Below are 72,089 nucleotides of genomic sequence, written 5' to 3' on the forward strand. Positions count from 1 at the left end.
AATTTTTAAAATTAATTTATCGTTAAATTAACTACAAAATTAATTTATAAATTTTTTTTCATATAATCAATTTTTGGCACTTTTAGGATCAAAATATTTTACCCTAAAAATCAAGGGACGTAGCACCCGAATTGCTGGAAACTTTGCGTTGCAGACCCCACCCGTGACATTCACCCATTGTCTCCAGCGCTCTATCTACACTGAAATCTGAACCATACATTTTATATGCTTGAAGTATGTTCGAAATTTTTGTAGGTATATTAATTTTGTTTTAAATTTTTACAAATTTTTTTTTTGAACTTTAATTTTTTTACAGAATCTTTAAATTATTTGTTGTTACTTGTTTTGAGCCCCATTGTGAGACTATTGATAGTAATAACTAATAACATATTTTACATTCTCATAAATATAGTAGTTTTGTTTTTATTTTTTAAAATATAAGTATTTTAATTTTTTAGTCCATATAAAAAATTAATATATTTTATCCTTTTAAATCCTATTATCATGTCATATTTTTTTAAATTATAATAATTTCACTAAATTTATAATCTCTATACTCTTAAAATAAATTATATCGTAAATATATCAAAACCCTCAAATATCTAGATAGAAAACAATAATAAAAATTTAACATAGAAGAAAATAATTAAAAAATCCAGTTTACTCAATTAAAATATATTAAAAGATTCAAATTATACATAATTTCAATTTAAAAGCCTAAAACTATAACTAGTATTTTTAAAAAAATAATGACAAGATCAAATTTACTTAACTTCGAAATAAAAAAACTAATTAATACAAAAAACTAAAAAAAATTATACACATCTCAAAAAAATAAAAAGAGTTTAATTTTCTTACATGTAAATTTAAAGAGTTAGTTTTATATTATAGATAAAAAAATAAAATAAATTTAGTTATTTAAAAATTATATTAAAAAAAAATTGATTGATTTTTAAACAAGGTGTACATGCATATTAAATTCAGATAAATAGTTTTTTTTTTAACATTAAGAATAGTAGTTAAGTTTATACTTTTGATTGATGCTTATGTTGCATGTGATGGAAACGCGCCGCTAAATGCGCGTGGGTGAAGTCGAAAACGAATGCAGGGTCTCTTTCCTCCGCATTGACCGGCTATAACCCCACGATCGTATCTTGGTAGGACCCATGCCCGAATCGCTTAAACCTTCTTTAACCTAACCTAACCCATTGCATAAACCCTAAACCCCAGTTAATGGCCGAAAGCAACGTTCTTAAACCAGACACATCATTTTTAAACAGTAAAAAGTAGTTCTGATTTACTTGTCTAATCACCATCAAATCAACTTATTGTGAGGAGCAGCTTGTTTGAAGAGGATATTAACCATTAAATTATTATAAATTTTAAAAAGAATTAAAATTTATGTAATTATTTTCAAATTATATAACTTATTGTTTTAATTTTAATAATTCACATACATAATTACATATAAAAATATAATTAATTTTTATATTGAGTTATGAACTTTTATCATGAGATTTTTCTTTATTTTTTTCTTATGACACACGAATTTATTATTATATAATATTTATTTTTTATATTATCTAAATTATCAAATTATTAATAAAATTGGAAAACCATCATGCAGGAAAATCAATAAACTTAAATAATAGTAAATTCAATCAACCAAATGCATATAACATAAGTATAGACAGAGACGAATCTAGGAAATCATTAAAGGGAGTTAGATTTTTTTTTATAATTTAATTATTTAAATATTGAATTTCTAAAAAATAAATATTTAGTAAATAATAATTTTTATAAAATTATTTTTTATTTTTAGACATAAAATTATTATTTTTTATTTCAAATAATACAAGAAGAAATACATGTGTGTTTATATGTGTGCAATCTTTTTTTAAGTCTTGGAATGTTTTTTTATGACAACAACAATCAAAATAACTCACGGTAATAACTTCATAAGAAAATAAAAAAACTCGTTAAATGTAATAATACCTTAAAGTCATCAAAATTTATAATAAATGAGATTTATAATAAAATGCATAGTATAATTAGCATAGATAATAACAATTGATAAAAAAATCATGAAAATGTCATTCTTTATGTTATGTATTAATTAGTATATATCTCTTTGATATAGATTATAATCAGTGATAATATATATTATTAAATATATTAGTCTTTTTTAATATTAAAAATATTATTATATAATTAGTACTAACATATATTAATTATTATATGTATTATTAATAATATTTTTAAAAAATATTATTATATATTATTGTTGAAAGAAGGTAAGGAAACTAAAGCCTTTTGTTGTCCCTTTAAATTCGTCCGTGACTATAGATGTTTATAGCGTTACGAACATAAAAACTAAAAAGACATAAATTTTAATTTTTTTATCCTTGAAAATTAAATATCGTATCAAGGATTTAGAATATTAATCAAGTTTAACTTTTAAGTTTAGTTTAACCAATTATTCAAGTGACGAGATTAATAGTGTGTTTGGAACAACTTAATCAAGTGCCTATATTACTAATTCAAGGATCGATTTACTGCAAAAATTTTATTATTGTCCGATATTTTGGTCTCTACTTGGAATATAATCTAATCAATTGGTTCGAGAGAAAAAAAAAATCAATCAAACTCAACCAAATGTAATTAAATTTTGATTTTAGCTTTTATTTTGTCCAAAATCCTTTTAAGTTATTGGCAAGAAGAAAGCAAATAATTTCATGCAAATCAAACATGAATTTTGCATTTAGGAAGGGGGGAGGGACTAGGGATGAGGACCGTGAGAATCCAGCGCAAGGGGTGATTGGGATAAGCATTGGGTTTTGTATAGTGGGAGTTTGGATAAGTCGGTGAAAGTTTGGAGCATTTCCCAATCGATGAATAATAAATAATAATAAGGTGAAGCAACATCACATGGCTTCTAATGTAGACTCGTTGCCTTCTATATCAAATAATAACATAAGGGTGAGGTATGTGAGCAAGAGAGGAGAGGAATGGGCGTGAAAATGAAAACAAGTAGGCCGAGTGAGAGGGAATATGAAAAATCAAATTCCATTCACGAAGGTTCTAATAAAACAACTTTGAATATCTTATTTCAAGATGGATTTAATAAAAATGGGTCTTGAAAAGATATTTTAAGGATGATTTTATAAAAGTCGTCTTTGAAAACTTTCGATTATTTATAAAAATACTGTTACGCTTTTAAAGACGTTGATTTTGTAGAACTGTGTTAAAAAGTGTTGTAGAATAGTATCCTTGTAGTAGTGACTTTGAGACCAATAACCTTTATTCTTCCGTCAATTTAATTTGTAGTTTCTGCCATAAATGCTTAACGTGAAAGGCATGCAAATGGTTCGATTCGTGCTTGGTGTCAAAAACATTTTGAAAGCAATGTTATTATTATTTTTTTGAAGTAAGAAAGCAATGTTAAGAAATTGAAACATTCATATTCAAGAAAGCATGTAATTAAGCCTAACTAATTCAAACATCCCAAAAAGTTTTCCAAGCAAAAACAATTTATACAGTGACCCGCCCAAAATGTCCCATCAGAATTCAAATTATGCAAATTAAAGTTAAGCCTAATTTGAGCTCTTCAGAAATCACCACATCATACTTTCCCACACCCAATATTAAACTTTAACAGTTAATGCAAGTTTGTTCGTGCAATTATAATTTTAAGAATATGAAATTTTAAATTTGGCACATACAATTATACATGAACGGTAAAGATTGGCTCTAAAAATACATAAATAATAAAGATTAAAAGTCATATAAACTTTTTAATCTTAACTAGTATACTCCTATGGATATAGGGGTAAGTTGTAAAATTAAATGTATAATAAAATTAGATACGTTTAGTTGTAATTGTGCAAAACTTAGTGAGAATCAAAAGTAAAAAGATTAAAATATGTAATATATTTTTATAAAATAATGTTGTTTATTTAGCTCATAAGTTCACAAAACTAAAACAACATCATTTCCGTTAAAATACACCAAAAAAAGTTCTAAACAAAGTTTAGAGAGATTGATAGAGTATAATGCACTTTAATTACAACTAACCAATCCACAACAAAAAAATAAATAAATTTTGGATCTGAGAACTCAAATATAATTTCCTGGTCAGCTTTCAAATTATGGTAATTCACAAAAGAATTTCATCCAGAATCAATCTTTGCATTCTTCCTCCAGTGATCATCTTACATTCTTTAATCCCTTGCAAATTTTATATCAATTGACAAACAATATATATGTGAAATGAGCAATTAATTAAAGCTATATATTTAAGAGAAAAATATACTATTGATTGACCTTTTAAAAAGCAAATTATTGATAGTGATTTTTTTTAAATGAATGTATGTAACATAACTAGGATCGACAATAAACTATGTCAAAAAGACAAAGTTACAATATTAAGAAAGAAGTTTAATCAAATCTCCTATCTTAAATATAACTATGTCTATTACAATAAAATAGCAAAACAACATAATTGTATTTGGATGTCCTAATGCATTTGTTATAAACCCTGTTGAAAAGAAACTTATAACTCAAATTGACAAAAATTGGCCAATGTATAGTTTGTTGCATGTACAGTTGTGGTTGACTCTATTGTGGTAAAGTGTTATCTAGTGACAAATTATATTAGCAAATTAGTGTTTTATGTAATAAAAAATTCAAATATTGATTGATTAGTGTAAGCACAAATGTATATATATAAAAATATTTATCAGCAAAATTTGTAGTATAGTAGTAGGCATTATCCTTCTTTAGATTTTTATATTAGAAAGTGTATTGTCAATAATTGTTGAATTTGTGATGTGATCCTTACTAGGAGCGGATCGCTTGATACATGTTACAGAGTTTTAGATTATGCCACTTCCAGAGAGGGAAGATAAGTTATGGTGGACGCCGCAAGGATTACCTTGATAAGCCTGAGATTGGTTCAACAAGGATACGAGAGAGAAGCTTTCACCAAATTATATCAAAATGCCAAAAAGTTCCCCTTTCATTGAAAACGAAAACCAATACATATAGTGTATATGAAAAAAAGGATAAAAATAGACATGGGCCTTCAAAACAGTTTAGGCCAAAATTACAATGAAAAAAATTATAAATAAATAATAAAAAAATAGAACATATTTGGCATGGGCCTTCAAATTAGTTTGGGCCTTCAGCAACAATTAATATGCTTAGTAGTGCATCTGCTTTTGGCCTTCATCCTTCTCCACTTGGGCCTTGTTAAGTATGCCTACTACCATTTGTTGGAGGGTATCCACTGACTGTTTGGTCCTACTCCTGGTCATAGGTCCCTGTATTTGGACAGTTTTAGGATTCTCATCATTCCCTTATTCTTGGAAAGCATTTGCCCTCAAATGTTCAGAATCATCACCTGCAACAAATGGAGTCAAGTCAACAACATTAAATGAAGAACTTACTCCATACTCACATGTAATATCGATCCTGTAAGCATTGTCATTGATTCTCTCAAGTACTTGGAAAGGTAAGTCTCTTCTAGGTTGAAGTTTGGACTTCCTTTGTTTAGGGAACCTCTCTTTCCTCATGTGTACCTAAACTCAATCGCCTGATTCAACTACCACTTCCTTCCTGTTCTTGTTGGCTTGTTTGGCATAGCCTTCATTCTTATTTGCAATTTGAGCCTTCACCTACTCATGCAATCTTTTCACATACTCAACTTTAGCTTGTGCATCCTTATGCTTAAAATAAGAAATGTTAGGCAATGGAAACAAATCAAGAGGAGTCAATGGATTAAAACCATACACTACTTCGAATGGAGAGTGTTGTGTAGTGCTATGTACAACCCTATTGTATGCAAATTCAACATGAGACAGACATTCTTCCCAACTCTTTATATTCTTTTTAATCACAGCTCTAAGAAGAAAAGATAAAGTTCGGTTTACTGCCTTGGTTTGGCCATCGGTTTGAGGATGGCATGTGGTGGAAAAAAGTAGCTTGATTCTAATCTTACCCCCATAATGTTCTCTAAAAATGACTAAGGAACTTGGTGTCTCGGTTTGAAACGATGCTTCTTAGTAGTTCGTGGAGACACACCACTTCCTAGAAAAATAAATCAACAACATGGCACACATCATTATTCTTCTTACAAGGTGTGAAATGTGCCTTTTTGAGAACCTATCAACCATAACAAAAATAGAGTCCTTACCATTCCTTGTTCGAGGCAAACCTAAAACAAAATCCATAGATAAATTAGTCCAAGAATATTCAGGAACAGGCAAAGGAGAATAAAGACCGTGAGGCATGACCCTAGACTTTGAGTGCTTTGCAAACAATGCACTGTTCGCAAAACTTATGCACATCATGTTTCATATGCGACCAATAGAAATGCTCTTGCAACATGTCTAAAGTCTTTTGAACCCCAAAATGCCCCATTAATCCCCCCGCATGGGCTTCTTTCACAAGCAATCTCCTCATGGATCCTTTAGGCACACATAATCGTTTTTCTTTGAACAAATAGTCATTATGCCGAAAGAACCCATTTTGAGAAGGATGCACACACGCAGAATATTTAGAAGCAAAATCTGGATCATGGTCATACAATTCTTTAATGTGCTTAAACCCAATGAATTTAGTTTCAAGAGTAGAGAATAAGGCATGCCTTCTTGAAAGTGCATCAACAACTACATTGGACTTACCTTTCTTGTACTTGATGACATATTGGAATTGTTCAAGAAACTCCACCCACCTGGTATGCCTCTTGCTCAGTTTGCTTTAACCCTTAAGATGCTTTAAGGATTCATGGTCACTATGTATGACAAATTGTTTGGGTAGAAGGTAATGTTGGATCAAGTGACCTCGAAATAATTAAGAAGGGGGGGGGGGTTGAATTAATTATTAATGAACCTTTACTAATTAAAAATCTAACCTTCTTAATGTTACTAGATTTAATTAGGCTTTTACTACAAAGTTAAGAAAGTAAAGAACAATAATTGAAACTTAAACAAAAGTAAAAGCGATAATTAAAGTGCACAGCAGAAATAAAAGAGTGTAGGAAAGAAGAAGACAAATACAAGAGTTTTATACTGGTTCGACAACAACCCGTGCCTACATCCAGTCCCCAAGCGACCTGCGGTCCTTGAGATTTCTTTCATCCTTGTAAAATCCTTTACAAACAAAGATCCACAAGGGATGTACCCTCCCTTGTTCTCTTTGAACAACCAAGTGGATGTACCCTCCACTTGAACTAATCCACAAGAGATGTACCCTCTCTAGTTCTCAGTTACAACAACCCAAGTAGATGTACCCTCTACTTGTACCACAAAGGATGTACCCTCCAATGTGTTAAGACAAGGTTCTCAAGCGGTTAGTCCTTTGAAACTTTGTGAAGGGGAAATAAAAGATATCTCAGGCGGTTAGTCCTTTGAAATCTTTTGTTTAAGGGAAAGGAAAGAATCAAAAGAATTTTCAAACTGTGTCGTTTTGAATTCTTTGACAAGGAAGAAGGAAGACACAAAATAATTCAGGCGGTTAGTCTTTCGTTCTTTTGGAAAAGGGAGAAGAGAGACACAAAAAGAATTCAAGCGGTTAGTCCTTGGCGAATTATTTTTGGCAAAGGGAGAAGAAAATGAAAAGGATGAATAGCACAAGTTTTTTAACAAAAACTTTTAGAAAGATGAAGAGAAGATGAAACAGAAAAAATCTGTTGAAAAAGATGAAAGAAAATATTAAAAGATTGATTGAAAGAGATGAGTAAGATCAATCAATTTTGTTTCATGCCAAGGTCACATATTTATAATTTCTTGATGACTCAAGTCAAAACTTGTAACTCTTGGCAATTCCTTTAAAACTAATTACTAAGTTATAACTTTTGAAAGAATCTTCAGAAATAAGTCACTTGAAGAATTGTGACTTTTGGAAATGAATTTTTCGAAAACAGTCCCTGGTAATCGATTACCATTAAGGTGTAATCGATTACTCATCAACAGATGTGACTCTTCATTTTGAATTTTGAAAATCTTAACGTTTTAAAACACTAGTAATCGATTACTACATTCTGGTAATCGATTACCAGAGAGTAAAACTCTTTGGTAATGATTTTGTGAAAACTTCTTGTGCTACTCAATGTTTTGAAAAAACTTTTTAATACTTATCTTAATTAAGTCTTCTCTTGATTCTTGAATCTTTGAGTCTTGAATCTTGATCTTGATTATTCTTGAATCTTGAATCTTCTTGATGAATCTTGAAATTAATCTTGATCTTGAACTTAATCTTGAAATCATTCTTTGGGCTTTTTGTCATCATCTTTGTCATCATTAAAACTACTTGAATCAACTTGATTCATCATCATGAATCTTGCTTCTACAGGTAATGCTGCCAATTTTGTAATGCCCTTACCAACGTATACAACTCCTTGTCATATGTGGAATGATTAAGGACAACCCCATTCAGTTTTTCACTAAAGTAGGCAATGGGATGTCTCTCTTGCATTAAAATAGCCTTTATCCCAACCCCAGACGCATCATACTCAATTTCAAAGGATTTGTCAAAATTAGGTAATGGAAGAATTAGTGCATGCATCAATTTTTCCTTAAGTGCAGTGAATACATGTTCTTGTTTTTTCCCCTATTTAAATGCTACATTTTTCTTGGAAATCTCAGTAAGAGGTGCTGCCACAGTACTAAAATCCCTAACAAATATCCTATAGAAACTTGCCAAATCATGAAAGCTTCTTACTTCACCAACAGTTTTGGGGGTTGACCATTCTTGAATGACTTTCACCTTTTCTTGATCAACCTGTACTCCCTATGAACTAACAACAAAACCAAGGAAAACTACATTGTCCATACAGATCACACATTTATCCATGTTAGCATACAAGCTCTCACGCCTAAAGGCCTCTAAAACTTGTCTTGGATGAACAAGATGTTCATCATGGGATTTTGTTGTAAGTCAAGATATCATCAAAATAAACCACAACAAATTTTCCTTGAAATTCCCTTAACACATGGTCATTAATGTCATGAAAGTGCTAGGAGCATTGGTCAACCCAAAGGACATAACCAACCATTCATACAACCTATACTTAGTTTTGAAAGTTGGTTTCCATTCATCCATCTCTCTAATCCTAATTTGATGGCACCCACTTTTCAAATCAATTTTAGAGAAAACACAAGCTCCATGCAATTCATCCAACATATCGTCTAGCCTAGGAATGAGATGTCTATAGTTTACCGTGATGTTGTTGATGGCCTTGCAGTCTGTGCATATCCTCCAAGTTCCATCTTTCTTTGGCACTAGAATAATCGGGACAACACACGGACTCAAGCTTTCTTGCACCCACCCCTTCTGCATGAGGTCTTGCACTTGCTTCTTAATCTCCTTAGTCTCTTGGGGATTGTTTTTGTAAGTTGGTCTATTAGGCAATGATGCTCCTGGAAGGAGGTCAATTTGATGTTCTATGCCTCTTGAAGGTGGCATTCCATGAGGAATCTCCTTGGGAAAGACATCTTTAAATTCTTGCAATAAGAGTTCAACACTAGGAGAAACAGAAATAGTTAACTCATTAAAATTATCAGTAGAAATTTTACTGTCTTTGCAATACAGTAGATAGAGTGGTTCATTAGCAAGTAACACTTTCCTCACTTCACCCGCCTTTGCAAAACAATTAAATTTTCTCTCGTGTGTATCACTTTTTCTCTCATGTGTATCACTCTTTCTCTCAGGTGCATCACTCTTCTTTTTCCTATTCCTCTGTGGTGCCTCACTCTTTTCTTTCTCTTGTTCTCTCTTTTCTCTCATTCTGATTTGGTCATCACACACTTCTCTAGGGGATAGAGGTTTAAGAATAATTTTCTGGTCATGGTGTTGGAAAGAAATCTTGTTGGTGAAGCCATCATGCACTGTTTTGGTGTCATATTGTCATGGTCTTCCTAACAGTATATGAGTCGCCTCCATTGGAATCACATCACACAACACCTTATCATTGTATCTTCCAATTGTGAAATACACCTCAACCCGCTAAGTCACTTTTACCTCTTCATCTTCACTTTCACTAAGCCACTAAAGTCTGTATGGCCTAGGATGAGGCTTAGTATCCAAATTGAGTTTGGACACTAACCTGGAACTTGCAACATTGGTACAACTTTCTCCATTAACAATTAAAGAGCAAAGCTTACCATTAATTGTGCACCTAGTGTGAAAAATATTTTCTCTTTGGGTGTCATCTAGTGGTTGCATTTGACTTCCCAATAGCCTTCTCATCATTAGCATATCACCCTGTTTAGCCTCAATTCTGTTATGCCCCTCCATTCGGTTCGGCTCATCATTGACCCTTATGTTCCCACCATAAGGTCTCCCAACATTCGGATTCATTTGGCGTTCTAGTCCTTCTATTCGTGCATAGAGCTTTTCATTGTTACGGTTCAACAAACGTTGCATTTGTGTAGTCATCACGTTCAATAACAATCGCTGAGATCTGTCAAGTTGATGATATTCACCACCATCGTCACTAGTTCCTGCCATAATTAAGGAACAGAAAATTCTGCAGTGATTTTAAACAAAGGTTACAGGACCTCACCACACTCTACTCATGTGTTTCTCTCTTTGATAATAGTTCACTCATGTTTGATGCTCTCAATATAGGTTTTTTTTTGTGATGTTTTTTTTTGTCTTTTACCACTCGCTCCCTCTTAAGTTCCTGGATGAATCAAATTGGATGCACAAGGTAATAGAACAGGAAAGACAATTTAATTATGGAATAGCAGATTGGATAACAAACTAACAGATTAGATAACAAACTTGAATAACAAACAAACAGATTGAATAACAAACTAGCAGACTCAATAATAACTAACAGATTGGATAACAAACTAACAGATTAGATAACAAACTAACAGACTCAATAGAAGAAATAAAGAAACAAAGAGATTACTCAATAACACCCACTTTCTTTCTTTCTTTCCTTTTTTTTCAAACTTTCTGCAACTTCTTTTTTATAATGCTTTCTTTTCAAGATTTGTTTATGATAATAGACTGCTCTTCACTCAATCAATTTCACTGATCTAAACTTAATAGGCAATTGGGCAATTCGTTCAATAGTCAAACAAACAAATGAGAAATTCAATGGCCTACTAAACCCCCAAAATTCTTCCAGTAAGCCAAATTGCCCCCAAACAGAATTTGTAACGGAATTTGTTTGTAACAAAATTTGATTTTTTTTACAGAGAATCGAAAAGAAAACAAGACACGAATAAGAACACAAACAAGACCGAAAACAAAAACACAAATAAGAACGCAACAAGACGCAAACAAGAAAGCAACAAGGACGCAAACAAGATGCAAACATGAAATTGAGACACAAATGACAAAGGAAAAAAAATAAAAATTCGATAGGATATAACCTGTCTAAGATTGGTTCAACAAGGAACCCCAGAGAAAAGCTCTCACCAAATTATATCAAATGCCAAAAAGTTTCCATTTAATTGAAAACGAAAACCAATACATATAGTATATCTGAACAAAAAGATAAAAATAGACACGGACCTTCAAAATAGTTTGGGCCAAAATTACAACGAAAAAAAATTATAAATAAATAATAAAAAAATAGAACATATTTGGCATGAGCCTTCAAATTAGTTTGGACCTTTAGCAACGATTAATATGTTTAGTAGTGCCTCTGCTTTTGGGCCTTTATCCTTCTCCACTTGGGCCTTGTTAAGTATGTCTGCTACCATTTGTTGTAGGATATCCATTGACTGTTTAGTCATACTCCTGGTCATAGATCCCTGTATTTGAATAGGTTTAGGATTCTCATCAATTTGTGAATTGGAAACAAGAGTCTGAAAACACCATTTCCTACAAGCACTTACCAGAATACACGATCAAGAGCATGGGAGTTATTTTCAACATAAGTTTTGGTAAATAAATAAAAAAGTACTCTTTACAAATACGCTTTTAGAGTTAAATAAATGGATAATAGTGTTTTTATCTTTTTATCTATTGAACCAACTCTTTTTATTTATTTAACTTTTTTTTATTCTCTCGTGCAATAAAAGTCTATTGTGCTTGTGTAAAAAAAAATGGTATTGAAGAAAAAAAAAGTCAAGTGCTAAATAGGATATAAGAAAGTACTTACTATTATTATGTTACTTTTCGATTTAATTTGAAACAAATGAATTTCGGCCTTTGAAACACCAACATAACATAGCGTAAGATACAAATACAACTGAGTCATAAATGAAACCTTGTTGCAACAATATGATTTACTTTGTTATAAAAAAAACCCATTTACAGAAAGAAAAAGAAAAAAACACTTTCCGTAGCACAAAAGTGGAATGATCACATTAGAGCAAGTTTTACAAAATACAATGAACCAAGTACCTACAAAATCATTACTTCAACTTGAATATCAATTAGTGAGATGAACCTCAGCTAAACTAGTAGTTGGACATGAGCACAAGCACTAAAAATTACTAAGTTATATGATATAGTGGGCTTTCTCAACATCAGCCATAGAAATCATGAAATCCATGTATCTTATCCGGATGAAATTGCTAATAGGAGAGCTTCTAATCAGCTTCTCAAACTCATCAGCAGTTCTAGGTACATCCTCTTTCATTAATCTTTACTTAGCAACCCTTATTTTCTTCTCTTTGTACAATATACTTGCCACATATTAGAAATCAAAAAACCAAAAGAGAGAAAAAAATGATTAAGAGGAAAACATCACCCTTTTATTCTTAGAAATAGGCTCCGACTTAGGAATGTGGGTCCACCCCAAACCCATAGTCATGGTCAATTCCAACATGGTCATTGATACCTAAACTGATATTAGGCAGTGCTATAAAATAATTGAGAGATTCAGAGAAAATAAATTGAATTAAATTTTGCCAAAGAGAGAGTTGGAGAAGCTGACATTTGAAATCCTTCCTTAGCTTCTCATAAGCAGTTTTGGGCTTTGCTCCCTTTTATTTCATTAGAACAAAAATCCTATTGTCCCACTCAGTCCTTTCAAAAACTAAATAACAACTACTCTCAATGGTCTCCACTCTTTGATGCAAGCTACGTAACCAGAGCTCTTGGTTCTTTTCCGATCAATCCATCATAGCACTCCACTGAAATTTTTCGTCAACCCACAATTTGTGGTACATCAATTGCATGAACAACATCTTGTTGTCAAGACAACAGCCATAAAAAAATTATTAAAAAAAACAAAATAATTATACAGTTAAATCTGCACCCACGCTCCCTTAGGCAGGATGAGTTGATTCCAATTGAAACACACAAGAACCAACAACGCTACTACTTCTATTAGATGTGTCTTACTCTATAAAAACTTCGCAAAAATTAATAGTGAAGGTATGGCAAACAATGAATGGCATGAAAAAACTATTAAAAAGGCAAATTTATCAAATCACTATAAAATATATAGATGAGATAGAGAGGAGAGAAATCCTTCCCTTTTATTCCTCCGTAACCAGTGACCAAACTCAAAAGATAGTTTTCAATATACCATATACTACATATTCAAATACACCTGCATTACAACTTGCAAGATCCTTAATTAAAGATAGTTTTCATTCCACACACAAGTACATGATTGATACTATATAAAGGAAATATAATGTATAACACACTAAACCAAGTGAGATATGCGTAGCCTTATCCCGCAAGCCGATGACTAATTCCAATATATGAATCATATCATAGTTTATGCAAAACGATGTGTGCCCCACGTTTTGGCTGCAAACTAAGCACAACCGTTGGAGCATGTTCATAGACCGGAGAAAGCTCAAATGAGAAATGTTGCAGAAGCAATGATAACACTATCTTTGCTTCCATTAAGGCAAAGTTTTGGCCAATGCATATTCTAGGACCCCATCCAAATGGATAAAACGAAATTTGGCCTTTTGTTGCCTTAGCAATTCCTTCAGAAAACCTTTCAGGTTTGAACTCCTTTGCATCATCACCCCAGATATCACCATCATGATGAATAAATAATATTGGCATGGTAATGCGTATTCCTGCAGGTAGTGATAGATTTCCAAGTTTCACATCCTTTTGAGGTGCGCGACTAAAGAAAGTTGTTGGAGGATATAGCCTGAGAACCTCGTATAAAATCATGGTCACCTGTGGAAGAAACGGGTATGGAAAAAGTTAGCACCAAAGATTTAAGATGAGATTAAATTAATCTTTAAAATATTTTAAAGTTAGCTGACATATAATGGTTCCTTAATTATATAAAATTTTATAATTGAGTCCCTGAAAATAATTTAAATGTCAGCTTGAAACTGTCAAAAAATGACAATTTGTAGAGGTTTTAAGAACCTAAGGAACTCGGATACAAATATTTTATAAAATCAAATACTCAGTTACAATTTTACTTTTTGTTTATAATTTGGAGACCTAAATAAATAAATAAAATTAAATAGTTCAACAACCTACAATTAATTTAATTAACCTATTATAATCATTAATAATAGTCAAATAAAAGCATGTGATACGTACAATTTTAAGCTTACTTAACCCATCAATGTTTGGATTTTGGTTTCCAAAAACTTGAAAAACTTCGTCCCTTGCTCGTGCTTGCCATTCTGGATACCTAGCCAATAAGACCATTGTCCAAACCAGCAGAGATGAAGTGGTCTCTTGCCCTGCCAGGTAAAATAGCTTGCATTCCTCAATTACTTCTTGCTTGGTCATTCCAACAGCCCTACTGTTTCCATGTCCCTGGATTTCCTTGTGATTTGATTCCAAAAGTATGCTTAATAAATCTTCATTAGAGGTTTCACCATTCTCCATGGCTTTCTCTCGTTTTTTTATGATACCCTCAATTGAATCTCGTATCTCTCTTTCAATTGCTTCCATCCTCTTGGTGGTAGTTGTACGTAGATGCCTAGAAACATATATGTTAATTATGAAGGAATGGACTAGCTTATCAGTGTTACATTTCTTCCTAACTAAAACTAACATAGGACAATACTCTCAATACAAAAAGAGTTCAACTCTGGTAGAAACTCTTGTATAGTCATTTGGCATGCCATAACTCTTGATTTTCAAAAACTATTTTGAAAACCAGATATAAAATATCTTGGGGATAAGACATGCAGTAAATCAAAATATGTAAGTAATCAATAATTATTCGTCATAATTATGAGAACTCTAATTGTTTAGAGTTTGTATATTATATCTTAAACACATCCTAGTTCTTTTGGCTAGTTTGAGAGGCTTCAGACTACCAAGATTATCAAGGACTTATAGACATCAACCGCTTCCATGTAAAATGCAATATTTATTGACAAACTAATGACAGTTGGAAGCTTTCAACCTTTCAGCTTAGGTCCACAACAAAATTTAAACAGAGAAAACAAAAGTTTGTGCATTCTGTTACATTAGAGATTAATTTCCTTAGCATATATAATCGGTAAATAGTTGCTTTCTCTACAAACTTCATGGTGAGTTCGGTCCTGGTAAAACTAGAAAATGCTTAATTTAGTTGTCAATTAAACCAAATTAAATCACAGTATGCTCTTACCGCAATATTGGTATGTTCTTGTACTTTCCTGCCATTAAAAGATACCCCTGCATTCTCAGATTTCGAAAATTTTTTTCTCCTTCTGCATAGCTGCTTCCAAATGCTGTTTGAGAAATTACATCACGAGTTAAATTCTGAAGGAAAGGCCAAATGTCAATCTCACATTTTCCATCTGATGACAACATTCCCTTCCACATGCTAATCATATCATGGCAGCTTTGAGAAAATGCTGGTAGCATATTCTGTAAATTAAGTATCAGTTAGACCATATCATACAAAAAAAAAACAATTTGATTGTGACATGATTAAATTAATAAATCAAAGAAATAACATTACTTTCAATTTTTCTGAGTGAAATGCTGGGTTCATAATTCTTCGATGTTTAGCCCACTTGTCACCCTCATAATTTAACAGGCCAGCGAACAAGAACTTGACATTGCCACTAAACTTTGGCTTCTGGAAGTCATGAATGTTGTTGAAGACTTCTTTGAGTTGATTTGGGTCCGTAATGATCACCTTTGGTGTTCTACCTTCCCAAAAGAAGGATTTCTTGCCTGCACATCCTTTACTTATCAGCAACTGCTCAAAAAGGCTTCAACAACTTAAGAAGTATACTTACTAATTAAATGATATTCCCTCCATTTCATATTGATTGTAATTTTAACATTTAAAAAAATCAACTAACATTTTCAGTTTAATTGAAATATTAAAACTTATATTCTAATTTTATCTCTTAATAAATACTATTGTCTTGGATTACTTCAGGATGCATTTATAGAAATTAAGAAAGAAAGAACATTTTAGTAAAATTGGTGTCTATACTCTATACTACTACTGTCTGGGAGTAATTACTTTTTTTTTAAATGACAATCAATATGAAATGAAAGGACTAAAGGACTAATACAGCAGGAATGAATTTTTAAGCAGGCAGTGATACTGTGCTAGGTACCAGACTAGTAACGAATATTTAAGCATTGCCTTTGTCCACAATAAATTATCATGTTTTTTCATGACACGTGTTTTTTAATGTGAGAAAACAAATAATAACACTAAATTACATGTAAAGATTAGTTAGGAAGCCATCTAATAATCATAAAGATGTCAACTTGCTAACTAGTTTGGCCTGCTAAGTGTAGGTTTCGATTAATTTGAGTCGAAAACTTAAGTTTGCAAAAGCGACTAAGTGCATGTTTTGATTGAAGTTAGTAATATTTCGCGTTTCAATGCAAATCCAACGCAAATCCAATGTATAAAACTAAAATGAAAGCAAAAGTAAGGATTTTAATCCTTTGAAAAAAGTACTTTTGAGCCTCAAAAATACTTTTTTCACCTGAAAATCAAACATGCACTTACAAAATTGAGTTTGCAGACAAAATTTTCATAAGCAAAAAATACTTTTAAAGATAACCAAATATGTCACCAAAATGAGTTTACTCTCCAAACTAAAAAAAAAATACTTTTAAGGATAACGAAATATGTCCCCAAAATTAGTTTACTCTACAAACTAAGTTTGGAACTCCGCAAACAGTAAAACAAACATAGCCTTAAGCTGTTAACTTGTAAGTAATTTCATCCTCAACTGTTTGTGCTAGACAGTAGCTATTAGGAGGGAGGAGAGTGAGAAAACAAATTAAAAGTTGTACCATATTTGTCGATAGTGTGATGTAACAAGGAGGATACACGAGGAGCAACATCATCGGATAGAGGAAAAGGTTGGGAATTGAGCTGGTGTTGTTGCAAAAGGGTTTGGTTGGAGTTGTGATGAGAAAGTGAGTATGGGTCACCATGAAAACCTTGCGCTCTAAGAAGCCTTTCAAACCTCTTTGGCCTAAGCCACAGCGAGTTCAGCATCTTCAGTGCCCATATGGGAATCACAGCTACCAACACAGTCACCACACATATTGCTGCTGCTGAAGAAAATAATGGCTCCATTTTTTGCTTCTGCAATACTTAATTGGAGACAGAGTGAATAGTGAGAAAAGAGAAGATTTTTATATTATTTATCTGTTTGAAGTTTGGGGATACTTCTATTTTTTTATTATATTATACTGTAGCACGTGCAATACAAGATTTAGTTTTATACTATTAAAAATAAAAATTGGATTAATTCTATTTTTTTAATTTTTAATTTCTTTAATTAATTTTATGTTCGATAAAATTTATCATATTTTATTCCCAATCTTTTTAAAAAAAAAATCACAAATTTTATCTTTCATAATTGAGCTGATGTGATAGTCTAAAAATTGAGAATAAAACTTGTTAAAAATTAAAAATTTACAGATAATACTCACCAAAAAATAAAAATAAAAGCTAAGGATAAAATTCACATTAAAATAAAAAATATAATTATTTTTACATGTCACGTAAGTTTAATGACTGAAGAAAAGTTTATAAGTTTTTTAATAAATTCAGAATAAATAAGTTAAATTAATTTATTGATGGTAAATTTTATCAAAAAATAAAAAATTTAAGAAAAAAATATAATTAAGTCTTAAACATTAGAACTCTTATGCTATGCAAGGCAAATGAAGAAAAAAAATGACAAATACTAACTTGTGGTCAAAATACTTAAAATAGAGTTTTTTTTTTTTTTTTATCCGAGACATAAAGTTGTGTGATTTATAATATTTTTTGCATTTTCATATGATTTTAACATTAATTTTTTTTCTCTTAAAAGACCCCAAAGAAAAAACAGAGCCATGCTTTGAAGATAAAGAGTACAACAATCAAACATTGGGACAGAGGATGATTGACCACACGGTTAAAGAAAATGGTGATTGAATGATTTCAGATGCATTAATTAAAATACTTCTTATGGGCACAACCTTTCGCCTCCATCTTCCTTGTTCACCATGCGTCATCTGTCCATTGAAAAATCTGTAATTGGAAACTAATTCCGGTTGGGAAGGGCTTCTTCGAGTTCTTCTTCGCATCCTTGGAGAATCTACTTAGTGTTTAGGCTGTGGGAACATGGAACCTACAGTTGGGCTTGTTGAGATTACTCCAGTGGACCCTTGATTTCACTTCGAATAATATGCGACAGACCCGTGCCCAATGTTGGTTAGAATTCTTGACCTACCACAAGAAAATTGGAGCCCCAAGCTACTGTTTGAGATTGTCGGGGGAATTGATTCTCCGATTGTGCTAGATGAGGCTACAAAGAACAGATCTCTATGAAGTACCAACACTGACACGAACATCCAGACATGGTGTCGTGTCGGTGTCGGTATCGTGTCGGACACCGGACACGGCAAGGGGCTGGAGTGTCCGTGTTTTATAGGCAGATCCTTTGGGCATTTTGCTCGTGTTCTAGTGGATTTAGACTTGACATGGAAGCTTCATTCTGAATTTTTAGTTGAATGAGAATCCTTCGCTTTATTCGTGAGGATTGAATACAAAAAATTACCCTCGCTCTATGATTTTTGCAAGTCTGTGGGTCATGATCTCTCCCATTGTAAGAGAAAAGCGGTTCAGGAACAACCAAGACCAACACCAAAGCCTAGCACCCTCCAAAACGGGAAGTTTGTTGCTCTTATTGATTATTCCCTGAAGAGACTTGACAATGCTCGCCCAACTTCCCCAAGGCCTCAAATTGGGAATTCTAACCTTGTAAAAGAGGAAGGCCAAAATGGTTTATCTGTGGGAATTGGTCAACAACCATCTGCTCAAGAGGCCTCATCTTCAGATACCAAAGACTCCAATTTACAAAGTGCAATTGGAGTATCTCTAGAATCCCGCCCCGCTAAAAGGCAAAATACTAGTCCTGGTTCAAAATCAAAGAACTGGAATGAAAGGAAGCAATAAGATTTTAAAACGCTTAAAAAGTTGTGAGCTGATGAAGTTGAAGCAAACACTGGGGAACTACCTCAAGACCCTTTGTTGGAGGAGGATGGACAATTCACTAAAGTTCTTTCAAGATCGCAAAAAAAGAAAGATAAGGCAAAATCTACTGCCTCTACTAAAGGGAAAAGACTCAAAAATCACTTTGCGATTGTTAAAAACAAGCAGTCATCATGAAGTTTCTCTATTGGAATATAAGAGGTATTTCAAACCTTGATTCAAGGTTAGTTCTCAAAAAACTTTGTGTTGATAATAAGCCATATCTTCTCATGATTTTTGAACCCATGATGGATTTATCCTCGTTCCCTAATTCCTTCTAGTGTAACATAAATATGAAGCCCTTTGCAGTTAATCAGAGATAGCACAAACCCCCCAAACATTTGGTGTCTTTGTGCTTCTCACCTAAATCCTATTGTCTTATCTTCCTCGAAACAACAGGTCGCATTCTCTTTATCTTTTGATAATCAACTGAATTATTTTTTGGCAGTTTATGCTTCTATTGCTTATATTAAACGCAAGGGACTGTGGGGGGAGTAAACCCTTTTGCACTAGCAGCACCATGGTCCTTGGAGTTTCGTAGGCAATTTCAATTCCATTAATGAGGCTCATGAAAAGAAGGGGGGCATAATTCCTTTTCATCTTGCTTGTGAAGAGTTCAAAGCTTGGATTGATGTCAATCTTCTCACCTATCTTGACACTAGGGGAGTTGAGTTCACTTGGTCCAACAACATAAAGGCCAATGCCCGTATTGATCTTAGATTAAAGAAAGTTATTTGCAACAATGAATGCTTCCAATGTTGGCCTTGGTTATCTGATTGCACCCTGCCCAAAAGCAAATCCGATCACCACCCTATTCTCTTGGTGTTGCAGTGAGCTGACAACAAGGTTGCTCTCCTTTTACGTTCCTTAAAATGTGATCTGGTGATCATGATTGTCTCAAGGTGGTCAAAGAGGTTTGGGACACATCGGTCTCAGGGTGTGTGATGTACTCAAAAACTTAGACTGCTAAAAAAATCTATGAAGTAATGGAACAAATCCTGCTTTGGCAATGCTGAGCATAGTGCAAATCAAGCCTTAGATTGGGTAGCTTTTGTTCAACAACAAATTTCTACTCAAGGACCTACAAAGGACCTCATTGCTGCTGATGCCCAAGCCTAACACCAACTTCAGCAAGCTTTCAAACTCCAAGATGATTATTGGAGAGAAAAAGCCAAGGTTGACCAGCATGTCAATGCTGACCTAAAAATCAACCTTCTTTCATAGAATAGTTCGTATTAGACAATCTAAGAATGTTATATCCTTGCTGAAAAAAGATGAAAGATGAATTGATTATTCAAGATCTGATTGAGATCGAGCAACATGTCTTGGAGTTTTATACCAATCTTTTTGCAACAGATAATAATATAAAACATAGTGATTTGGTGGAGAAGGTGATTCCTAGCCTCATCACTCCCAAAGAGAACACCTTGCTTACTAATCTGCGTTCTTTTGAAGAAGTGCAGCTTGCGGTTTTTGGTTGAAAACTTGTGCAATTTCTCTTTATCATTTTTTTACTGAGTACACCATTAGTTTGAAAATAGAAATAAACAAACTACTATTAATAAACCAACACTTGGAAAAGAAATTTCATTGATAATAGGTCGAGAACTGACAATTACAAAAGGTAGTCGAAGACCGACATATACAAAAAAGAGCCAAAGACCAAAAAATACAAAAAGCAAAAAAAAAAAAGAGTTGCACAAAAAATCATATATGTAAGCCTAAGAAACTCAATCCCTAGGCCTTGCCTGCTCTCATTACTTGACATTCTCGGTTTCCTTGACCTGTGGCTCCTCTATTGGGATCGCCAGCCTCGGGGGTGAAGGGGCAACATCCTCTTCCAGGATGTTATCAATAGTCGAAACAGATTTAATGGGTAATATTGAGATATATAAATTTTGTTTTGTCGCTAAAAATTTTACAATAAGAAAGACATTGATCACAAAAATATTCTCTTTGATTTCTTAGAAAGACTTTCTTAGGACTATAATGACACTGTAGATCATTTTGATAATTGTTTTGCATAACTGAATGTAAACATTACGTTTCTAATAAACATTTATGAAACACTTTATACGGTGCAATAAAAAAACCTTGTTTAAGATTATCTAAAGTCTATGATATGCAAAATAAAGAAATTCATTTATGCTTTTAAACAAGTCTCTCGTCTATGGTATTACAAAATTCATCAAAATTATCTCTTATGGTGTTGAGGTAAATTTGGTTGATGATTGTGTATGCTAAAAATTCGGTGGGAGTAAATTTATTATTTTGATATTATATGTTAATGACATCCTATTATCATTATACAGTTTATTGTTACAAAACAGTTGTATTGTGATTTATTATGTATGCTTAAGTTTATTTTTTTATTGTCCTAAAATAATTTTTAGTGGGATTCCTAAGGTGATATATGAGTAATCTTGGTATGCAACACTAGAGAGTAGTAAAACGCATTATGTATTAATTGAAGAGAATAAGAAACTACATGTTTTCATATCGAAAGTCTAGAAGTTTAGAGATCATTGAGCATTCTCACTTCGATTTTTTAGAATGTCTTAATAGCAATCACTTTACATAAGGATCCACATTTAACCATGTTGGTGGAGTTAATATTTTGCTATGAGATATCATACTAGAATTTATGATTGTTAAACTATTGTAACTGACTTGTCTGTTGTCGCCAACATTAAGTAGTCATCGAGTGTTTATTGAGACAATATCTTAACGGTCTTATTAAGGATTCAACCAAGTAAAAGTTTGTTGACATAAAGTATTTGGTTGTTAAATAAAGAATTCAGAAAATACAGATTTGTATAGAACATATAAGGATTCATTCCATGCTAACTGATCCACTTACTAAAGGTATGACACTTAAAATTTTTCATGAGCACTGCTCATATGGATGTAATTCCTGATAGTACCTTAGTTTAGTAGGACTCTTACTTATGTTCTATATCTTACGGTTTACAAACATTTTGTTGTTTAGATTTTTTGCAGAAATAAAGTTGAAATTTATCATTTCATTATGCATGCTTAAGGATTTTTGATATAATTGTTATAATATGTAACCCAAGTGAGAGATTGTTGGAATTTTTTATTCCAATAATTAATGTACGTTAATATTATAAGATAATTATATTAGCTATTTATCATTAGTTAATTTTATTTTATGTGATCAAAATTAAGTGAGTTCATTAAACAGTTAAATCAGATTATATAGACTAACTTAAATGAGCAGATATCAGTGTCGACACATTTGAAGAGTTACAAAGGTCCTATTAAGGAATACAAATATTTTGGTTGAAGAAAAACCATAAAGCCACTAGTTACCTACGGACTCAGATTCTGTTGATTTTATTTGATCAATCATTATAAATTCAAATATTCCTAAAACTCTTCTTGATGATTTAACGTAATGTGTTTATGATGATTATTGGTATTTTATAAGAATCCCTAAAATTCTAACATGCCTTATCTCATGAATATTTTGGACAATGCCAAACTCATTTGGAGAGTACTGAGAACCTGTCTCCCGACACGTCTAAAGGTACAATCTAAAGGAGTAAATTGTCCAAACACTTGTTATTGCCATAAAAATCTGGAGAATGAATTTCATATATATCTTCTTTGGCTGCGAACAAGTTAAACTACTATCGGAAGCTGCTGGAATGTGGCCGTTAATTAGTGGATTTATCAAAAGGGACAAGTCTGCAAATGACCTTGTATTTGAACTATTGAATGGACTTCATGGTCTCTCACTGTAGAAATTTTCCGTGATGCTATGGTGCATTTGGAGAAAAAGAAATGAATAATTATGGAAAGATGTAGAGAGCATGCAATTCCTAACTGAATGGCTCCACGCACGTCACCGTCCCGAATCATCATCAACAAGTCAGCAACATGACACTCTTAAGTTTAATATTGATGCAGCTATTTTCGAGAGCCAACAACAACATGGGCTCGGAATCTGTATAAGAGATCATCAAGGTATGTTCGTCAAAAATAAAACAGTGCTCATGTCGCGATTGCCACAACCTAGGGAAGTAGAAGCTTTAATTTGAGCAACACAGATCAATGTTTCAAGAGTAGTTTTTTAATTCGACTGCAAACTCCTAGTGGACAGCATTTGCTCCAACCAACGAGGCTCATCTGAATTTCATGTTATACTTGATAAATGTACAGCTTTGTTAAATGTAATTCCAAACTTAATGGTAAGTTTTGTAAGGAGACGAGTAAACCAAGTAATCCATTCTTTCTTTTATTCTGGATGAAGTGAAATAATTTTACTTGAATTTTTTCAAAAAAAAAATGTTAAGAGAGTAAAACTAAAATCAGAAAGTTTAGGAACTAAAAATAGAAATGTTGAAAAAAGGAATGTTATTCGATACAAAATTCTCATTAAATGGAAAACACAATCTTGCTTAATTTATGAAATCAATTTCATAATATTAAGCATTTTTAATTTTAAAAAGTTGTTGGACTTAAAAGATAATAAATCTAAAAGAGAAATGCTAACAATTAAAGAGAGTTAGTGCAAGGGTATAAACAGAAGTATTGGACAAAATTTGATGAAACTTTAAGAAGAATCAACGGAATTTATTCTTTATTTTTTTAAAAAAAAAGAAATTTTATTAAGAAATATGTTAAATGTATTTAAAAAAATCAAAATTTTGACTTAATAGAGTTATGCTTTTAAAAAATAGTATATATACGTAATTCTCACACAGATTTACTAACCCACAACTGCTATTAAAATAAAATAAAAAAACTATACCTTTTTAAGAAAATCAAGATCATAATTTACTAAAACACCAAAAAAAGAAAAACCAAGTGAACGTACGTTACCATCCCTGTATATATAACAACTAAATCGGCTAATGAACTATTTTTCCCCCAAAGTCCAACAAATCATTTTCAATCCATATCTTCCACACACAAAGCCCAGCAAATCGTTTTTATTATATATATATATATATATATATATATATATATATAGAGAGAGAGAGAGAGAGAGAGAGAGAGAGAGAGAGAGAGAGAGAAGAAAGAAAAGCAAATCAAACATTCTGCAAATAAGACACCAGAATTCCCTACCATCGAATACCCAAGTATCTGAAGAGTAAGCAACAGAAATTTATAAATTATGATAGCCTTCTCTTGCAGTGAATTCTAGTCACATGGCAAAAAAAAAAAAAACGAGGCATATACTAAATAAACACAGAAAAGAAACTGAGTCACAAACTTAAATATATTGATACAATATATTCAAGCAGAAAGTACCAAAATGGTTTAGGTTTAGATTTTGGCAATTTATGTAGACAGTTTTTTCATTAATGCTACTTGATAACAGTTGACAAGGCTGCTAAAAGCCAGTGTTGGATACGATTTGATAGTTAAAAAGTACCCTTTGTAGTACAGATTAAACCATCAGTATAGAACTAATTTGGACTAAAAGCCAAATAAGTGTAGCCTTATCAAAAATATCCCACCACCACCATAATAGCATGATTTACAAGTATATACTGTCTCAAAGATACACCAACCAAAACCATGTATATGGCATGAATGCAGAGATTTAAAATGATGACTGCTCAGAGCCATCAAATCCTACATTATCAAGCCATGAAACAACTAATTCAATATGGGGTCTCTGCCTTGGATCTTCATCTATACATTTACAAGCAATAGCTAGTACCTCTAAGAGCTGTTTCTCATTATCCTTGTGCCAAATGACTGAATCAAAAATTTCCTGCTCCCTATTCTCAGATTTTATCTGCAACACCCAAGACACTAGATTCCTGCTACGTTGCCCGATGATGACTTCTACCGGCCTTCGACCAGTAAGAAGCTCAACAAGAACAACACCAAAGCTATAAATATCACCCTTGAAAGTTGCTTTCAGTACCTGACTGTATTCTGGAGGAATATATCCTAAAGTTCCTACTAAATCTGTTGAAACATGGGTATCATAAGGTTGAAGTAGCCTTGAGAGACCAAAGTCAGCCAAATAAGCTTTGAATTTATCATCCAAAAGTATGTTGCTGGATTTAATATCACGATGCACGATATGTGGTTCACACTCCTTGTGCAAATAAGCTAATCCATGAGCTGCACCTTTGGCAATCTTGAGTCTTGCATCCCATTTTAGAGCTGAATTTCCATCTTCACTCTCATGCAGCCAATAGTCAAGGCTTCCATTCTCCAAGTAGGAGTAAATTAATAATCTGTCATTGAAATGCTGGCAATAACCTTTAAGTGAAACAAGGTTCTTATGTTGAGCTCTTGAGAGTGCCTCCACTTCAGCTTGGAATTCACGTTCTACCTGACCACAGTACCCTGAAAGTTTCTTGATAGCTACCTTTGTGCCATTTGGAAGATTCCCCTTGTAGACAAGACCAAACCCACCACAACCAATTATATTTTCTTGGTTAAAATTGCCAGTGGATTTTAACAAATCTTCAACTATGAGATCCTTGCAATCTGAATTCTTAAAAAACACCAATTTTGAAGAAGTGAGTGCTTCGGGCCTCCTGTTTGGACAGCTAAGCTCCTCATCAATGTTATCAACTGGCTTATCCTCGTCCCTCTTTGACACTCTTAGCAGAATAACAGCAAGAAGCAGTGCAAGCCCAACTCCTAACCCAATTGTTATGCCAAGGATATTGCTTTTACTAAATTTTCCCACATGGTTGGCCCTCAAGCCCACATCTTTCTCGTTACAATGATGAAATATTTCCCCACAAAGCCCCCAGTTGCCCTCAAAACTTGAATTTGGGAAACTTGAAAATTGTCCTCCAATTGGAATTAATCCCCATAAGTGGTTATATGCTACACTGAACTTAGACAAGAATGTGAGGCTGTTAAATGATGGAGGAATAGTTCCAACGAGACTATTATAAGATAAATCTAATGTTTCCAAATTCTTCATCTCTGAAATAGAGCTAGGAATGGTGCCGGTGATGTTGTTCCTGCTTAAATCCAAGATATGAAGTTCTTTTAAACGACCAATTTCAGGCCATATTGTTCCACTTAATCTGTTATTGCTCAAGTATATTGAAGGAGGGAAACTTGAGGCATGGTTATATTGCAGCCCACTAGCACTCTTGTTTCTCTTGACATAGAGAGGAATAGCAGCAGATGCAAAGAGACTTGATATATGATAATTGGAGGATATGAGGCCCCTCAGCTGTGTCAAACCTTTTGGTATTTCTCCTGTAAGAGAATTATTTGACAAATCCAAGTAGAACAAACGGTCCATCTGACCAATCCAAGAAGGGACACTACCTTTCAAATGGTTCCAAGACAAATCAAGAACTTCCAATTTCGGGCAATTCAATAGCCAGGCAGGAATACGGCCTTTGAGACCACAATTTCCAAGTGCTAAAACCACAAGGCTCTTGAAGCTTGCTGTTAATTTTTCTGGAATTTCCTCACCATGGAAATTCTTTGTGAGGACAAGAGTGGTGAGATTTTTGCACTGCTGCAGTACATAAAGTGCCCCAGATAAGTTCTCAAAGCTATTGTTTGACAAAGACAGAGTCAAAAGGGAAGTGAGGTTTGCATAGCTCTCGGGGATTTGGCCAGTTAATTCATTTTTAGCAAGGCTTAACATTGTCAATTCATGGCAATAGGACAAGGAATTTGGAAGGGATCCATTAAAATGATTGCTACCAAGATCCAAAGTGAAAAGATTAGACAACCCAGAGAAATTAAGAGCAACAGAACCTGTCAAAGAATTATTTCGAAGATCAAGCACTCGGAGTTTTGAGCATAAAGCCAAGGTGGAAGGCAATGATCCAGAAAATGAATTGGTGTTTCCTATTAGTTGTTCAAGGTTCAAAAGATTCCCAAAAACATTTGGGAGTTCCTCTGAAAAATGGTTTCCAGAAATTATTAGAGATTTTAGGCTTGAGAGGTTACTTAGCTCCTTGCTTAATTGACCAGAGAGGTTGTTCACAGAGACTGAGAGCTGCTCCAAGGCTGACATTGAATACAAAGAATCAGGAAGAGGGCCAGAAAATAAATTGGAATCCAAATGTAACTCTTGGAGAGACGTGCTACAGTTGCCCAACCATTCAAGACCACCAGCAAAATGATTTTTGGATATATCAAGAATATGAATACCCTTGGAGGTGCTGCAAATTTGTGAATTGAACTGGCCGGTGAATGAATTGTTGCTTATGTTGAGAGCACTAAGATGTTGTAATCCCCCGAAATGGAAGAGGTCTCCAACAAATGAATTGCTAGAAATATTCAGTATTTGAATGGATTGCAAACCGGAAAATGCCCCACCAACTGGTCCAGATAGCATATTGTGGCTCAAGTCAAGAACTTGTAACTGCTTCAGATTAGAGAACTCAGAAGACAATTCACCTTGGAGACGATTGAACGAAAGATTGAGCTCCTTTAGCTTATCTAGATAGGCTAAAGAACTTGAAATCGTGCCGTTGAGGTCCATTCCAGGTAGAATCAACTTGGACACTCTACTAGCAGCTACTCCATCAACCACATCATCACAATAAACCCCAGTCCATTTGCAGCAGACAACATCATCTGACCATTCTGTGATGATAGACCCTTTTGTAAGATTGCCTGCAAATTCCTTCAGGGCCATTAGATCATGCTTGTCACAGGATCTGGCAAGGGTTTCAAGTCCCACAGAAAAGCAAAGCAAGCAAGCCAAGAAACCCCATTGCACAAAAGCCATAGGGTAGCATCTTTGCAGCACCATTTCAGAAACCAAAAGAGAGATAATATATGTATGTGTTCAGCTTCAAAGTTCAAATCATCACTATAAAGTTCAGTGCTTATTCACAACACAGAAGAACCCAACCTCCAAAATTTTCAACACTCAGCAAAATAGACAAATTGGAACTGCATACATAAAGACAATTAACAAAGTGAAAAAAAAAAAAAAAACTATTGATATCACCAACACACACCAAAACCAAATACTGGGAAAAGAAGAATAACAAGGAAAGACTACTAAATCTATATCTGAATGCAAATACTAATCCAAAAAAACAACCCAATTGAAGAGAGAGGATGGTCAAACGTAGAAAAGGGACCATTAGACAACAGCGTGAGGACGAAGCAATCAATAGGAGCCATTTGAAAATAAAAAAGCACAGAAAAGGAAGTGAAAAAGAACATTGAGTTCACGTAGAAGCAGTGAGGTACGGTACCTAACAAAAAGTAAAGATCCCATTACCATTAACATTGCAGGTAGCTCAACTCCATCACTCAACAGTGACTATTCAATTGAAACCTCAGCCACCCACGAAAGTCCTTTTCGCAAAAAATGAAATAATATTGGGTCAGTTAAGATGGCAGAAAAAGTGTGAAAACAAGCACAAAAAAGCGTTGAAGGGGCATAAAAGAAAAAGGGAATGGGAAAGTCATAGTGCATTTTACCTAACCTTTGCAGACTTTTTTAGCCAAATGGGTCTCTGTTTCAAAGCAGAGGAGTGTATGATTTTCAGAACCCAAGAAGGAAGTGGTGGAATTGAGAGGAAAACAAAAGAAACAGATATTTCACATCAAGGAACAGTGTAAAGCAGAAGAAAATTTTAGCACGGGTGCAAGACAGAAAAGGAAACTGCGTGAGTACTTGTACATCTCAGCATCTCACTAGCTACTAAATAAAAAAAAGGGTATTAAATAAAACAGTGCTCAGTTTTTTTACTATGTTCACCCAGAAAACTTTTAAACTTAAGTTTGCAAAAATACAACCAAAGTCTTACTTTAAGAAAATTAAGTTTTCAGGAAAAAAATTTCATTTACACCCATACATTAAAAGTAATCAACACATGTCACCAAAATGAATTTATTATTAAAAAATACGTTCAACATCCAAAAATATTTTTTAACTATTAACTAAGCATGCCCTTAACATTTCTTGTTTCTTTTATCTTCTCACATTAAGCTTATGTTTGGGTTAATGTTGGAGTGGTACTCGACGTATTTGGGTGTTACCGTTTCATGCAAATTACTCTGGTCCCTGTCAAGAATGAGAATTATTTTATTTCAGAAATATCCTTTCCCGATAATCATGATTATGTTGTATAATCGCGTACAAAAACACATAACAAAAATATGTTTTTGGAAGAACAAATTACATAACGAAAATATATTTTTATATAATTTTTTCACATCCCTTTTTATACAAATGAAATGTGTTTTCATTAGATTTTTTACAAAAAATTAATTGCAAAATTAGGTTACCTTTTATTTGAATTATTTTTTATACAACTTATATTAATGATGACACACATTACTTCTTTTAACAGTAATTAAATTAATTATTACATAAAATATCTTTTATATTAAAATTTAAATTAATGATGACATAAATTACTCTTTTTATTTGTAATCAAAATAATATCATGAATTAAATTGATTATGATTAATAAAGATAATTCTTATAATAATTAATTTGATTACCTTTATAAATGGTAACTTGTATCTAATTAATTTAATTTTAATTAAAAAGATATTGAGTATTATTAAAAATGATAAATTATATCAAAATTATTTTGATCACTTAATAAAAAAATCATAAAAAAAAGAAAATATACAATAAAAATATGATTTTATTGTTATCTCAATGAATATTATAATAAAATATGTTTCTCTTATACATTTAAGGGCGTGAGGAGAAAAAAGACATGGGTATCAGAAAAGGAGAAAAGAAAGGATGTAATGTTTGAATAGAGATGTAAAATTATCTTTTCTAGGAGTTTTAAAGTTTTCAACCTGTGAAAACAATTTATGCTATGATAGAAACCAATAGTAACACCCACCGTACTTCAGTCAAAGCATCTATTTGTAACGTCTCCATTTTGATGCATGAAATTTGTGCTATCAAGATTTGAAAAATTAAACAAACATACACTACTTCATTAATATTGGTCAAATTTGGAGATCCTTTTCATAATCATGTGATTATTTTATTCAGTCAGTTGAATGGTTAAACAAACATACGCTACTTCATTAACATTGGTCAAATCTGGATATTTGTTTCATAATCATATGATTTATTTTATTCAATGAGTGCAGTGAGCTTAAAATCTAGAACATGATGCTGTCTAAACATTTCATAATTTCATCGCTAAGTTGACTTCAGTGAAATAACTTCATGTGATTTTAAGAAAATAATAATAATCATAACTTTTATACTTCACAGATTTTGTATTTCTCAACAAATTTTCAAATCTAAAACCCTCCTGTTAAAACATCCTTTCATAACTTCTCTATTCAGACACATTGGAATTCAAGTTACTTAGGTTTAAATGGTTAAACAAACATATTGTATTCATCATATTGTCGTGATTTATTCATTAACATCGTCTAATATTTTTAGGGTTAATTAAATTTTTAATTTTTTAATTTTTTAGATTCCAAATTTTAAACCCTTTTTTTATAACTGTTAGTCCTACATTAATTCTTAATAATCTGTATTAGTCTCTAAACAACTTTGCACATTTTAAACCGTTGTTGATTTTTATTGCTCTAAATTAGTTCTTGGTTATTTTTAGTCTCTCCTTTATTTTATTTTATGTTTGAGATTAATTTTGAGAAGTTGTAAAAAAAAATAAAAAAACTAAAAATTGAAATCTGAAAAAGTTAAAGGGACTAAAAATATAATTAACTTTTGTTTATTATTATTCAATGATTGTAAGCGAGCTTAAAATCTAAAACATGATGGATACTATATAAACTTTTCATCACTAAGCTTTCAGTGAAATAAAATCATGTGATTTAAAAAATAATGACTTAATATATGAATTTAGTGTATGTAAGTTCATATATTTTTTATTTTAGTCCTTGTAATAAAATTATTGTTAATCTTTTTATGTTTGCATTTTTTTAACTTTAGTCTCTTTAAGATTTTAATTCTTTTCATATTTAGTCCATACTTCTCACTTTAGAGATTAAAATTGAAAAAAATACAAATTTACAAAATGAAACATGAAAAAAAAACTTACAAGACTAAAATTAAAAAAATGTGAACTTACAAATACTAAATTCATATTAAAACAAAAAAAATAATTGTTATAACTTTTATACTTCAAACGTTATTTATTTTTCAACAAATTTTCAAGTAGAAATAAACAATCACTTACATCTTTTTTTTTCTTCTTTTTTTAGGTGTCTACTGTCAATAACCTTTTGCTTGCCTTTAAAAAAATGATTTTCTTCAATAAAAAAAATGATCTAGCTAATAAGAATTTTAGTAAAATCGAATATGCTGATTTACGAAAAATTAATGTTTTATGAAATATTTTAAATTATTTGAAAAATAAACATTAAACAAATTATGTGTTTCATATAATAGTTTTACATTAAATAATTTTAAATTTTATTTTCTTAACACGTTAGCTTTTTTTAACTTTTTAAGTTTATCTAATGTTTTGAAGCTTTAATTTTTTTTATTAAATAATTTTATTTTAATTAACCAACATTTAAAGATTTTTGGATGTTTAAATTTCTAATAATCAGTAAAATAAATTCTAACATTAATGGATAAAATTATTGTTTATTGTTTTGATATTCTATAATAGAATAAAAAAGATGTGTTTATTATCTCTTTATTCTTTAAACTTTTTATAATTTATGTTTTTAGTCCTTGAATTTTTTAATTTATTTTTAATCTTTTAAATTTTATTTCGTTTTTACTTTTAGTCTCATATAACTTTTTTTCGTCCTTACTTTTAGTTTTTCAAAATGACTTGAAGTAAGGATAAAAAATTTAAGGACTAAAGATAAAGAGGAAAGAAAATTTAAGGAACTAAAAACACAAATCTTAAAAAGTTTAAAACCTAAAAAGATAATTTATCCAAAAAAAGATTTATTCTATTTCAACTACCCAAACATTATATAATTGTTAGTTATATTCATTAAATATTTAATGGCTAAGATTGTTTACTTGCAATTCTTGGTTTCAATTTTGCATTTTTTTTTTCAATTCTTAGTACTATTTTAGCCTCTGGCTAAACGTCTAATCATCTATACGTCGTCACCGTCAAAGCCTCCAAACTCTTCACCAATAATGTAACATCTCTAATTTTGGGTACAAAAAAGGACCTAGGACCCTTTGAAGTATAATTATGTAATAGAAGTGTTTTTGGTTTGACTATTGTGTTTGGAATGATTGGAAGCCATTAAATGGCCCTTGGAAGTGTAACTTTGTGATCCTTGAGTGTTGCCAATCTCACACCCGCACTAAGCACACTAAATGTGTGCTCAACGGAATGAGAACACATCTAGATACTCAACATAAGAGTCTTTGCATTGCCCCTAGGTACTATTATTAGTTTCTTTTATTTTATTTACAAAATTATGGAGTTGATTAAAAACTCAAAATTACTAAACATCCTTTCAAAATCATGAATTTAATTTTTTGCCTTTGCTTGGAAACATTATTACTTGATACTGAACCAAATTCATTCTTAATAACTGTTAACTCATCGGCAAGTGTACCAATTCGTACAAGTAATAATAAACGGTAAGATCGAGTATCAAGTCCACAAGGACTTTACTTGGACTCGAAGTTTGTATATACTAAATTTTGAGCAATGGAATGAAGAAAAACTTATATACTTTGAGGTAAAAGTGCATAAATGTAAACTTTGAGAGTAATAAAAGACATAAAAACAAAGCAAGGTTCAAAGAGACAAGAAAAACAAACACTTTTTGAGTGTAAAAATGACAACTTGGTGTAGATTTTGTAGAAGTGTTCAGTGTTTGGCCAACCAAAAGTACTCTTGATGTAATTTTAAGGATTTTTCACTATTTAAAGTTATTCCAACTATTACCTTATCCAACTAATCTACTCTAACCATGATTCCTCGTGTGAAAGAGTCTAAGTCACTTGATTTCACTCCTAATCCCTTAGAAAGCTAATTCAAGTAACTCGCTTTAAGAATAAAGATGCATAAATAAGGTTAACCAACACTATTTCATCCTTAGATATGGGTTACTTAGAAATTCCTTCATGTTCTTAGAGTAAAAACATTTCCCAATGATTAAAACACTATAACATACATGTATATGAGTGATCAAATCATAAACAAAGCAATACACATAGAAAGGAAGCAATAATAATGAAATAACATTAAATGAATATTATAGATCGTTACATCATAGATTTTTTGGTATCCAATCCCCCAACAATGGGTAAGTTAGCCTTTCATGGCCATTAGAGACCAAAAACAAGAACAAGAAACAAAGAAAATGGAGAACATGGAAGAAGAAGAGCTCCCAAAGTGACTTTAGACTCCAAAGCAATAAACATAGATAGGAAGTAATAATACTGAAATAACATTAAATGAATAGTAGAGATCATTACATCATAGAGTTTTTGGTATCCAATCCCCCAAAATTGGGTAAGTTAGCCTCTCATGGCCATGAGAAACCCAAAACAAGAAGAGGAAACAAAGAAAATGGAGAACATGGAAGAAGAAGAGCTTCTAAAGTGGCTTTAGTCTCCAAAAAAATGCCCTAGGCCATCTCCCTTTGTTCAATGGAATAGTGCCCCTTTTGACTACCTCAGAAACATTGCACTGTCGCATTTTCAAAAAGTCCTTGTGTGCTAAGCCTGCATGTGCACGTTGAGTGTCATGCATAGTGCAACTGGCTTAAGTGACAAGGCGCTGAGCCTACATGTGTGCACTGAACACACATACATGGTACAACTGACTCGAGAAACCACCATATGCTTGACACGTGTTCCTCTAGGTTGGGCTTCTCGCCCTGAGTGCGTTTTAAAAGAAGCGTTCGTTAATGAAATATCATTCATAAAGAAACGACTTAATTTATCAAACAATTGATTCCCAACAAAATATTAAAACACAATAAAACTTTAATGTACATCCTCTAAGTCCTTCATTAAACAATTATTCTTTACAAATATAAATACATGTATACATCCTTGAAATTGAATGCATAATACATCTAAGTCACATTCAAGAGAATGATATCCTCTTTTATAGAAAAAGAGACTAAGACTTATGAAAATGGATTTTAAGATGGAGCAGGTGTTGGTTCACTTGGGAAAAGGAGGTTCTAACAAAATTCATGAGTTTAATTCGATTAAAATGTATAAAGGGGGAGGTAGAGGACAAGTGGGTGTGGAAAGAAAACTTAAGGGATGGATATAAAGCCAACGAAGTCTACCACCTGATACTAGTTAATAATACCATTCCTAGCTACAATGTGGATTATGATATTTTCGAATGTTTGGTTTGTCAATGCACCATCAAAAGTGGTGTCCTTTGCATGGAGAGTTTTCCTAGATTCAGTTAAAATAAGGAATAATCTAAGGAATATGAATTGTCAACTTCCTGGAAATGATTATTTTTACCCACTATGCAGACAAGTTGAGAAACTATTGTCCATCTTGTCTTGCACTACAGGTTTGCTTTTAATATATGGGCAGAGGTATACAAGTTGGAAGGTGTTGTAAAGGTTCTTCCTAGTAACATGGTCCAGATATTTTGGCAACATTGTGGTGGTGACTATATGGTCAATTTGGTGGCATCATAACAACATGGTCTTCAGAGATACCCAACATATCTTATAGACTATTTTGGACTGCCTAAAGCTCTCTTTGTAGGAATGGGAAGGATCTAGATTGGACAATTTTATTCCAATGGTCAACCCAACCAATGTTATGTTTACAATCAATACCATGAGCTACTTTTTAATGTAAAATTCTTTGTTATGTTCAGTTAACTGAAAGCTTCAGGGTAACTACCTTCCTTGTTCTATGTTGGAATGTGTCTTTGTTTTACATAGGATTTTCTTCATGCCAGTGTGCATGTGCTAGTAGGGGTATTATGTAATTTTTTGTGGTTGGACTTCATGATGTTATGCACGTAGTTTTCTTTCATGTAAAATTTTCATAATCGCCCAAGGGGTATTTCTTGTACCTTCCATTGGCTTAATAAATTTTTATCTTGGCTGGTCCAAAAAAAAACTCTCATTGATATTTCAATTCCAACTAATGATGATGCTATAGCTTCAATTCGATTAATTCTTAACAGAGACTCACAACAATGATTTAATAAAATTCATCCCTTATAAAACCACTTGAAACTCATGAAACATCCTGAGAGAATCCTCATTTTACTCGCACAAGTTCATTCCTATCCTTAGGACTTGTCATAGCTTTCCATTCTATCTTGTTGTTCATACTAGATCATTCATCTTTCTCTGAAAGTAAAAGTGTGCAGAGTGAGTCTCTCTCCTCCTCTAAACCAACACATACGACCTTTCAGTGACATACACAAACGTCAACCACCTTGATGTGGTACTCTCATAAGTCACACTTGTAACCCTAAGCGCATTTCCAAACTAAATTCTCAATTCATCACATCTCGTGACCGCTAGCATTGGAACTCCACGAACTCAATGGCCTTACAACATTTTAAGTTGGATGACAATTGAGAATACACCCTCGCTATGGTACATTAACAAGGATCTCACAAACCTTGGTTATGCCTCGCGTTTAGTTAGGGATGCCATGTCAGTTGTGTGACCCATAGTCATAACTCAGAGCTACACCCCCAATGATGATCACACCTACAAGCATACCTCGGGTACCAATTTGTGACCATCCACTACTTTTGAGGATTGACTCCTTACATGACTCTCATCTCTAGGATAATCTTTTACAGGTATGTGTGGAGTTCCTTTGTCAAATGGTAACAGATGACAGTCAATCAATAACATGAGCTCATTGCACACGAGACTAATGTCTCTCACGAAGACCTATGTCTTCCCCACTATCTCAAGTGGTCATTGCATTATAACCCCAATGATGGTTACCAATGATGAAAATTTGCCATCAATGAACCTCTCAACTTGTGAGGAAGTTAAGATGGTTGTTTTTAGCTTGAATGGTGTTAAGGCCCGCGGACTAGGTGGGTTTGGGGGTGTTTCTTCCAAGCTTTTTGGAACTTTGTAGGACTGGATGTTTATAACTCAGTTATTTGAGTAGGATTCGTTGCTGCCAAACTTAAATTCCAACCTTGTGGTGCTACTTCCCAAGTTTCAAGGGGTCGATTCAATTGCAAAATTTAGGCCAATTACATTAGATATTTTTAGGTAATTCCATTATAAACACATCTTTTACACAATAATCACATATCTTAGATGAAACTCCCCACACAATCTTTCCAAAGCTTGCCTCCCCAGTTAGTCATCACAAGAGATCACCTTTCTTAAACAACGTGTTATCCACATCATGATCATGTTATGTTCTAACAGTCTCACCACAACTAAAACAAAAAAGGATCCATCCTTCTCCCTTCACATCTCACAACAAGAGAAACCTTACAAACATCATTCTTAACACAAAAGAACATGTGCATCATGCATCACAAGCCCGTAATGAACCAAGTTCATGGCTTCATCATTTTCATAGGTTTTATATAGTTCATTGCCCACTCTCAAGTCTTAAGTTATTTTTAGTCCTCGATTTTTAATCTCCAAGCAAAGCTCCTAAATCTCTTTCTAAGTTCAAATTAATCATTATCCATATTTGTTGGGCACTTAACAATTTCTAATCCATTTGATCATTAAGTTTACACTCTTATTCAGGATTAGTTCAGTATTTTCTATAATGAACGACATTAATCTCTAGAACAATGTTCTAGTCTTACAAATGCACTCAAAGAGAGTCCATTTGTACCATCACAATAATCTACGATCCTTGTTCCCAAAACAACGCATCATCACACAATTACACACAAAAATCATATACATACTATAACAATTAGTTATAACAATAAACAATATCAAATCACAACTAATCAATATTCAAAGATAAAGTGCGAAGGTTTTCCTTTCAAGTTAGAACACTCATTTATAAATCCAAATAAGCCAAACAACAATTAAAAGGAAATAATATTAATTCATTTTTCTTCTGACATATAAGCTGACATTTCAGCTTAAAAATTATTTAACATATCAAATCAACTCAAATTTAATGAAAATTCACATAGATACTTTTATCATGCATATTTCATAAAAAAAATTCATTACCTTAAATTTCAAACATAAAAATATTATATTAATTTTTGCAACTAGGCATATCCTGAAATTCACTACTTTTTGTGATATTGTTTTATGGGATCTTCCTGTAATTGAGAGAAATATTTTGTAATTACATTTGTAATAGTGGAGAATTTTTTTATGGACAAGTTCTTAATGTCTAATATTTTTTTCCTCTCGTGTCATAAGTTTTTCAATTTTCACACTTTTGCAGAAATTTGGTCTTGAAATTTTATGAACCTAGAATAAAACAATAGATAAGGGCCTTATATGTACAAGTGTTGTAAAATATAAATGTATGTTGCTTAAAAAATTGACTTGTAATTTAATTAAAAATGATGTATTTTATTACATACAAAATATTTTCTCTACTCATAATACATACAAATACAAAAAATTACATGTAAATAGGCATTTAAATTTTGGATTAACTAAGTTTTTAGTCATTTAAATTTTGGATTACATGTAAATAAGCATACGGATCAAGTTGACCCGTATGACTCTTACAGATCAACTTGATTCGTGAGAGGCATACGGATCAACTTGATCTGTATGCTTGTTGCGGATCGAAACACATTACGGATCATCTAAATCCTATTGTGGATCATCTAAATCCTAACCTATCTCTATTGTGGATAACCTAAATCCCTATGCAGATCATCTAAATCCCTACAAACTACACTACACCAACAAAAATGGAAGTAGAACGACACAACAAAAGGGAGAAGAGGCTTACCTCGATGGTCGACAGTGGAGCAGCGCAATGCACGTCCTGCCGGAAGAGAAGAACTGGAAAAACCACCACGAATAAGCCGACAATAATGCTGAAGAAGAACGAAAGAAGAAGATAGGTTAGGCACGAGCTGAAGATGAAGAAGGGGCTCAAGAAGAAAAGGCACTCACAGCCGCGAAAGAAGGGGCACTAAGGGTCGAGGAAGAAGAAAAGGCTGGTGGAAGAAGAACAGGCTGGGTGCACAAAAGTTTTTAAAAAATGGGTAGGGGTATTTTAGACTTTTACCATTAAGTGCTGGGTGCACCTAGCATCAGCCAAAGAGGAAGAGTTTGGGCCCAAAACTAACCAGCCCGAAATTGTGAATGAGAGTTAGTTACAGTTAAGGGTTATTCTTCCTACACCATTTAATTTTTTTCTACACCCAACAAATTTTATGAAATTCCCAATTTGCCCTTTTGTGTGTTGTACTGTTCATTTAGAATTTTTGGTACATCCATTGATCTCCTCCTCCTCCTTCGTATTGGTATTGTTCATGGTGTGTGTTTGTTGTCCGTGACTCCTCCCTAGTTTCTTCTCTGACAATTCTTTGTCGTCCTCCACGAGTTTCCTCTCCTCCGTTGCAGTAGTGCTATGGAGGAGAGAAAACTTGTGGAGGATGACAAAGAACTACTGGAGGAGAAACTAGGAGGGCCATGGACAACAAACACACACCACAAACAATACCAATACCAGTTCAATGGAGGAGAAGGAGGAGACTAACAGGCGTGCCAAAAATTCCAAATGAACAGTGCAACACAAAAAAGGGCAAAATGAGAATTTCATAAAATCGACTGAGTATAGAAGAACATTGAATGGTGCAGGAAGAATAACCCTACAATTAATTGGGAGGTTGTTAGAGTTAATTGTCCCAAATAAAAAGCAATTAGAGAGATTTCTATTTGTACCAAGTAAATTACAACATTAGAGTCTATTTAGGAAAAAGGGTAGAGGTATAGTTTAGAATAGATAGTAGAAAGCATGATGTAATACAAGTATGAGGTAAAGTCTCATATCGAGTAAGAATGAAAAAAGTTAAGTACCATATAAGTAAAAAGAAGATCCATAAACGTAAGCCTTAAAGTTGAGTTAATTTAAGTAGAACTAAAATTTTCAATAAAAATCATAAAAAAAAACTTTAAATAAATCATTAGAGACAAGTTAAAATCAACATTATACAAAGAGAGTGAGAAGTTATATATATATATAAAGAGAAAACCGACTTCACAAAATAACATATTATGCATCAACCAATAATACTTTTTAACTAAATTTATCATCTTCAACCTGATAATTCAAACATACATGCATTACACTATTACAAGATGCTTAAAAAGAGAGTTCTCAATCCAAGTACTAGATATGATTGATATTACAAAATGGCAATCTAATGCACAACCTTAAACCTAGTGACGATGAAGGCTAGCTATGCATAGTCTTACGGCGCAAGCAATGAGATTTGAAAAGGGTTAAAATAATGATGGATATTATTATAGTTTATGCAACACAATGTGTGCCCTATGTTTTGGCTGCAAAGTGAGCATAGCCACTGGAGCATGTGTATAAGTCGAAGAAAGCTCAAAAGAGAAATGTTGCAGAAGAGTGCGAGTAAAATAAACTGTTGGAGGGTATAGCCTGAGAACTTTATATAAAATCAAGGTCACCTATGCAAAAAACATTTTGGCACAAATTAGCACAAAATATATTTTTAATTAATAATAGAGAAAACAGATTATGAGCTGGCAGTGTAAAAAGTTTTACATAGTCATCTAGTTACAACCTACCATGTATCATAAGTTTGTTAACATTTAAAATAATTATCTTAACGCAATTCAAAAAGTGTAAAATTATTTTACACTATCAGTGCATAGACATTAAACTCTTAATAATAACAATAATCAAATGAAAGCATGTCATACATACAGTTTTAAGGTGACTTAACCCATCAATGTTTGGATTTTGGTTTCCAAAAACTTGAAAAACTTTGTCCCTTGCTTGTGCTTGCCATTCTGGATACCTAGCCAACAAGACCATTGTCCAAATCAGCAGAGAGGAAGTGGTCTCTTTCCCTGCCAAGTAAAACAACTTTCATTCCTCAATTACTTCTTGGTTGGTCATTCCAACAGCCCTACTATTTCCATGTCCCTGGATTTCCTTGTGATTTGATTCCAAAAGTATGCTTAATAAATCTTCATTGGAGGACCATTCTCCATGGTTTTCTCTCTTTTTTTTATGATACCCTCAATTGAATCTAGTATCTCTTTTTCAATTGCTTCCATCCTCTTGTTGGTAGTTGTAGGTACATGCCTAGAAACATATGTTAATTATGAAGGAATGGACTTCTTTGAATTGATTTGGGTCCATAATGATAACCTTTGGTGTTCTACCTTCCCAAAGGAAGGATTTCTTGCCTGCACATCCTTTACTTATCAGCAACAGCTCAAAAAGGCTTCAACAACTAAAAAGTATACTTACGAGTAAATAGGCATTTTGGTCCCTAACTTTTGGCTCCTTTTGCAAATTAGTCCCTATCTTTTTAAAATATAAAAAATAGCTCCTATCTTTGCATAAGTTTTGCAAAATAGTCCTTACCATTAAATTTAAAAGTAACGCCGTTAGTGAGGTGCATTATTGGTAATTTTAGTGCCACATAGACTATCCAACGTGACAAATTATCTCAGATTGTGACACATAGACTGGACTTTGATGCGAAATTTAAAAAGTTGTCAAATATTTTCTTCTTCACTTCTTCTTCAACCTGGCGATACCAGGTTGTGTTGTGTGGTATCATCACAATGAAGCACGCCTCCACTACTACTAAACTTTCCTTTCTCTCTCTCTGTTATGTGGAAATGTCGGGATCAAAGGGCGAGGGAGGAGAAGAGTACCTCTTCAAGATCGTCATAATCAGAGACTTTGCGGTGGGCAAATCCAACCTTCTCTCCCGCTACGCCCGGAACGAGTTCAACATGCACTCCAAGGCCACCATAGGCGTCGAGTTCCAGACTCAGTGCTTGGAAATCGACTCCAAGGAAGTCAAGGCTCAGATTTGGGACACCGCCGGCCAAGAGCGATTCCGCGCCGTCACCTTCGCCTACTACCGCGGCGTTGTCGGCACCCTCATTGTCTACAACATCTCCCGTCGTACCACCTTCGATAGCGTCGGTCGCTGGCTCGACGAGCTTAAAAGTAACACTAACACTAGATCTCACTTTTGTTTTTTTTTTCTTTGCCTTTCCTTCCAAGCTTCAAATCCAATTCTCACTCTCACCTTTAACACAGATCCGATTCGATTTCCTTTCTCTTCACATGTATACTTTGACAAGTTAACCTAGGAGTAGAGCAGTCTTACAAATTCACAATTGATTACAATTTTTGTCTTCTTATAGCTTCATGTGTGTAAAATGACTGGAAAGAGATGATACAAGTAAAATTATTGATTAATTAATTGCTTACATATGGAGTAGATCATAGAATTAAAATTAAAATTGTTGTTGCTGTGTATGATATGATGCAGCTCATTGCGATAAGACGGTGGCAATGATGCTAGTGGGGAACAAATGTGACTTGGAGAATATAAGGGCGGTGAACATTGACGAAGGGAAAAGCCTTGCGGAAGCGGAAGGCTTGTTTTTCATGGAAACGTCTGTGTTGGACTCCACAAACGTGAAGACGGCATTCGAGATGGTAATTTGAGAGATATACACCAACGTGAGCAGGAAGGTGATCAACTCCGAAACATACAAGGCAGAGTTATCTGTCAACAGGGTCAGCCTCGTCAACAATGGTGCTTCTACATCTAAGCAAAATCAACCCTATTTTTCTTGCTGTTCCAGATGACCTACAGTACTATACAACTTGCTATTTCCTTTTTCTTGCTTTTCTTTGCTTTATTAATTAAATGGGCTCGGTTGGATTGTTCCTTCAAAACTTGTTTATCAGTTACACCTATATAGTAAATCAAAATGTTGTCTTCAATCTCAGGAAAGCGGGTATAAATTGTATAATTGGGTTACAAAGAGCTTATAATTGCACTGCAGCGAATGAAAGCGGACATCCATTTATGTCAAATTGTCTTTGTGATTATTGTTTCTTAGTTTCCTCGTCTTGTTCTCTATACTCCACAATTCTCGCTCCCCATTGAATCCTTCAGTTGTTGCTTTCTTGTGCATTTTGGTCACAACTTGTTCTCTATATACTATTATTGCACTTGTTAATTTTACTTTTGGTTTTTTAAGTGTATATTTATATTTATTGTACTAAAAAAATATTAAAATTTAAAGATGATAAATTTACAGAGAAAATATGTTTTTAGTTTCCATGCATTCGGTCAAATTTTGTTTTGATCCTTGTACTTTTAAATTAATAAATTTAATCCTTCAAAATTTTAAATGTGAATTTAGTCCCTCCTTGATGGAGGATGGTTTAAGTATATGAAGATAAATGTAGTTAGTCGAAAGGCGAATACTAATATAGCCGTGGAATGAAAAGACTATCAATGGAAAACTTATCAATTTCCTTTCATTGCTAGCTAGAACCTTTTCTTAAATTTGCAACGAAAAGATTAATATTTTTTTTTTTTGAAAAAAAACCATGTGGTGCTTCGAATTTAGAATTAAAAAATCTCATTTGGTTGGAAAAAAACTTCAACAAGAAAACATAATATACCATTTAAAATCTGTTATTTGGTTGTAAGTAATGACGTTGTCCCAGTCGAAACATTAGTATTTTTTAAAGTGTGCTATTATTGACGAGATTGTTGATAAACCATGACTGGTTGCGTTGTGTGGTATCATCACAGCGAAGCACGCTTCCACTACTCCTAAACTTTCCTTTCTCTCTCTCTTGTGTGGAAATGTCGGGATCCGAGGACGAGGGAGGAGAAGAGTACCTCTTCAAAATCATCATAATCAAAGACTTTGCAGTGGGCAAATCCAATCTACATTTTAAATTTTACATCAAAATTCAGTCTATATTTTTATAAATCCTAATTTGAGAAAGAAGAAGCAAGTAAACAAGAAAATATTTGATAATTTTTTAAATTATACATCAAAGTCCAATTTACTTGTCATAATCTAGGATAATTTATCATGTTGAATAATCTATGTAGCACTAAAATTATCAACCATACACATCACTAACGACGTTACTTTTAAATTTAATGGCATTACAGCAAGAACTAATTTGCAAATATGTAAAGATATGGATTATTTTTTACATTCCAAAAAGATAGAAATTAATTTGTAAAATGGGTCAAAAGTTAGGAATCCATTAAATGATATTCCCTCCATTTCACATTGATTGTAATTTTAACATTTAAAAAAATCAACTAACATTTTCAGTTTCATTGAAATATTAAAACTTATATTCTAATTTTATCTCCTAATAAATACTATTGTCTTGGATTACTTCAGGATGCATTTATAGAAATTAAGAAAGAAAGTAAGAACATATTAGTAAAATTGGTATCTATACTCTGTACTACTACTGTCTGGGAGTAATTACTTTTTTTAAATGACAATCAATATGAAATGAAAGGACTAAAGGAGTAATACAGCAGGAATGAATTGTTAAGCAAGCAGTGATACTGTGATAGGCACCAGACTAGTAACGAATTTTAAAGCATTGCCTTTTTCTACAAGAAATTATCATGTTTTTTCATGACACGTGTCTTTTAATTTGAGAAAACAAATAATAACACCAAATAAAGATTAGTTGGAAAACCATCTGATAATCATAAAGATATCAACTTGCTAACTAGTTTGGCCTGCTAAGTGTAGGTTTCGATTAAAGTTTGCAAACTTAATTTGAGTCAAACTTAAGTTTGCAAAAGCAACTAAGTGTATGTTTTAATTGAAATTAGCTAGTAATGTTTCGCGTTTCAATTCAAATTTAACGCAAATCTAATGAATACTAGTAAAATGAAAGCAAAAGTAAGGATTTTAATTCTTTGAAAAAAGTACTTTTGAGCCTCAAAAATACTTTTTTCACCTGAAAATCAAGCGCTTACAAAATTGAGTTTGCTGACAAAATTTTCATAAACAAAAAATACTTTTAAAGATAAATCAAATATGTCACCAAAATGAGTTTACTCTACAAACTAAAAAAATACTTTTAAGGATAACCAAATATGTCACCAAAATTAGTTTACTCTACAAACTAAGTTTGGAACTCCGCAAACAGAAGAACAAACATATAGTAATTTCATCCTCAAATGTTTGTGCTAGACAGTAGCTATTACGAGGGAGGAGAGTGAGAAAACAAATTAAAAGTTGTACCATATTTGTCGATAGTGTGATGTAACAAGGAGGATACACGAGGAGCAACATCATTGGATAGACGAAAAGGTTGGGAATTGGGCTGGTGTTGTTGCAAAAGGGTTGGAAATTGCTTGGGCACCAGCAATTTTTCAAAATGATGAAAATATGATATTTTCCATTACAAATAGCAGCAGAATTTTTTCATTTGTGTAGCGTCATTTTTTTTTCCGTAAAATTTTCATCACTTAGTGTAATTTGCTTCTATTAAGGGTGGTTTGGAAGCGTATTTGGTCTCCGATAGTGTATGTGTGTTTGTTAGGAGTATACAGTGATTTTTGATCAGTTTTCATCGTCGGAAAAAAAAGGTAACAAAAAAAATGATATGCACATATGGATATGCTAATCCGTATGGTCATACGGATTGTTGATCCGTAGGCCCAATATGGATTGAACCTACGGATTGTCAATCCGTACGTGGCCCATAAGATTTTTTTATTTTCTTTTTCAAAAATATAATTTACGATTTAACTTAAAATTAATGGTCCGAGGAGGAATCAAACTTATGTCATAAACTAATAGACACCTTATGTTATAAATAAATAGTGTCGTTATATATAACACTAAAATATTTAATTTATATTTAATGTATATGTAAATTTACATAATAAATTTTCTAATAATTATTTTTTATATAATAATTAATTTGTTTACATATATAAATTATAAATAAAAATGATAGGTTTAATAAGTATTTACATATGTAAAAAATATCAAATTTATTTAATTATCAATTGCTATAAAAAACATCTAAATACATCATTCAATTAAATATCATATTTATTTAATTTTTAATCATTATAATAAACATTTAAATACATCATTCAATTAAATATCAAAATTTTTTAATTATAAAATTTTGTAAATAAATTAAATAAATAAAAAATTTCTAAAAAATAATTTTTAAAAATTAAAACATATGGATTCATAAATAAATTTTAAATTTTAAATTTTGATTTCAATATTTTTTATAACTACCAAATTTAATATATTTTTAAATTTGATTTCAATCATTATCTTAAACTAATAATCTTATTATATTTTTAATTTTAAATTTTGGTTTCAATATTTTTTATAACTACAAAATCAAATATATTTTTAAATTTGATTTCAATCATTATCTTAAACTAACAATATTATCATATTTTAAATTTTAAATTTTAGTATATTTTTTTATAACTATAAAATCAAATATATAACAATATTGGTTTCCATATTTTTAATATATTTTTTATAACCACTAAATCATTATCTTAAATTAACAATCTGATTATATCTTAAATTTTGGTTTTCATATTTTTTTATACAATATTGAAAATTAATTGTTTCACCAATCTAATCTTAATTTTAGCAATCTAATCTAATCTTAGTAATAACTAATATATATATATATATATATATATATATTTTTTTTTAAAAAAACCATATCTTAATTTTAGCGATCCAATCTTAAATTTTAAATTATTCAACAAAAAAACAAAAAAAAACCATATAGATCAACAAGACGATCCGTATAATTCATACGGATTGCTGATCCATATGACTTTTTCCAGAAAAAATGTCATTTTTATTTGGAGACGAAGAAGAAGAACAGCGGGGCGGGATCTATTTTGTTTCATGGTTTATCAATACACAAATGTATAACTAGGAGATGAAGATGACAGAGGAAGAGGAAGACGAAGAAGCGGCGTAGGAGGAGAAGTAACAAGCACGGGAACAGGAAGAGGAAGCAACAAGCGGCGTAGGAGAAGAATAGGAACAAGCAACAAGCACCAACAGAGGAAGCGGAAGAGGAAGACGAAGATGGCAAAGGAAGAGGAAGACGAAGAAGCGACGTAGGAGAAGAAGCGTACGGACAAAAAACTAGGAGTTTTTATAGTATTAGGGTGAAGGGTAATTTTGCCATTTCACCACAGGTGCTGGATGCCCCAGCAATTTTGCTGGGTGCACCAACACCCAAAAGGGTTTGGTTGGAGTTGTGGTGAGAAGGTGAGTATGGGTCACCATGCAAACCTTGCGCTCTAAGAAGCCTTTCAAACCTCTTAGGCCTAAGACACGGCGATTTCAGCATCTTCAGTGCCCATATGAGAATCACAGCTACCAACACAGTCATCACACATATTGCTGCTGCTGAAGAAAATAATGGCTCCATTTTTTGCTTCTACAATACTTAACTGGAGACAGAGTGAGGAGTGAGAAAAGAGAATAAGATGGCAATGGATGTTTCAAGATTTTTATATTATTTATTTGTTTAACACTAATACTTAAAGTTTGGGGATACTTATATTATTTTATTATAGAATAAATAATCATTTTCGTCCATAAATATGTAAATCGTTGATAAACTTATTTTTGAAAGATTAAAATTTAAAATTTATTTTCTGAAAGTGTAAGAAATGAGACAAATTTATTCGACCGTTAACTTTAGTCCATTATCAGTAATAAAAAAAATAACTTACATGACACAAAGGAACGAACTTGTTACAAAATTGATTGTGAACATGGGTCAGGAATAAATTAGATGAAAATGTTACTAGGTTATCATTATTGGACCTAAATGCCAGTCATTTTTTATGGACGAAAATATCAGTAATTTTTATTTTGGACCAAAATGTCATTACGTTTCCATTGACCAAAGATGTCAGTAAGTTATCATTATTGAACCAAAATGTTAATAATTTTCTATTGTATCAAAATGTCAATAATTTTTTTTATTGGACGTAAATGTTAGTAATTTTTGTTGAACCTAAATATCAATTTTCTATTAGACTAATTAATTAGACCCCAAATGTTTATTAGCAAAACAAATATACTAATATGATTATATAAAACATTCAAAAAATTAACACAAAACTAAAATATGATACAATATTAAGCACTAAATAAGAGACTTCTTCCAATAAAATTCCAATTAATATCATCCAACACGTTTCTTTGGGTATTTTATATTATTTTAATTTTTTTTAAATTACTTAATATATACATAAATATTAAAACTAAATATCTAAAAAAATTACTCTTTTATAATAAAGCTATATATATATATATATATATATATATATATATATATATATATATATATATATTATTCCTACTGAAAGTATAACACAGTTAAAATAAAATAGATTTATAAAGTAATTATATATTAAATTCATCTTTAAATTTTGTAATTTTTAAACTATCATGTTAGTTTAATTGAAATAAATGATAATAAACATGAATTTTTTAAAATTATTTGCTTTTTTGTTTTTTATAGGTAATTTTTTTATACGTAGGTATATCTTTTTCCTTAAAAAATAATCTTGTAATCAAGTTTAAAATATAGTAATAATTAAGGTTTTTCATTCCTTTCCAAGTTTGTTTAGTGTTATTATATCAGTTCCACATAATTAAGCTCAATGAGTCACACCTTTAGAGTTACCAATAAAAAAGGATAAATAGTCATTTCGTCCCTTAATGTGTAAATCACTAACAAATTCGTCCTTGAAAGATTAAAATTCAAAATTTGGGGGAAATTTACCCTAAAATTATATTTTACCTTGTAAATGAAACAAAATTTGGGGTCTAAAAATTAATCTAATAAAAAATACTGATATTTAACTTAAATAAAAAATTATTGATATTTTGGTTCAATAATGATATTTTACAGACATTTTTGTCAAATGGAAATCTACTAACATTTTGGCCCAAAATAAAAATTACTCACATTTTCGTTCAACAAATTATTGTTCACATTTAGGTCCAATAATGATAACTTATTAATATTTTCGTCCAATCTATTTAGCATTGACCACATTTGCATTCAATTTTGTAATAAATTTGTCCCTCCATGTCACATAGACTGTTTAATTAATGATAACAAGGCAGATAAAATTTTCGCACATTTTATACTTTTAGGAACTAAATTTTGAATTTTAATCTTTCATGAATAAATTTGTTTGCGATTTACATATTCATGTACGAAAATGACTATTTATCCTTTATTATATTATACTTTAACATGTGGAATGCAAGGTTTAATTTTATATGATTAAAAATAAAAATTGGCTTAATTATATTTTTAAATTTTTATTTTTTTTATTAATTATATGTTCGATAAATTTATCGTATTTTACTCCCAATTTTTAAAAAATTACAAATTTTGTCTTTCACAATTGAGCTGATGTGATACCCTAAAAATTGAGGATCAAATTTTGTTAAAATTAAAAATTTACGGTAATAATCACACAAAAATTAAGGATGAAATTCACATTAAAATAAAAAATATAACTTTTTAATATGTCACGACAAGTTAATGATGGAAGAAAAATTTATAATTTTTTTAATAAATTGAGAATAAAATAAGTTAAACTAATTTATTAATGGTAAAAATTATCAAAAAATATAAAAAAATCAAAGAAAAAAATAAATTAAGTCTTAAACATTAGAACACTTATGCTATGCAAGGCAAATGAAGAAAAAAAATGACAAATACTAACTTGTGGTTAAAATACTTAAAATATAATTTTTGTATTGAGACATAAAGTTGTGTGGTTTATAATATTTTTTGCATTTTCATATGATTTTAACATTAATTTTTTTTTCTCTTAGAAGACCCCCAATGAAAAAACATAGTCATGCTTTAAAGAGAAAGACTATAGCAATAAAAGATTGTGACAAAGGATGTGTCAACACGTGGTTAAAGAAAATGGCGATTGAATGATTTTTATATGCATTAATTAAAATACTGATTATGGGCATACCCTTTCGCCTCCATCTTCCTTGTTGGCAGTTGTCCTCATCTGCCCATGGGTATTTTTAGAAATTGACTTCTCTATTGATTCTTTTGAAGTTGTTTCTGTGTTGTCCCTTTAAAATCACGTTATTTTGAGAGTTGTGTTAATATTTTCTTAATTATTAAAATATTAAATTGTTGGATCAAGTGACCTCAGAATAATTAAGAAGGGGGAGTTGAATTAATTATTCCTAAACCTTTACTAATTAAAAGTTTACTCTTCTAAGGTTTTTACTATATTGTTAAGTAAATGAAGAATAGAAAAGAAACTTAACCAAAAGTAAAAGCGGAAATTAAAGTGCACAACGGAAATTAAAAGAGTAGGGAAGAAGGAGACAAACACACAAGAGTTTTTATACTGGTTCGACAACAATCCGTGCCTACATCCAATTCCCAAGCGACCTGCGGTCCTTGAGATTTCTTTTCAACCTTGTAAAAATCCTTTTACAAGCAAAGATCCACAAGGGATGTACCCTCCCTTGTTCTCTTTGAACAACCTAGTGGATGTACCCTCTACTAGAACTGATCCACAAGAGATGTATCCTCTCTTGTTCTCAGTCAACAACCCAAGTAGATGTACCCTCTACCTGTACCACAAAGGATGTACCCTCCAATGTATTAAGACAAAGTTCTTAGGCGGTTAGTCCTTCGAAACTTTGTGAATGGGGAAACAAAAGAATTCTCTAGTGGTTAGTCCTTTGAAATCTTTTGTTTATGGGAAAGGGAAGAATCAAAAGAATTCTCAGACTGTGTCATTTTGAATTCTTGGACAAGGGAGAAGGAAGACACAAAAGAATTCAGGCGGTTAGTCCTTCGTTCTTTTGGAAAAGGGAGAAGAGAGACACAAAAAGAATTCAGGCGGTTAGTCCTTGACGAATTATTTTTGGCAAAGGGAGAAGGGAATGAAAAAGATGAATAGCATAAGTTTTTGAACAAAGAATTTTTCTTGGAAGAGAAAGTTTTGAACAAAAACTTTTAGAAAGATGAAGAGAAGATGAAACAAAAAAACTGTTGAAAGAGATGAAAGAAAATATTGAAAGATGATTGAAAGAAATGATTGAGATGAATTAAATTGTTTCATGCCAAGGTCACATATCTATAGTTTCTTGATGACTCAAGTCAAAACTTGTAACTCTTGGCAAGATAATAAATCATCCACAAATCATAATAAAAACATGTGTATCAAATAAGTCATAAGTCATCAAAAGTAACCAAGTAGAACCATAACATATAAAGCAACTAACAAGTTTTAAACTTTTATAAAATAAAGTATTAATAAATTTTCAAAACATAATTTACTAAGTACCAAATAAGTAAACAAGATAATCAAATTTAAACACATAACAGAAAGACATTAAAACAAATTATTTTGCACCTATAAAAAATACATATTCACTATCTTAATCAACATAACCTTTAAATATAATAAAAAATCATAATAACTTTCAAACACAATCAATCATCAAACATTTCAAATTAGTTAAATTTAATTAACAATCAACTAACTATGCACAATAATTTCTATTTCAAAAAAAATTCAAAATTCAAAATTTTAAATTTCAATTTCAAATTTCCAATTTCAAATATCAAATTTTAAATTTGAAATTTCAAATTTCAAATTTTAAATTTTAAATTTTAAATTTCAAATTTCAACTTCCAACTTCCAACTTCCAATAACTTCTACTTCCAACTTTCAACTTCCATTTTCAACTTTCAACTTTCAGTAACTTCCATTTTCAATTTCCAACTTCTATTTTCAACTTTCAACTTCCAATAACTTCCATTTTCAACTTCCAACTTCCATTTTCAACTTTCAACTTCCAATAACTTCCAAATTTTAATTTTCAAACTTCCAATAACTTCCAAATTTTAATTTTCAAACTTCCAACTACTTGGACACAATTACCAAAGACGAAAAATCAATCATGTATATTGAAATTATTTAAACTAAATATAGTTAATTAATTATAATAAATTTTAGCATAATCAAATAATTTTGGACTTATCTTCAATTTATAGAACTAAGTCTGTTCTACTGTAATCGATTAATTAAACACTAAATTTTAAGTATCAAATAACAATCATCAACACATATCATGGTACTTATTTACTTAATTTAATTATTCTAACATGTCAAAATATTTTTTATTTTTTAACAGAATCTAATCATCTTAGAAACAAAACATAAGCAATTCAAGCATTAATCAATTCAAACAAAATTATATTAATCATACATATTCAAAATTAAAACTAAATATAGTTATTTAAACATTGCAAACACAATCAAACAATTTCAACAATTATATTCTATTAGCCACAAAAATAACTTAACTGAAAATACTAATCATACATTAATTCATAGAGATGGCTTAGATGTTACCCCTTTTGAGATTTTACTGATATTGTTGTCGCCGTATGTAACATGTCCACTTTTCTTGAGGGAAATGGTTGTAAATTTAGATACATCTCCTGCCATATGCTTGGAACATCCACTGTCGATGTACCACTTCTTCCTTACAAATTCTTCTTTGTTGTTTTCATGAGATTTTGTCATGAGACACAAGTTGGCTTGGTCTTAATCATAATCTTGAAATGATTTGACCTGTTCCTGAAAATACTTTTGAAAAACAAAGAATTTAAAGAGGCCATTAATCTTGAAGTGGTTAAACTTTCTACAAGATACCTGCTCTGATACCACTTGTTGGATCAAGTGGCCTTAGAATAATTAAGAAGGGGGAGTTGAATTAATTATTCCTAAACCTTTACTAATTAAAAATTTACTCTTCTAAGGCTTTTACTATATTGTTAAGTAAATGAAGAATATAAAAGAAACTTAACCAAAAGTAAAAGCGGAAATTAAAAGAGTAGGGAAGAAGGAGACAAACACACAAGAGTTTTTATACTAGTTCGGCAACAACCCGTGCCTACATCTAGTCCCCAAGCGACTTGCGGTTCTTGAGATTTCTTTTCAACCTTGTAAAAATCCTTTTACAAGCAAAGATCCACAAGGGATGTACCCTCCCTTGTTCTCTTTCTAGTGGATGTACCCTCCACTAGAACTGATCCACAAGAGATGTACCCTCTCTTGTTCTCAGTCAACAACCCAAGTAGATGTACCCTCTACTTATACCACAAAGGGTGTACCCTCCAATGTGTTAAGACAAAGTTCTTAGGCGGTTAGTCCTTCGAAACTTTGTGAATGGGGAAACAAAAGAATTCTCAGGCGGTTAGTCCTTTGAAATCTTTTGTTTATGGGAAAGGGAAGAATCAAAAGAATTCTTAGACTGTGTCGTTTTGAATTCTTTGAAAAGGGAGAAGGGAGACATAAAAGAATTCAGGCGGTTAGTCTTTGACGAATTCTTTTGGGCAAAGGGAGAAGGGAATGAAAAAGATGAATAACATAAGTTTTTGAACAAAGAAATTTTCTTGGAAGAGAAAGTTTTGAACAAAAACTTTTAGAAAGATGAAGAGAAGATGAAACAAAAAACTGTTGAAAGAGATGAAAGAAAATATTGAAAGATGATTGAAAGAAATGATTGAGATGAATTAAATTGTTTCATGCCAAGGTCACATATTTATAGTTTCTTGATGACTCAAGTCAAAACTTGTAACTCTTGGCAATTCCTTTAAAACTAATCACTTAAAAAGATATGACTTTTGAAAGAATCTTCAGAAATAAGTCACTTGAAGAAATGTGACTTTTGGAAATGAATTTTTCGAAAATAGTCACTGGTAATCGATTACCATAAAGGTGTAATTGATTACACATCAACAGATGTGATTCTTCATTTTGAAATTTGAAAATCTTAACGTTTTAAAACCACTGGTAATCGATTACTATAATCTGGTAATCGATTACCAGAGAGTAAAACTCTTTGGTAATGATTTTGTGAAAACTTCATGTGCTACTCAATGTTTTGAAAAACTTTTTAATACTTATCTTGATTGAGTCTTCTCTTGATTCTTGATTCTTGAATCTTGAGTCTTGAATCTTGATCTTGATTATTCTTGATTCTTGATTCTTGAAAATTGATTCTTGAATCTTGAAAGTTGATTCTTGAATCTTTACTTGAAACTTTGCTTAACTCTTGATTCTTTGGCATCATCAAAATAACCTTGGAAGGCATTACTTCCACATAACACAACTCTCAAAATGAAATAATTTTGAAGGGACAACATGGGACAACTTCAGAAGAGACAACAGAGAAGCCAGGTCCGGTATTGTTATCGCCATCTCTACACACAAACCCGACCTTGGATTCGACCCCCCAATCATAGCAAAAATCCTTTGGTTATGCACTCCAAAATACATGTGCTATCCCTTTAAGCCAACTCCCCAAGCCTTGCCTCAAAGGAGATACGTTGTCCATTAAGATATCAGAGGAAAAATATTAAAAGAATCAAAAAGATTACAAGAACAATCTACATGGCAGGATCATCATACCGAAAGGAGCTTCTCCCATCAAAACCTTGGAACTCGAAGACAAGCTAGCCAAGTTCTAGAGCCCAATCCGTAATTGGAATTGATTCTGGTTGCAAAGGTTTTCTTCTAGTTTTCCTTTCCATCCTTGGAGGATCTACTCAACGTTTAGGTCGTGGAAACATGGAACCTACAATCAGGCTTGTTGAGATTACTCCAATTGATCCCTGATTTCACTCTAAATAATATTCAATAGGCCCATACCCAATGTTGGTCAGAATTCTCGACCTATGACAAGAACATTGGAGCCCCAAGCTTTTGTTTGAGATCATCAAGGGGATTGATTCTCCGATTGTGCTAGATGAGGCTACGAAGAGCAGATCCTTTGGGCATTTTGCTTGTGTTTTAGTGGATTTGGACTTGACAGGGAAACTTCTTTCTGAATTTTTAGTTGAACGAGAATCCTTCGCTTTTTTCGTGAGGATTGAATGCAAAAAATTACCCCTGTTTTGTGATTTTTGCAGGCCTGTGGGTCATGATCTCTTCCTTTGTAAGAGAAAAGCAATTGCGGAACAACCAGGACCAGCACCAAAGCCTAGCACCCTCTAAAAAGGGAAGTTTGTTGCTCTTATTGATTATTCCCTCGAAGATCCCTGACCATGCTTGCCCAACTTCCCTAAGGCCTGAAATTGGGAATTCTAACCTCGTAGAAGAAGGCCAAAACGATTTATTTGTGTGAATTGGTCAGCAACCATCTGCTCAAGAGGCCTCATCTTTAGATACCACAAACTCCAATTTATAAAGTGTAGTTGGAGTATCTCTAGAAGCTCGCCTCGCTAAAAGGCAAAATACTAGTCCTGGTTCAGAATGAAAGAATTGGAATGAAAAGGTGCAACAGGATTTTAAAACGCTAAAAAAGTTGAGTTAATGAGTTGAAGCAGACATAAGGGAACTACCTCAAGACCCTTTGTTGGAGGGATGAACAATTCACTAAAGTTCTTTCAAGATCGCAGAAAAAGAAAGATAAGGCAAAATCTAGTGCCATTGCCAAAGGGAAAATAATGTAAACTCGTTTTGTGATTGTTAAAAACAAGCAGTCATCATGAAGTGCCTCTATTGTAATATAAGAGGTATTTCAAACCTTGATTCAAGGCTCTCCAAAAACTTTGTGTTGATAATAAGCTAGATCTTCTTATGATTTTTAAACCCATGGTGGATTTATCCTCATTCCCTAATTCCTTTGCACAAACCCCCAAACATTGGGTGTCTTTGTGCTCCTCACCTAAATCATGTTCTCTTATCCTCCTCGGAACAACAGGTCACATTCTCTTTATCTTTTGATAATTAACTAGCTTATTTTTTTCTGCAGTTTATGCTTCTACCGCTTGTATTAAATGTAAGGAACTAGGGGGGGGAGTTAACCCTTTTGCAACAGCAACACCATGGTCCTTGGAGTTTCATATGAGATTTCAATTCCATCAATGGGGTTCGTGAACATAAGAGGGGAATAATTCCTTTTCATCTTGCTTGTGAAAAGTTCAAAGCTTGGACTGATGTCAATCTTCTCACCCATCTTGACACTAGGGGTGCTGATTTCACTTGGTCCAACAACAGAAAGGCCAATGCCCATATCGATCTTAGATTAGAGAGAGTTATGTGCAACGATCCATGCTTCCAATGTTGGCCTTTTTTATTTGTTTGCTCCCTGCCCAAAAGCAAATCCGATCACCACCCTCTTCTCTTGGTGTTGCAGCGAGTTGACAACAAGCCTGTGTCTCCTTTTAAGTTCCTTAAAATGCAGTCTGGTGATCATAATTATCTCGGGGTGGTAAAAAAGGTTTGCAACATATCAGTCTCAGGGTGTGCTATGTTTATTTTGGCTCAAAAACTTAGATTGCTAAAAAAAGCTATGAAGTAATGGAACAAGTCCTGCTTAGGTAATGTTGACTATAATGCAAATCAAGCCTTAGATTGGGTAGTTTCTGTTCAGCAGTAGATTTCTACTCAAGGACCTACAAAGGACCTCATTGCTGCTAATGCCCAAACCTAACACCAACTTTAGCAAACTCTCAATGCTGACCGAAATACAACCTTCTTTCATAGAATGGTTCATATTAGAAATCTAAGAATGTTATATCCTTGCTGAAAAAAAGATGATTTGATTATTCAAGATCTTACTTAGATTGTGCACCATGTCTTGGAGTTTTGTACCAATCTTTTTGCAACAGATAACAATATCCAACATAGTGATATGGTGGAAGAGGTTACTCCTAGCCTCATTACCCCATAAGAAAACACCATGCTTAGTAATCTGCCTTCTTTGGAACAAGTGAACATTGCAGTTTTTTTATATGAATCTTAACATTGCACCTAGGCTTCATGGGTTTTGTTGATAGATTGACAAGTGCACTAATTCGTCCCTAGTAGTAAAGTTAAAATGGAAGTCCGAGTATCGAATCTTAGGTAGATGAATATTTAATTAAGAAGAAAATTTAGAAAGATTGTAGAAAACAGTAAATTAAATTGTTGAAAATTAAATAAAACAAGAAAAAGAATTAAACATGAATTTAAATTAATTAATTAAAGACAAAAAATATAAGAAAATCCAATAATATTGTAAAAGGAAATTCAGAATATGAGAATGTTGGGAACTTAGCCTACTAGGGTTACTATTTGATGTAATATTAATAATTTTTCTCTATTTATAATTATTTCAATTTACACCTGCATCTACTAATATACTCTAACTTTGGTCCCCTGCACGAAAGAGTCTAATTTATCTATTTTCTCTTCTAAATCCCTTTGCAGAGTTAAAATAGTAAATTACATTAATTAAAAATAGAGATGTATAACAGGCTAAACAAATATCAACCTATCTTAAGTGATGACTTTATTTAGATAGCATTTCTCAATTCTATTGGAAAATAACGTTTCCCAATGCTGCCCATAAAACTTACTATGCAAATGGGTGATCAAGCCACCAACAATAATATTAAACACAATAAAGGATAATGCAAATGTAATATTATAAATAGATAAAAAGAGAAATTACATCTAGAGTAGTTGGTTGTCAAGTTCCCAACAAAAAGGATTTAACCTCTAATTGTCATGGAGGCTTTACAATTGCAAGAGGAAAATATTTAGTAAAGGGGGGAAAAGATAAGAAAGGAAATGGAGGGAAGGAATGAATCTCATTGCTTGTTTCTCCTTCTTCTAACATTTGTCTTCTATAATGAACTGTATTCTGTTGGAATTTCTATGTGTTTCTCCTTCTTCTTTCTTCTTCTTTTATAGGTGCAGATTAACGAACTTTTGAATTAGTCTGATTTTTTTAATTAGTCATTCTTTTTTTAATTAGTTTCATTTCCTTAATTATGTTGTTTTCCTTAATTATTCCTCTTTCCTTAATTAACCATATTTTCCTTAATTAGTCATTCTTTCCTCAATCAGTCTTCTTTCCTTAATTAGCTCCTCTTTCCTCAATTAGATTATTTTCCTTAATTATTCCTGCATTTTTGGGCTTTATTTTACTCACTAAGTTTCATAAATCCACCACTTTTAATATTATTTGCACAAAAACTTAAATGATGTTAATTTAACAATTATTTGCTCAAAAAAGAAAAATTAGAAGAGAAAAATTACAAATTCCTATATAATTTAACCCCAAAATAAAATAATTAGCATATATCAAACTCCCCCAAATTTAAATCTTTGTTTGTCCTCAAGCAAAAGAAAAAAGTTCAGAGTTTACCCATCACGGTTCATGAGATAACTGCATACATTCCAAAAAGCTTCATTCACTACTACAAAAGGCACATACAACAAAGATTGTATAAGACATTCAAAGACAGTTTTGAACTGTTTTTGTAGCTAACATCGTTGAAAGTTAAGACTTTCAACGACCATTCCAGCAAAAGCTGTCTTAGAAAAAAGTACCTTTCTAAGACGATTCTTATATAAGAATCATCTTATGATGATACCCTTCTAAGACGGTTCTTGGAAAAACCATCTTAGAAAGATACCATTCTAAGACGGTTCTTATATAAGACCGTCTTAAGTTCTAAGACGGTTCTTATATAAGAACCATCTTAGAATGTGTTTTTTTTAAAATTAAAATAATAAAAATAATATCTTAGAGTTTTGCCAATATGCGTTTACATTTTAAAACTTGTTCAAATATGTAAATGGATTCACAACAGTGTCATGACTATATTCAATTTCATATTCAATTTATCTATAAATATCATATTCAATTTCCTTTCAAATCAAAACAAGAAACTGGGAAGTAAAAAATTAAATAATTCCCAACATAAAAAAGAATTCAGCAAGGCTACAATATAGGGTCTCAAAAAATGTAGCCTACCTTGCTGCTACCAGCCATATAGCTTGTTCATTACTGCTGCCATTTTCTTTTGCTTCATTTGTTCCAATATTATCAACCTGTAGATTATAACATACAATGTTGGTTAATGATTTCTCCACTCATATAAATAACAATTTGTTTGAACATTTATCCCAATTTCCTCATTAAAAATAGTGTTCACTAAGTCAAGAAAGAGAAAGAATTTATGACCTTCCAGGTGCATAGGCCTTACAAACTAAGCTACATATAGTAGAGACAGCTAACAATTCGGCATATCAATGATGGTTAAGTCATGAGCATACCACAGGTGTTACAAAGCACTTATGTTTGAAATGTAATAGTTTTATTTCATCCCCAGACAACTTGCATAAAAGATAGTTCAATAAAAGTCTGTGAAAAATAGAAGATGCATTTCCTCAAACAAGTCCTTGCATACTTAAAGATGACCAGAAGATATAAAGAAAGAAAGAACCTTGCTAGTGTACTCATGGATAAACTACAACAACGAAAACAGAAGATAGTGAAAGAAAGCACCAGATAACATGATGAAAAAGACATACAAGTCGATGTATGTTTAAGCAATAAATGTCAGCAACACAGAAGGAATACAAACCTATAGGAGATATGGGAAGGCAAAGCCAATCATATTGTTCATCCAGGCCAACTCAAGAGCAATGTCTACTGGATCAAATCATAGCAAACAAATAAACACAAGGAAAATCATTCTTTCTTTCCCTACATAAGCATGTGGAAAGAAATATTAGAATATATTTGACCTTGCTCAATAGTATGCACATTAACAAATAAGAAAATTTAAATACATGGGATTGTAAGATAAGAAAATTAAAATACAACCCTTTAGCAAGTGATTGTTGGCAATAAAAAGTAAACATGAAACTAGCAAAATAAATAGTCAATATAAACTCAAAAAATAAAACAGTAAAATGCTATTTGCCAATAATTTCTAACTTAGAACTGCATATGCCATGATGAGTACTACAAGTGACAATATTCAACAAACAAACCGTGATAGCTTAGCATCTTAGTCTTCAAATAAAACATGTTAAATGAGAATGAGTCAACCTAAATCATATATGTTGGGCAATGTTGCTAAAAAATGAATTATATGCCATTGAAATTGAATTTGGTACCTGATCAATGAAATAAACAAGCAACTCCTCAGCAAGTTCACGGTCACCAGATTGTGAGGCTGTCTCCATGGCATCTTTGTAAAGGTTATCCTTCTTTGACAAGGCAATGGACTGTTTCCATCTACCTGCCTTCTTGTAAATATAAGTAGTAACACGTCTTATCTTAAGAAGCTTATGCTTTTCAATCTACATTCCAGATAATAATAATCCACTGGTTTCCTATAATTGAACTGAAAAATAGCCAACATGAAGAATAAATGCAGCTAACCTTTTATGCAAGGCCTATTTGGTCAGCAGACACATTGTTACTCTGAACTACAACCATGTAAGGCTTGACATACATGGTTATGCTGCCAAAGTTATGCTCTCCAACAAAGTTATGCTGCCAAAGCTTCTTCCTCAACACTTACAAAAACGATGTAAGAGAAACTAATAAAGATAACCGGAAAAACAAAATAAAATTCTCTCTCTAAATTCTGAAACTTTCTCTCTCTCCTTCTCTTTGCTGAACAGAACCTAAGCAAAACAAAAGCTAGAAAATTTAAAATAAGCAAGGAATGAGGCACAATGGGTTTGAGTATTTAAATTTTGAGTGTTGAATACATACTCAATTTTTGAAGTTTTATTTGCTAACATTGCCTAAACCTTACATAGAAATAATGATAAATTGACCCACTACAAGAAAAATGTTTATTTCCGACGAAATTTTTCCCACGGAAAATATTTCATCGGAAATGCTGAATTTTCCCACGGAATTTACCGAAGGAATAATTTCCATGGGAAATTAGCAAAAAAATCGATGAATGTTTTTGACGGTCAATTATTCTGTTGGAAAGTTGACAATTCCGACGGATTATACGAACGAAATGTGTATCTGTCGAAAAGTTAAATTTCCCAAAACATGTGATGCGAACCATAGCCATTTGAGTCACTATGTTTTTTTTGCAAGCTTGGTTATGTTGATATGAATATTGAAGTGCAATACAATGAGTTCTGTGAAGAGCTCATGTTTAGTAAATGTAGTTAATTGCTTCCTCCATGTGATACTGCTACATATGTAGGGGTTAATTTTGCTCTTCCTACATATTTTCATCTCTAAGATTAGTAAGATATAGAAGAATTTGTTAATGAAAACTAGATAAGAAAAGGGAAATATAGTTTTGGGATTTCATTAATATCAAACATCACTCTCCTTGCAAAGTCTTCCACAACAATATCCTTGTCTTTGATCACTACCTCCAGAACAAAAGCTTGAATCCTTTCTTTAGAGAAGGCAAAAACCTGATTCCAGTGAGGATTGGACTTTTTCTCAAAGTGCTTGGTAAGGCCCATGTAGTTTCCAAGCTTCTCTTCAACATAGGGATCCACACCACCAGTAACATCTTTCCCTGGAAAATCCTTGGCTCTCACCACTCTAACATAGAGGTAGTGCTTTTTTTCAACCAGGTCATAGGTACAAGAAAGCTTGTCCCTCATTACAGCACCTGCACCTATGTTGGGTGAAGTCTCCCTGAGAGCAAAGTCTAGTGCCTCTGTCGGTTTATGCATTTTCCTCTTAGACACTATACTCATCGATTAACCTGCACCAATGTAAGGAAAACACTTCAAATAAAGAAAGCTAAGATAAATATTTACAAAGACTAAACCATAAAAGGAAATGCACAATTATTTACCCGTTGTGTTTAAAGAAGCATTTGATTTAGAACAAGAGTGTTACTATTGCATATAGATTCTAAATTTGCTCAAGAGAAACATTCCATCCAAGTAAAAGGAAAAAGTTGAGCGTGTTGTGCATCATGTATGTCAGTAGAAATCAAATAAGACTATTATGTTTTTAATTGATTTGTTTTATAAATAAAAGTTTCTATAAGAGTTAATCATGTTGGACAACAAAAGTTGCTTTTTCTTTTTTGATTTGATCTTGATCTACTGTGTATAGATAGTTTTTACAGGTATTTAGGATCATCATTGCATCTTCACATCTGGCATGCATTTACAACCTATTATTATTTTTTTGTTATTGGGGGACGATAACCTATCCTTGAATCTTGATCACTGAAAAAAGTGTTGTAGTTAAATAAAACATTGAGGCCAATGATTCAAAAAAATGTTTGAACTTATAACAGTTTGGTTCATTCACTCATTTGGCTAGAAATATAACAAGTACGTGTGCAACCTTTGTTGCATGTTTTTTTTAATATCAAAGGACTATGATTTTAATTGGCTGACTATATAGACCAGAAATTTGTACAGTTTTCTTTTTTACGATTGAGTTGTTCATTTGTTTGGTTAAAAATAAATGATTAAAGATAAAAGCAATTTCTAATACAATCCCATGTAAATCTTTTGGAATGCATTGCCTTAGGTTGTGATTTGTGACTTGTGATGCATGAACTAGAGGCATGCACTTATCATGATTGTGTTGAACCCATCTGAAGTTATAGCCTCATATGAATTTATAGGAGATTCTGCTTAGATTGATCTAGAAAGTTTCAACAGAACTGTATTTTGACAAAGTTTGGTGTTTCAAGCATTGAAAGGATGTAAAGATTAATAGATAAAAAGGACAAGAAAAAAACACATTGAATTCTAAGTTCTAACAAAGCTTTAGTCAAATTGAAAAAAAGATATCATTCTATGTTGGTAATTTGTTTCTAGCAGTGAATGAGGACTGCTAGCTCTACCAACTATTCAGAATTTGCTTGTCCATTCCTATCTTGATGTAGTTCACTTTTGGTGTCATCATTCCCCGATCTTGAAATCTTTACATTCCAAGAATAAAGGATAAATTGAACGGTTATGTCACTGCTAGAATTTGGGATTTCTACTGACATATACATGATGCACAACAACTAAAAATGTACCATGAAAAAGAGTCACGAGTTCTATCTTTCTATGAGGAATTGCTCCTAATATAAATATGGGCCCGTAGACTTTCTTCCACGACTCATTAGGCCCAAATTGCATTATCAGATCCACCCCTCAATAATGCGTGCTATGAAATACCTGAATAGTGATTTTTACACCATTGGCTATAATTGAATTTTCTTCTAATTGAACTAAAAACCAAGACGAGAAATAATATAGTAGTAAATAGTAATTAAAATAAACTAATACAAATTAAAAATCTTTGTTTGCTGCGTTGAAATGTCCATGTAGTGGAACCTTGAAAATAAAATAAAAAATAAAAAATACTACTAATATAAGAAAAAAAAACACGTGATTTTGTTTTTATTATTTTTCCAAAGAAATAGAACAAAAAGTTACATACTTTATATTTTAATATATGAATTTATCATAAATTTAAAATCTAGCCGTATCATATTATAACTATTGCACCTTTCATAATTTCTTTATATTACTATAACATAAATATTGATCTTAACCAACATTATTCTAAGTTCCTTCATAATATATATTATTATCACATATTCTAGAGGACACAAGCAAGATTAACCACTTGCATGTGAGATAAAAACCAGAAAAATCAGTGCTAGAAACCCTACTTCAACACATCTTGCCAACTACAAAATAGAGGAAAACTCAGTAATATAATCCTAACCTATCAAGTCCTAGACTTATAGTTAACTAAATTGCATAAAACTACTTGATAATTAAGATTGAAGCATTCAACCTATTTGACAGAAAAATTAAGAGACTAATGTAGAACTTTTTACCATTGGCAATCCAAGATGATAAAGATTGAGTCCAATAAATGTTACATAAGGAACTATAGAAAATGGGCTTAGGAACCTAGACCAGCACAAGAAGATGTGGAAGCAATGCCTTCCAAGGTTATTTTGATGATGCCAAAGAATCAAGAGTCAAGCAAATTCCAAAGATTCAAGAATGAAGTTTTCAAGAATCAAGTTTCAAGAATCGAGATTCAAGAATAATCAAGATCAAGATTCAAGAATCAAGAGAAGAATCAATCAAGATAAGTATTAAAAAAAAGTTTTTCAAAACATTGAGTAGCACATGAAGTTTTCACAAAATCTTTTACCAAAGAGTTTTACTCTCTGGTAATTGATTACCAGAAGGTAGTAATCGATTACCAGTAGCCAACATTGTTTTTTAAATTGATTTACAAAGCTGTAATCGATTACCATAATCATGTAATCGATTACCAGTGTTTTTAAAACACTAAGATTTTCAAAATTCAAAATGAAGAGTCACATCTGTTGATGCGTAATCGATTACACCTTGATGGTAATCGATTACCAGTGACTGTTTTCGAAAAATTCATTTTCAAAAGTCACAATTATTCAAGTGACTTGTTTCTGAAGATTCTTTCAAAAGTCATAACTTTTTAAGTAATTAGTTTTAAAGGAATTGCCAAGAGTTACAGGTTTTGACTTGAGTCATCAAGAAATTATAAATATGTGACCTTGGCATGAAACATTCATTCATTGATCTTACTGATCTCTTTCAATCAATCTTTCAATATTTTCTTTCATCTCTTTCAACAGATTTTTTTTTGTTTCATTTTCTCTTCATCTTTCTAAAAGTTTTTGTTCAAAACTTTCTCTTTCAAGAAAAGTTCTTTGTTCAAAAACTTGTGCTATTCATCTTTTTCATTCTCTTCTCCCTTTGCCAAAAAGAATTCGCCAAGGACTAACCGCCTGAATTATTTTTGTGTCTCTCTTCTCCCTTTTCCAAAAGAACGAAGGACTAACCGCCTGAATTCTTTTGAGTCTCCCTTCTCCCTTGTCAAAGAATTCAAAACGACACAGTCTGAGAATTCTTTTGATTCTTCCCTTTCCCTAAAACAAAAGATTTCAAAGGATTAACCGCCTGAGAATTCTTTTATTTCCCCTTCACAAAGTTTCGAAGGACTAACCGCCTGAGAACTTTGTCTTAACACATTGGAGGGTACATTCTTTGTGGTACAAGTAGAGGGTACATCTACTTGGGTTGTTGTGACTGAGAATAAGAGAGGGCACATCTCTTGTGGATCAGTTCTAGTGGAGGGTACATCCACTAGGTTGTTCAAAGAGAACAAGGGAGGGTACATCCCTTGTGGATCTTTGCTTGTAAAAGGATTTTTACAAGGTTAAAAAGAAATCTCAAGGACCGCAGGTCGCTTGGGGACTGGATGTAGGCACGGGTTGTTGTTGAACCAGTATAAAAACTCTTGTGTGTTTGTCTCCTTTTTCCCTACTCTTTTAATTTTCGTTGTGTACTTTAATTTCCTCTTTTACTTTTGGTTAAGTTTCTTTTCTATTCTTCATTTACATAACAATATAGTAAAAGCCTTAGAAGAGTAATTTTTTAATTAGTAAAGGTTTAGGAATATTTAATTCAACCCTCCCTTCTTAATTATTTTGAGGCCACTTGATCCAACGTAAACTTCATTCTTCATTGTGACTTTCCTTTTTGTTCGTTCTTTTGTTTCTGTTTGTTTTTTTTTTTGTTTTTTTTTGTACAGGAAAATGCAAGGATCATGCATGAGTGAACATAACATGCGAACGAAATAGAATGTATGCAGTTGGCAGAACAAAAGGATGATAAATGAAGATGTATGATAATGCAATGACTCATGCAAATGCAATGCATGAATATGATAAATGATAAATGCAGGAATGATATGTCCATTACAATGCCTTGAAGAGATGCATGATGCGATCAAGGAACAAGCCAGAGTGAGTTTGCTATGTGCCCCCCTAATTTAGGAACCTAATGTAAAAGATCCAAAAGTCCCCTTCTAGTGACAACTCCTAAGGGTGGTTTCATGTAACTTTACTAGCTTCTAAAGATATCATCCTCTTAGGTAATCCATTGTGGCGATAGGGACTATCAGCGACAATGCATCACTAAAATAGAAAAACTCTAGATGAGGCTTCACTGTTATCAAGCGAGTTGGAGACCCAACATGACCACAGATCGACCTCCACTCTTTATGTCTCACACAAACCCGAGTATAAGGTCTAACATCTCAATGTGTGTGCAAAGGTGTAGGTGCCATGTGTGCATAGAACAAAAATATTTCTAACTATGAATATAATAGATAGACAGACACACACCAAACACAATAACAACAAAATTTATACACAAATATGGACAAAACAAAAGATAAAAGAGAAGAGGGAAAATAAAGAAGAAGTCACGATAAAACATTGCACACTGATCGAATGGCTTAACTCTCTAACATTCCTAAGTGAAATCATCATCTGTCGTAACCTACCCCACGACGGGAGTGCGGGCGAAAAGCCAAAGGAGCGTCTTCCAAAAAGGAAAACGCGTGGGAGTCGCCACCAAAGTTTATTCGAGGAAAACGTCAGAAAAACCAAAAGGAGGTTTGCGAATTTTGAAAATAAGGGTTCGGGAGTTGTTTACACATAGGGAAGGTATTAGCACCCCACACGCTCATCACAAGGGACGACAACCTTTAATCGAGTGTGCATAACGTGACTTCAAAATTATTTATCTTTCCCTTTTTATATTTTTTTTATTTTGGGGGGGGTGGGGGTCGACAAGGGGGTTGCCCTTGCTTCTACGTATCCTCAGGTGCAATAAGGAATTCAGACCTATGTAGTTCTTTAAGTCTGAATGTTTGTGTGTTAAATTGATTTTATGTTTTTGAAAGATTTATTTTAATTGCGAACAAAAAGTCATTTAAGGCGTTGGACCTTGAAACAATGTTTTAAAATTTGAAAAACAGAGAGAATCGTTAAGGCATTGGACCTTGAAACGATCTTTTAAATTTTGAAAAGCGGAGAGAATCGTTAAGGCGTTAGACCTTGAAACGATCTCAAGTGATAATTGATAAAAAGAAGTTATTTGTGAGTTGGTTTTATCTTGGTTTTGTTTATTAACTTTCAATCTCTTTAAAGACAACTTTACAACACTAGTGATCAGTTAAGATTGAACTTTACAATGAAAAACGAGATCGCCAATGATAGATGGAGAAGATGGATGTGCACATAATAACAATGGGGACCCCTAAGGGTACATAGATCACATTCAATCCTAAAAAATAAAACTAACCAACGGTTGCATGAAGAACGCAAAACAAGAAACGAAGTAAGGAATGATACCGGTCACGATTTGGTAGTGCCTCGGCCTCGTTTCCTCTTCTTTCTCTCTTCTCTCAATTCCCTCGCCTTCTAACCCTTGGAACCCTTCCTCATCCTCCCTAGCACGCCTATTTATAGGAAAATGAGCACTTGGGGCAAAGGCAGCTCGCCCAAGCGAGCTGAAGCAATGAGCATGCCCAAGCGAGTTGGTTTCTTCACCATGAAGTTATTTGGTGGCCCAAGCAAGCTAAAGGCTAGCTTCAGTGAGCTAAGGTCCAAGAAAACCAAGGAAAAGACCCTTTTGCCCCCCTTTTTTGGTATTTTTCACATTCTTGATCAAAACATTGAATGATCATCTATTTTACACTGTAACTGGCATTCAACACCGTAAGTCGACTAGCAAGGATCGAAAGATCAACGAACGATGGTCCCTAGATGAAATTAGGGTATGACACAGACTTCACCATCAGAGGGATGGCGTAACATGCCTAAAGATCTTCTATTCTCATAGTGCCATGTCATTTGGCTTGCGGTTTGCATTGATGCAAATATTCTCTATAGCCTTGGTATAACAGGCAAATAAAACATTGCCTTCACAGGAACTGGTTTTCTGTTGCTTGTTTCAGGGGTCTTTGCACGATATCTAGGCTTGTTACAAAATTTTCATTTAGTTAACGATCCATCATTGTTATTATATAACATGCAGCCATCCACACAGCAGTCAATCCTCTTAGTCTCCAATCCTAACTTTGATACTAACTTCTTTGCATCATAATTTTTTTTTGGCAAGGTTATCTTTTACAGGCGTTGCATCTAAAAGCATTTTTTGAAATAAACTCTAACCATTGGTCTAGAACATTCCAATTGGACTTGCAAGCTAAAAGCCTCGTGGATATTGATAATTTTGAGTCTGATGCCCCTTCGTACAATGGTTCATTCGCCTCTACCAATAAATTATAAAATCTTTGAGTATCTTCATTTAGAGGTTCTTCTATATTATTTGAGTTTGGAGCTTCAAATGTCAGAGGTTGTCTAAGACCATCACACACCATGTCTTGCATTAACATAAATTGTTCATGTTGAGTCACATATTCTACACTAGTTGAAGCATCCATGTAACGATTGCCCTCATTTAAATCAACATGCGACATGTCTTCACCATGATCAGTCCAAATCCAATAATTAGGCTTGAACCCATTTTTGTATAGGTGGACCTTCACAACTCTATCCTCCAAAATCCTAGTACAATCGCATTTAACACAAGGACATCTGATCCCCCCCATCATTGTTATAACAATCTTGCTGACTAGCTTTGCTTATGAGTTGTTCTACCCCTTCGACAAAAGACTCTTTCAAACCGCTTCTACCACTATAACATCTATCGTACTTCCAACGAAGATTCCAAAGAATATTGTTCATATTCTGTATATTTAAGAAAAAATAAGAACATTCATGCTTAGTCATACATAATCTTAGTGTGATCTCTATTATTATACTCAAGAATTCTAGTAATAAATAATAGAATGTACATGCGAGTAATGAAGTAATCACCCGACACAATCTCAACTACGAAAAGGAAATAAGAAGAAAAAATAAAATAACTTTTTCATAATTAAAATTAATTCTCTATTAGTTAATTTATAAAAAAATATTCATATAATTTCTCTAAAAAAAAATGACGCGACATCTATAAATTAACTAATAAAAGACTAATTTCAGCGATAATTAAAGTGCACAGCGGAAAATAAAGAGTGTAGGGAAGAAGAATACAAACACAAGAGTTTTATACTGGTTCAGCAACAACCCATGCCTACATCTAGTCCCCAAGCGACCTGCGGTCCTTGAGATTTCTTTTCAACCTTGTAAAAGCCTTTACAAGTAAAGATCCACAAGGGATGTACCCTCCCTTGTTCTCTTTGAACAACTTAGTGGATGTACCCTCCACTAGAACTGATCCACAAGAGATGTGCCCTCTCTTATTCTCAGTCACAACAACCCAAGTAGATGTACCCTCTACTTGTACCACAAAGAATGTACCCTCCAATGTGTTAAGACAAAGTTCTCAGGCGGTTAGTCCTTTGAAACTTTATGAAGGGGGAAACAAAAGAATTCTCAGGCGATTAGTCCTTTGAAATCTTTTGTTTATGGGAAAGGGAAGAATCAAAAGAATTCTTAGACTGTGTCATTTTGAATTCTTTGACAAGGGAGAAGGGAGACACAAAAGAATTCAGGCGGTTAGTCCTTTGTTCTTTTGGAAAAGAGAGAAGAGAGACACAAAAAGAATTCAGGCGGTTAGTCCTTGGCGAATTCTTTTTTGGCAAAGGGAGAAGAGATGACAAGAATGAATAGCACAAGTTTTCAAGGTTTAGAAAACCAGAAAACTTTAGAAAGCTTTTGACAAAGAAAGAAGAAGAAGAAGTTCAAAGAGACTCATAAATCAATGTGGAAAAATTGCTTGTATAAAGAATGAATTGGAAAAGATAGATCTTGAAATGCAAAACAAAGCCTTGCTTTTATAGACTCTTCATGTCTGGTCAAGAGAACCATTAGAAGAGTTATAACCTTTAGAAAAACTTTAAAACCAATTTGAAAAAGTCAAAAACTATTTGAAGAGTTACATCTTTTGATTTGTTCAGAAATTATCACTGGTAATCGATTACCAAATTAGTGTAATCGATTACACAAAGCTTTTTTGTGAAAGGATGTGACTCTTCACAATTTAATTTGAATTCCAACGTTCAAACACACTGGTAATCGATTATCAAATCATTGTAATCGATTACAACATTTTGAAATCAATTGGAACGTTGTAAATTCAGTTGAAAGCTTTTTGAAAACCATTTTGCTACTGGTAATCGATTACAATAATCTGGTAATCGATTACCAGAGAGTAAAAACTCTTTGGTACAAGGTTTTGAGAAAAATTCATGTGCTACTCAGTTTTTGAAAAAACTTTTTAATACTTATCTTAATTGAACCTTCTCTTGATTCTTGAATCTTGAGTCTTGAATCTTGATTTTGATTCTTGGAACTTGATTCTTGATTCTTGAAATCAAATTTCCTTTTGAACCTTGAAGTGTTCTTGATTCAATCTTGAACTTATTCTTTGATTCTTGAGATCATCATCTTTGTTATCATGAATTGTTCTTGATCTTTGAGCTTTTTGTCATCACCTTTGTCATCATCAAAACTTCTTTGAATCAATCTTGATTCATCATGAAGCTTGCTTCTACAGTTTACACCACATTCTTAGTTACATGTGTTGGGTACCATGATGATAGCTATAAACAAACCATGTTGGGATTGCACTCATTTCTCTTAAAAAATGATTGAAAATCATGTGAACATGGTACCTAATGCATTGTTAACCAGGAAATGATGGTTCTTCGAGCGTCTCATGTCGATCTCATAATTACATTTGTCATGCATAACATAAGTATGCCCTAGTCGTTCATCTCTATGATATGTTGTCGAAGTATTGACAATCAAAATTTCTATTCCTTGGATTATGGGGTTGAAACAAGCACATGCTTTTAAGAAAAGGTTTTCATTAAGTTAAGGTCAAGTATGGACGTAAGTAGTTTGCAAAAGTTAGGGCAAAAGATGGATCGAGTTTTACATAGCTTCTTTGGCTACTGCCAACACATGATTGAGCTAAATAAATTACAAAAATTTTAGACTATTGATGTCCATGTTTTATTTCCAGTTGCACTTTGACTCTGACAAGATGTAATGAACAATGTTGTCTAAATTGATTTGACCCTATGTTCTACTGAATGTCCTATGTAAAAATTGCAATACTTTAGCAATGTATCATTCACATGAATCCATGCCTATTTTTCTTTTTCACATTGGTTTCATTGTTCATTGTATTCTTTCCTTCAAATCAGAATTGTAATCATTGTAATCAAAAGGAAAGAATGCGTTTTACGACGCCCTTACCGAACGCGTGCCAGAGCTAGAGTGATGAGTGAAATAGATGAGGTGCAAGAGCAGATGAAGGCCGATATGGAGGCCATGAAAGAGCAGATGAGCACAATGATGGAAGCCATGATGAGTATGAGAAAAATGATGGAGGTCAACACGGCTACAGTCATTGCCACAAGTACTGCCATTGAGGTGGACCCGACTCACCCATTTGGCCTCAATCAAGTAAGTCCTCCAATCTCGGATATGGTAGGGCAGGGAGGCGAAGCGTTAGGAAGTATTGGTGGCCCTCATTTTGAGCAAGTTCAAAAAAAGCATTCCTTCCCCCCATATGGCTTGCCTCCCAAGTATACACCACTCAATGTTGCACATGCTCTTGATGAGAATGTCGACAACTCCGCTCCCATACCCATTGAGAGCCAACAACCCCAAACTGGTCATGCATAGGTCCTTCAACCCATGGGGGAGACACATGAAGTACCCTGAGACCACACTCTAGCCGGCTTCGAGCCTCACCTTGGATGTGCCACTGAGAGGCAAGCATTTAGTGGCGTACCCCCGCCAAACACTTTGGGGGGCCCTCAGTATTGCCCACATCCACAACCCTTACATATTGCAGAGGAAAGGTTACCTCCTGCCATGGTGGAAAGGAAAAACTTTGATCATATAGAAGAAAGGCTGAAGGCAGAACTATGCATTTGATGACATGGCAGAACTATGCCTAGTGCCAGACGCTGTTATCCCTCTGAAGTTCAAGGTGTCGGATTTCGATAAGTACAAGGGGACTACTTGCCCCAACAATTACTTGAAGATGTACAACAGGAAAATGGGGGCATACTCGAAAAATGAAAAATTGTTGATGCATTTCTCCTAAGAAAGTCTTACTAGGGCAGCCGTCTCCTGGTATACTAATTTGGAACCTTCCCGAGTCCATTCTTGGAAGGACCTAATGGTTGCCTTCATTAGGCAGTATCCGTACAATTCTGATATGGCTCCGGCAAGAATGCAGCTACAGAACATGTGTAAGAGGGAGCATGAATCTTTCAAAGAATACGTCCAAAGGTGGAAGGATCTGGCAGCTCAAGTAGCGCCCCCAATGATGGATAGCGAGATGATAACAATGATACTAGACACATTACCAGTGTTCTACTATAAGAAGATGGTGGGAAGTTTGAAAAATAGCTGTTGAAAAGGGTTTGAAAAATAACTGTTAAAAAGGGTTTTGAATTTGATTTTTGAACCTGTAATCGATTACCAGAAGGGAAGTTTGAAAAATAGCTATTGAAAAGGGTTTTGAATTTGATTTTTGAACCTGTAATCGATTACCAGATGTTTGTAATCAATTACCAGCAATGAAACTCTGGAAATTCAAAATTCAAAAGTCATGATCTTTCAAAATATAACTGTGTAATCAATTACCAGAAACTTGTAATCGATTACCAGTGAAGAAATTCAGAAAAAACTTTTTGAAAAGACACATCTCTTCAAATCATTTTGAAAAGGCACGAAGGGCCTATATATATGTGTGTGTGTCTGACTTCAAAAAGAAATGAGAGAGATATTCCAAGAGAACTTCATTGCCAAATGCTCTCGCAAAAGAAACTCTTGGGCAAACACTTGCAAATCCATTAAGAGTTCATCCATGGACTTCAATTGTAATATCCTTCTCTTCAAGAGAGAATTCCTCTTCTTTCTTCTTATACAAAGAGATTGTTTAAGGGATCGAGGGTCTCTTAAGTTGTAAGGAATTTTGAACACAAGGGAAGGGTTGTCCCTGTGTGGTTCAGACTTTGTAAAAGGAGTTTTACAAAGATAGTGGAAAATCTCAAGTGGGTTGCTTGAGTACTGGACGTAGGCACGGGAAGTGGCCGAACCTGTATAAATTGAGTTTGCGTT

General features: G+C 32.7%; 2 protein-coding genes, 1 long non-coding RNA gene and 1 pseudogene across 6 annotated transcripts; 2 read left to right on the forward strand and 2 right to left on the reverse strand.

Moving 5' to 3' along the window:
• Positions 1 to 13,425: 13,425 nt before the first annotated feature.
• Positions 13,426 to 17,501, reverse strand: LOC114416844 (11-oxo-beta-amyrin 30-oxidase-like). Its single transcript, XM_028381878.1, has 5 exons — positions 17,164 to 17,501; positions 15,857 to 16,074; positions 15,521 to 15,762; positions 14,494 to 14,881; positions 13,426 to 14,115 (listed from the first exon to the last, which is right to left on the reverse strand). Exons 1-5 carry the CDS (start codon positions 17,450 to 17,452, stop codon positions 13,690 to 13,692), a joined length of 1,563 nt encoding a protein of 520 aa, XP_028237679.1. The 5' UTR covers positions 17,453 to 17,501; the 3' UTR covers positions 13,426 to 13,689.
• A 712-nt stretch (positions 17,502 to 18,213) lies between these two features.
• On the forward strand, positions 18,214 to 20,720 carry LOC114416845. The gene is made up of 2 exons (XR_003667606.1): positions 18,214 to 19,583; positions 19,848 to 20,720. It is a non-coding gene; the product is annotated as an uncharacterized LOC114416845 (long non-coding RNA).
• A 3,973-nt stretch (positions 20,721 to 24,693) lies between these two features.
• On the reverse strand, positions 24,694 to 28,998 carry LOC114416846 (phytosulfokine receptor 2-like). 4 transcript variants are annotated; one of them, XM_028381881.1, is made up of 3 exons: positions 28,819 to 28,998; positions 28,585 to 28,687; positions 24,694 to 28,273 (listed from the first exon to the last, which is right to left on the reverse strand). In XM_028381881.1, exon 3 carries the CDS (start codon positions 28,128 to 28,130, stop codon positions 24,975 to 24,977), a length of 3,156 nt encoding a protein of 1,051 aa, XP_028237682.1. In that variant the 5' UTR covers positions 28,131 to 28,273; positions 28,585 to 28,687; positions 28,819 to 28,998; the 3' UTR covers positions 24,694 to 24,974. The 4 variants fall into 4 exon arrangements, with proteins under 4 accessions (XP_028237682.1, XP_028237683.1, XP_028237680.1 ...); XM_028381882.1 differs by having other exon boundaries at positions 24,694 to 27,991; positions 28,611 to 28,687; positions 28,814 to 28,998; XM_028381879.1 differs by having other exon boundaries at positions 28,611 to 28,687; positions 28,814 to 28,998.
• A 12,079-nt stretch (positions 28,999 to 41,077) lies between these two features.
• On the forward strand, positions 41,078 to 42,246 carry LOC114414151 (annotated as a pseudogene).
• Positions 42,247 to 72,089: the final 29,843 nt, after the last annotated feature.

This window comes from Glycine soja, chromosome 6 (assembly GCF_004193775.1).
Source record: "Glycine soja cultivar W05 chromosome 6, ASM419377v2, whole genome shotgun sequence".
NCBI classification, from domain to species: Eukaryota; Viridiplantae; Streptophyta; class Magnoliopsida; order Fabales; family Fabaceae; genus Glycine; species Glycine soja.

What these genes read in the sequence shown, in the direction of transcription:
- LOC114416844 (XM_028381878.1), bottom strand. Translation starts at nt 17,452, where the DNA reads ATGGAGCCATTATTTTCTTCAGCAGCAGCAATATGTGTGGTGACTGTG. An exon ending in TTCACTCAGAAAAATTGAAA is followed by an intron (nt 15,763 to 15,856) that starts GTAATGTTATTT and finishes CTTAATTTACAG; the next exon opens with AATATGCTACCAGCATTTTC. An exon ending in AAGAACATACCAATATTGCG is followed by an intron (nt 14,882 to 15,520) that starts GTAAGAGCATAC and finishes ATATGTTTCTAG; the next exon opens with GCATCTACGTACAACTACCA.
- LOC114416846 (XM_028381881.1), bottom strand. Translation starts at nt 28,130, where the DNA reads ATGGTGCTGCAAAGATGCTACCCTATGGCTTTTGTGCAATGGGGTTTC.